The sequence below is a fragment of the Equus asinus genome, chromosome 2, assembly GCF_041296235.1.
Source record: "Equus asinus isolate D_3611 breed Donkey chromosome 2, EquAss-T2T_v2, whole genome shotgun sequence".
Lineage (NCBI taxonomy): Eukaryota > Metazoa > Chordata > Mammalia > Perissodactyla > Equidae > Equus > Equus asinus.
This window is the reverse complement of record NC_091791.1, coordinates 10,368,008-10,431,093: the sequence shown is the minus strand read 5'-3', so window position 1 is coordinate 10,431,093 and position 63,086 is coordinate 10,368,008. Positions and strand designations below refer to the sequence as shown.

The following is a 63,086-nucleotide window of genomic DNA, read 5'->3' as shown; positions in this document are numbered from 1 at the left end:
AAACCCAGTGGGAGTCCCGACCCTGCAGCAGGTCCAGAGGGGCAAGGCCCGGAGTTACATATATCACATCACATATCTGATCCACCATTGTGGGCTGTGTTTGGACTGTGTGGAATCGATGGCAATGTGGCTCCCATGTTAAAATCTGTGAAAATTACCTGAATGAAACGTAAGTTGTTTTTTCCTTGGAAATGCCTCCGTGGCGTTATCACTGTATTCGTTCCTTTATTCATTCACTCATTCAAGAATTTGGTCTAGAGAAGAGTTAGCCCTCATGCTGAACCATGATATACTAATGGAGGGCCCAAAGGAGAGGGCAGGTGAGTCTGGAAGAGTTCAAAGGATGCACTCCAGGAAAAGGGGACAGTGGGAGCAAAGGCATGGAGCTGCTGAATGGTTTGACGTGTCCAAAGACTGAGTGTGCTATGGCTCAGCCCAGAGAGGGGACCTGAGGGGAGAAGTGACTGAAAATGAGGGGAGATTCAAGAGCCAATCATGAAGGATTTTGCAAAGCCATGCTAAGGAGATTAAACTTTATCCAGAAGGCAGGGAGCCATTGAAGGGGTTTCAGTGGGGAGTGTAAGAGTCAGATTTTGTTTTAGATGCCTCTGGGGGTTGGGTGGAGGTGAACCGGTGAAGGCCAAAATGGACTCTTTCGTAAAACTACCATATCAGCAACAAAGGTGAGATCTTGAGAACTCATGTGAGGGCAGGAATTGCCAGACAGATTCTCTCTGTTGGCTTCATCATGATGGTCCAGACACAGGAAATTTTGAGGCTTGGAGCATTGAAGATCCTTCCTGATTGGTCTGTGATGAAGCCTCCACATTCACCAGGTGCTACAACCACAAGAAGGAAATGATGAGGGCCCCAGGGCAGCCCCAGTCCTTAGGGCCTTCCCCATTCCTGAGACCCTTATCTTTATTGATGCTCCTAACTGCCTGGTCCTCCTGAAGAAGATGCACATCATGACCTGAGTCTGATGGCCCACAACCAGGTGGGCTTTTTGTTGTACTCTTTTCAGAGTGCTTAAGTGACTGATACTCATTTTTGAAGTTCAATTTGTTTTGAACCAATAGAAACAGAAGAAATTTAAGGCCTCCTTAACTGAACCATTCTTTATGATCAATTGCACTTCCAGCTTGGTGAGCAGAAAGTCAATATAGACATCTCATTGTGTGTCTCTGAAGATCTTGTTCTAGTCAGGTCAGAGAAACAGCCAATAGCTGGTTCTCCTGTCCCAAGAGAGATGGGGTTCCATCTTATTTAAAATACCTGCCAGGAAGGTTTTGAGAGACTGAATATATAAATGATAATAGCCAGACCACATATAAGAATAGAATTTTATCAATAATTGACAGCTTTCCTAATTTTCGCCCATGTTTGAAGCATAGAACCAACCACAGAATGCCTAATCTTTTCCCCTAACCAATCACATAGGATGCCCCACTTCTAGTTAACCTGTCCACAGCTTCTTCAGACCAACAGCCTCCAATCAGGGCACACCTGAAGCCTCCCTTTTTTCCACTGTTAAAGCCACCCCATCCTCTGCCTGCGTTTCAGTCCCTGCAGAAATGCCAGAGCTGACGGCCGACTCCCCACAGTAGCACCCTCTGCACATATAGCCTTTGACTTTCTCATTTGCTTGGTCTTTATTTCCACTGTTTCCACACTCACTCTCAGTGATTCCTCAGATTTTGTAACTGTGAAATGAGGACAAAATAGCACCTACCTCAGGGCATGTTTAAAGCCTTAAATGTGCTTATGTTTGTAAAGTGGTCAGCCCATACCCTGCGTGTTGTGATCACTTGATAAATCAATCGATCAACAAGCCACTTGCATCAAGAGGAACCCTTTCTTCCCTCCGACCTCCATCCTCCATGCTGTAGTTATGTTCTGTTCTTTCAATGTTCCCATTTTTGTTACTGAAGATGGTGATTCAGTATCAGACTCAGCTCTCCAGACTCCCTTCGGCTTTAAGGACACAAGAAGGCTGGAAGCGAAGGGATGGAAAAAGATATTCCATGCAAACGGGGACCAAACGAGAGCCAGGATAGTGTACTTACATCAGACAAAGCAGAATTTAAGTCAAAAACTATCAGGAGACAAAGAAGGTCATTATATAATGATAAGGGTGTCAATTCATCACGAGGATATAACAATTATAGACATATATGTACTGACAAATAGAAATGGCAAGCAATAGGATATATTGGAGTATATGAGGAAGCCATTTGGTGTAAACCTAATTTGGCCTGACTTTGTTTTTCCAAAAGGGCCTGACATGGCCATTGAGCATACATTGTATATCTGCTTTAAACATTTGCTATGGTAAGAACAAATGGCCTTAAGATAAAGGTGTAACTTCCCCCCACATTGGCCTTTCCTTAAAGATAAACATCTATCCTTAGGCTAGGAACTGATTGCTGCACTCACCTTTGACCACCCAGCTCACCTGTGACCAACCAGTTTGAGACAACAGACCTGCCACCCTGCTGTGTCCACCGAGACAGCAGACCTACCTGCTGTGTCCATGAATCGCTGTGCCAACAGAGCAGTCTTGTGACTGTTGTAAAAGGGACATTTCAATCATATATGAAACATCCTCTTTGGGGGTTTATAACCACTCTGTACACCCCACTTCTTTGGTGCTCTTTCTTCCTTTGGGAAGAAAGGCCCCGGGCCATGGTCCTCACATTTTAGCTCAGAATAAACTCACTCAAATTTTCATTTATAGATTGGTTATGGATTGTTTTCATCAACAGTACTCAACATTGCAGTACCTAAATATATTAGGCAGATAGTAAAAGATCTGAAGGGAGAAACAGACAGCAATGCAAAAATAGTAGTGGACTTCAATACTCTACTTTCAACAATGAATAGATCATCTAGTCAGAAAATCAACGAGGAAATATTGGACTTAAATTGCACTTCAGACTAAATGGACCTAACAGACATATACAGAACATGCTATCCAACAGCAACAGAATACACATTTTTTCTCAAATACGCATGGAGCATTCTCTATGATAAATCATATGTTATGCCACAAAACAAATGTTAAAAATTTTAAGAAGGGTGGATCATATCAAGTATCTTTTCTGACCATAATGGTACGAAACTAGAAATCAATAACAGGAGCAAAGCTGGAAAATTCACAAATTCATAGAAATTAAATATCATCTTCCTGAGCAACCAATGGGTCAAAAGATATCAAAATGGAAATAAAAAACAATCTTGACACAACAAAAATAGAAACACAACATATGAAAACTTACGGAATTTGATAAAGCCATTCTAAGAGCATCGTTTATTGCAATAAAGGCATACATCAAGAAAAAAGAAAGATCCTAAATAAAAAATCTAATTTTAAACCTTAAGGAACTAAAAAAGAAGAACAAACTACTCTCAAAGTTAGTGGAAGAAAAGAAATAATAAAGAGTAGAGCAGAAATAAATGAATTAGGAAAACAATTAAAAAAGCTAACAAAACTAAGAGTTGATTCTTAGAAAAGATAAACAAAATTGACAAACCTTTAGCTAGACTAACTAAGCAAAAAGAGAGAGGATCCAAGTAAATGACCTTGTAAATGAAAGAGGAGACATTATAACTGATACCTCAGAAACACAAAGGATCATAAGAAAGTACTATAAGAACTATATGCCAACAAAGGACAACCTAGAAGAAATGGACAAATTGCTAGAAAATTACAACCTTCCAAGACTGAATAAGAAGCAATTGAGAATCTGAAAAGACCAATAACAAGTAAAGAGATTGATCAGTAATCAAAAATCTCCAATAAAGGAAAGCCAAGGGCCAGATGGTTTCACTGGTGAATTCTACCAAACATTAAAGAAGAATTAATGCCAACCCTTCTCAAAGTCTTCCCAAAAATTGAAGAGGAGGAAATACTCCCAAACTCTTTTTACAAGGCCAGCATTGCCCTGATACCAAAGCCATGTAAGGACACTACAAGAAAAGAAAACACAGGCCAATATCCCTGACAACATAGTGGCAAAAATTCCCAACAAAATATTAGCAAATCAAAGTCAACAGCACATTTAAAAGATCATACACCATGATCAAGTAAGATATATCCATTGGATGCAAGGATGGTTCAACATACACAAATCAATTAATGTGATACATCAGACTAACAGAATAAAAGATAAAAATCACATGACCATCTCAATAGATGCAGAAAAAGCATTTGACAAAGTTCAACATCCTTTCCTGTTAAAAACCCTCAACAACTTAGGTATGAAAGGAATCAAGGCCATATATGAAAAGCCCACAATAACATCATATTCAATGGTAAAAAGCTTAAAGCCTTTCTTCTAAATCAGGAACAAGACAAGGATGTCCACTCTCACCACTCCTATTCATCATAGTGCTGGAAGTTCTAGCCAGAGCAATCAGGCAAGAAAAAGAAATAAATAGCACCAAATTGGAAAGGAAGAAGTAAAATTGTCCCTGTTTGCTGATGACATGATCTTATATATAGAAAATCCTAAAGAGTCCACCAAAAAACTGTGAGAACTAATAAATTGAATTCTGTAAAGTTGCAGGATACAAAATCAATATACAAAAATCAACTGCATTCTATACACTAAGAACAAATTGTCTGAAAAAGACATAAAGAAAATAATTCCATTTACAATAGCATCAAAAATAATAAAATACTTATGGATAAGTTTATTCAAGGATGTGAAGGATCTGTAAACTGAAAACTAGAAGACGTTAATGAAAGAAATTGAAGAACACACAAGTGGAAAGATATCCCGTGTTCGTGGACTGGAAGGATTAATATTGATAAAATGTCCATACTACCCAAAGGCATCTACGGCTTCAATGTAATCCCTATTGTAACCGAAAGTTCAGTCCCTGAACCAGATGCCAATCCAAATAACGAAAATAGAGTCTTGACTGGAAGAGGAAAGTTTTTGCTATGCCAGGCACAGGGTGCAAAGCAAGGGTTCATGCCTCAAAATTGCTAGCTCCCTGATAAGGAACGGGTAGGGATTTTTATTTGGGGTTTTGGGTAGGGGATGGGGCGCATATAGCTGGCATTTTCCCACCAGCCTACGCTTGGCCTTGAGACACTGCTTGTGGCGAGGCAGTGGGGGGAGGGGATGGTGAGATAGGAGGGTGGCATGTGGGCGTCCTTTGCTGCCGTCTTGTCTTCCTGATTGAGGTGGGTTGGAGCACTGGGAGTCGAAGAGCTGAGGTCTGGGAAGGCTCCACTCTTTGATATTCTTGAGACAGCAGCTTTCCTGGGGACTTCGAGGACACATGATTAGCTAAACTTTAGTGTGCCTCCAACTCCAGGCCACCCGGGCTTTTAACAATTTGTTACTACTATTTAGTTGTAGAGCTCAAGGAGTGAAAGATTAAGGAAACAGATATTTACCTATTAGTGGAACTAGACAAGCAGGAAAGGGGGTGGTGGGTTTTAGTTTTAACCCCATATATGCTGGGTTCAAAGTAGGGGAACTGATATCAGGGCTGGTCTTAAGAGCCTGTAACACTATCAAGATTCCAATGGCATTTTTCACAGAAATAGAGATAATCCTAAAATTTGTACGGAACAACAAAAGACCCCTATAGCCAAAGCAATCTTGAGAAAGAAGAACAAAGCTAGAGAAATCACACTTCCTGGTTTCAAACTACAGTCGTGTGTCACTTAATGATGGGGATACATTCTGAGAAGTGCGTTATTAGATGATTTCATTGTTGTGTGAACATCACAGAGTGTACTTACACCAACCTAGACGGTATAGCCCACTACAAACCTAGGGTACATGGTGCTAACCTTATGGGACCACCATTGTATATGTGGTCTGTCATTCACCAAAACATCATTACGCAGTGCGTGACTATACATTACAAAGCTATAGTAATTAAAACAATGTGGTACTGGCATAAAAACCAACATGTAGACCATAGAAACAGAATAGAAAGCCCAGAAATGAACCCACACGTATATGGTCAACAAATCCTTGACAAGGGAGCCAAGAACACACAACAGGGAAGTGATGCTGTGCAAACTGGATATCCACATGCAAAAGACTGAAAGTAGATCTCTGTTGAAGACCACTCACAAAAATTAACTCAAAATGGAAGAAGACTTAAATGTAAGCATGAAACCATAAAACTCCTAGAAAAACACCTATTAAAAAGAGCCTTGACATTGATCTTGGCAAAGATTTTTTGTATATGACACCTAAAGCACAGGCAAAAAAAGCACAAATAAACAAGTGGGACTAGATCAAACTAAAAAGCTTCTGCAGCAGAGGAAACAATCAACACACTATAAGTCAATCTGTGGAATGGGAGAAAATATTTGCAAACCATATATCTAATAAGAGTTAATAACCAAAATATACAAGGAAGTCATACAACTCGATAGCAAAAAAGCAAATAATCTCATTTAAAAATGGTCAAAGGACCTGAATAGATATTTTTCCAAAAAGACATAAATGGCCAACACGTGCTTGAAAAGTTACTTAACATCATTAATCATCAGGGAGGTCCAAATCTAAACAACAATGACACATCACCTTACTCCTGTAAGGATGTGTTATTGTCAAAAACACAAGAGACAAGCATTGGTGAGGATGTGGAGAAAAGGGAATCCTTGTGCACTGTTGGCAAGCATGCAAAGTGGTGCAGCCACTATGGGAAACGGTGCGGAAGTTCCTCTAAAACTTAAAAAAGAACTACCACATGATCCCGCCATTCAACTTCTGGGTGTATGTTCTGAGGAAACAAAATCAGTATCTCAAAGAGATATCTGCACTCTTGTGTTCATTGCAGCATTATTCACAAGAGCCAAGATATGAAAACAACCTAAGTGTCTGTGAGTAGATAAACTGATAAAAAAAGGCGAGCTATGTGCATGTATATATATATAACGGAATATTATCCAGCCATTAAAAAGAAGGAAATCCTACCGTTTGTAGTAACATGGATGAACCTGGAGGGCATTACCCTAAGTGAAATAAGCCAGAAAGAGAAAGACAAATACTCATATGTGGAATCTATAAAAAAGTTGAACTCAGAAACAGAGACTAGAATGGTGGTTGCCTGGGGTGAGGGTTGGGGAAAATGGGAAGATGTTGGTCAAAGGGCACAAAATTCCAGTTTAAAGATGAATAAGTTCTGAGAATCTAATGTACAGCGTGGTGACCACAGTACATCAGACTATCCTGTAGACTTGAAATTTGCTAAGAGAGTACATCTGAAGCATTTGCACCAAAACAAAACAAAGGTAACTATGTGAAGTGATGAATGTGTTAATTCACTGGATTATGGTAATCATTTCACAATGTATATGGATATCAAATCATCACATTGTACACTTAGATATATATATATAATTTTATTTGTCAAACTTACCTCAATAAAGCTGAGCAGGAAGGAAATTGGAATCTGAAGTTCTTAATGTAGTACCTTGAGTATGGTAAGTGACTAATAAATGTTAACCATTTATTATCCAGTTAATGGTTACCCTGTTTCTATCCTCAGTTTATGAATGAGGAAGCCATAGTGGAAAAGGGGAAAGGACTTAACCAAAAGCCACGTGGCAAGTCAAAGCCGAATGGAGCCTACAACTCTTGTTAACTTTCATCTCGCTGGCTCCTTTTGCCCACGGTTTCATGTGACTCTTTCTAATTGAAGACCACATGCGAGCTAACCAGAAGCCAGGACTTAGCAGATAATGTGGTGGGGCTTGATCTCAGTGTTCTCTGGGAACATCAAGGATCTGGACCGTGAACACTCCCTCCCATGCTTACCGTCTGCTATCAAACCCTAGCGAGAGGAAAAGGCTGACGGGAAAAGGTGGAGTGGGAGCAGTCTGTGAAAAGTTAGAAAATCCAGAAAGGTTGGTACCAGAATTGGTTTTCCTACACGAAAATGTCAATGAGTTTTAGGTGACTTTGAAGCACCACGACAAACATTCTGAAACAAAGGACGGAAAAGAAATATTCATGTCGTGTCTGGTTTGCAGGAACCAGAGGCCCCTTCGTTTCAGTGCATGCAAGCAGATCCTGTGCGTGAAGGTGAGTTCAGAAAGGTTCCCAGACCTCTTTGTCCTACTTCCCTCCTGACCATGTTCAGGGAGGACTCGGGTCTTCCTTGGGGCTTGCAAAATTTCCTGGAACCAAAGTTGGGTCCAGCCAGAACCCAGACAATGAGCCAAGTCCTCTTCTGTCCCCAGACGGAAGAGGCAGCCTGTCCTGACTCTCTGAAGTGTGTCCAAATGCTCTGTCTGGGCCCCAGTGTGTGCTCCTCTCTTCCTGGAACACTCAAGGGACTGTGGAGGATGCACCTTTCTCTGTTCCTCTGTGTCCTCTAATTCACCACACTTATTGACCTTTGCCCGTATGGCGCCTCCTGCTCAGACATTTCACTCTGGCCTCTCCAAACTCCCTAGGCAGGAAGACCTGGCTTGAGCACCACCTCGCTGTGAAGCCTTTGGTGATCCCTCCAACCAAGGAGTAACCCCTCTGGTATCTCATGGTGTCTGCAGCTGTCACCCACCCACTGTCTGATGGTGGCATCATGGAGCCTGGGCTTTCTATGCCACTATTTGACTATTTATGTGAGTTCCCTTCAGTTCTCGAATGAAAAGCCTCTTAGGGATGAAGAACGTGCGTTGTGTGTTTCAGTTGTCACAAGAGGTAAATGACTCGTCGAACCCCAGACTGTAATCAGATTCCATAAGTGGTGACCTTCTTGTTTATAATAGATACATTATAGGTAAATGTGTATATGTGGTTGTATGCACATATATTTTTACATAGAATACATATAGTAAAAATTCTGTATACTAGTACTATATACGCTATACATTTATGTAAATACACCAGAAAATGCCAAAGGCATTATAATACGATCAATAAACAGAAAGAATATTTATTCTCAGACACATAGGCCACATGAATCAACGACATCAAGGTACAATCCCGAAAGGAGTTTTCATATTAGGCAGTCTCCATCCCAAGATCTGGGCTTGCAGAGATGATGGGATAGAATCTGTAGATGTTTCTGCGAGGGTCACTGCGCCACCCCAACTCTCCCTCACCTGATGATGGTCCAGTGGAACTTTGGCTCAACCTTATCTCAATGGTCACACAAAAAGCCACATGCCCAACACGCCACGTAGTCTGGCATGGAAGGGGGGAGTGCATCAGCAGTTCCCCTGGCCCCGACTGCCCTCTGGTTCCCCATAGTAATACACATCGAAAGAAGAGGCTGGGTGGTCGGGTTTCCTGGTGTACTTGACAGTCAAGATGTTGGAGGAAGATCGAAAGGTGAGACCTAGGCCTTCACAAATCTTCCCATAGCTAGCAGATCCTGGAGGCCCATCTTGGATTTCCACATACTCTTTATGACAGGTGAGGCTGTCGGGGCAGAGGGAAAGGCAGGCATCAGCGTTTGGAATCGCCCTCCCTCCAGCAGGCAGCCTCTCTCCACCAGGGGCAGGACACAGTTGCACCATTTGCTCATGAGAAGTGCCAGTCCTGGTGTGACAAGGGAGGGAAAGTCATCCATTCTTCTGAAGAGACGACAGTCATCCCAGGACTCTCTTGCCTCCCTGGGAAGTCTTCCCCTCTACCTGGGCTGCAGGGCACCGTGACTTGCAGATGTCCTGGGAAGCCCTCCTTGTGACTCCGGGATGCCCACACAGCAAATTTGGATGAGAGCCACTTGTCTTTCAGGCCCCTTGAGTGTAACGGGTCACTGACAATTGTGTCACACTGAATGGCCCCAGACATGAGTGTGTGGATGCCACTCCTGCTTTGCCCTACACCACCCTGGCAGATGGGCCCAGCAACCCAAGTGTGGCCTCCATGACCAGCAGAGGTGAGGGGGGCATCCGTCTCTACCTCCTGTGAGAGAACCTGCTCAGGGGATTGTCACACTTCTGCTGAGGTCTCCCAACCCTTCCTTCTACCCTTCAAGACCTGATTCCCAATCCTCATCCTCACTCTGCCACAGCATGTCTCACACACAGGAGAGGGGCCAGAGTGTCTTTGATTTACAAGAAGACAAGGAGGGGACCTCCCACCAGGACACTCACAGCACCCTTTATACTAGTTTGCTCTTGGCTTGAGTACTCTGGGTGCCAAGGACAGTCACATCCAATGTCAATCTTTGAAAAGGACAGAGACAACAAGTGGAAGATTTCAAAATGACCCATCCCTTTGAGCCTTAGAGAAATGCTGAGGCAGAAAGTGCCTGAACCCTTTGTCCCTGGGGCATGGTTTGTGGAGATGGCCCAAGCCTCATTTTGAGGCAGCCATCTCTAAATTGTCCTTCAGCCCGCAGAGCACCTATGTGACCTAGTGGGAGTCCCAACCCTGTAGCAGGTCTGGAGGGGCAGGGGCCATTAGTCACAAGATTACATCATCTGTCTCAGCCACCATTGTGGGCTGTGTTTGGCTTGGTCTGGAGTGAAGGAAATGTGACTCCCATGTTAAAATGTGTGAAGGACGTTCAGGGATATTAATGCAGTTACTCATTGCTACATTGCAAATGCCTACTGACACCTTATCACTTCATTCACCCTTTCATTCGTTCATTCACTCATTAATTAAAGAAATATTCCTTGAACCCTGACAACAGACTCATATTCTAGAGGACACAAACAATCATATAGGCAAGAGTACTATGACTCTAAATTCCATCCAGAGTTTGGCATGGGGTAACGGATGGGGCACAAATGAGAGAACAATCTGTCCAGCTGTGGAGAGTCAGGACAGGGGTATTAAGGAAACGTTTGTCCTCGAGCGAAACCAGGGAATAAAAATGAGGACCCTAAGCAGTGGGCAGGTGTGTCTGGAGGAGGTGGAAAGATGCATTGGAGGCAGAGGGGACAGTGTGACAAGGCAAGGAGCTGTTGAATCGTCTGGTGTGTCCACAACTCAGTGTGTGATGGCTCAGCACAGAGAGGCCAGAGGGGAGAAGTGGTTAGAAGGGAGGGCAGATCCAGCAGTCATTGTGGAGGAATTGGAAAACCATGCAGGAGAGTGAACTTTATCCAGAAGACAGGGAGCCTCTGAAGGGTGTTCAGCGAGCAGTGAAATGGAGCGAGAACGTGCTGTAGATGTGTGTGCTGGATGGTGAAGGGTGCACCGGAAGAGGCCAAGATGGACTCCTTCCTATAAAACAACAGCATCAGCACCGAAAACACATCCTGAGCACTCACTTGAGGCCCGGTATTGCCATAACAACGTGGAGACCTGGGGTCATCTGGATGGTCCAGACACAGACAGTTTTTGGTCCGATGTAGTTGGAGATCCTGCCCGACAGGTCTGTGAGGAGGCCACCACAGCCACTATACCCTACAACAGAAGACAGGGTTCCAGGTTGCCCAGAAAGAGCTCCAGGCCCACAAGGGACTGTGTCATCCCTGGGCCCCACACCGCTGTTGATGGTCCCGACTTCTGGGTCCCCACACACAACCCAACATCAATGATCCAAGTCTGCTGAGCCCACAATCAGGTGGCTTTTGTCTTTTACTCTTTTCAGAACTCTTTAGGGACCTATACTCATTACTACACACTGCTTTAAATGAGTGTAAAAAGAAATTTAACACTTCTTCACCAAAACATTGCTTATCCTCAACAGCATTGCCAGATGCAGAGCAGAGTCACGCAAACACCTCCTTTCTGCCTCTCTGAAGACCTGGTCCTGCTGCAGCCTGAGAAGTGGCAAATGGGCAGCTCTCCTGCCCCAGAGAGGCCTGGTCCTCAGAGATGAGAATCCCCCTCCTATCAAGACCTGCAGGAGGGGCTCCACACCCTGCTCAGGGACGGCTCAGCCTCCAAATGTGTAAGTGAGGATGAAAACAGCGCCTTCCTCAGGGCTGTTTAGGACACAATATGTTCACGTCTGTAAAGTGCTTAGCCAGTGCCTGGACCTGGAAATTGCTAGGTACAAAAATCAACCAACAAGCCCCCCACATGATGAGAAACCTTTCTTCCCTCTGGGTCACATCCCTCGTGCTGCAGTGCGTCCCCCTCCCTGCAAAGCTCTCATTGCTGACACGGCAGACATGGAGGCCTCAGCTCTCCGGACTCAAGCCCTTTGGAGGAAGCTCCATCCTCCTGTGACCCAGGCCCTGTGGAGAGGTGGCTCGTCTCCCTGCCCCGTGAGGCTGTGCAGATGGGAGGGAGGAGGCCCCCTGGGCTGTGGAGGAGTTGCAGCAGGTGGGGAGGAGCCACAGGGAAGAGCCTGGAGGGGTCAGGGGAGAGGGGGTGTAGGGATTGTTAAGATGAAACAGACTATCACGTCCAGTAATTGCAGTCCTTTCGGTCAAGAACGGGTCCTGGTACATGCATTTCCCAGACAGCCGTCGGACTCCAACCCCCAAGCCCATTTCTGTGTGAAGAGGGAAAGGTGGATGTAATACCATCTTCATTTACCTTTGTACCGTGCAGGTGAAACCAGGGCAGCTGAAAAGAGATCAAAACAGAAAAATGAAATGAAAAGCTGGAAGGTACTGATGGTCAGGGCTGGAGAGTGGAAAATGCACACACTGTGGAGAGGAGCTGCCGCCAAGGGCTGGTGCTGAGCACCAAGAGGAGACAGCATCGCTGTCCTCATTGCTGGGGACAGTCCTGGGCTCACAGAGGGAAGAGCAGCAGGAAGGTCTGGCCCTCAGCGTTCAATGACTAGCTAAGTCAGCTGCTTTCTGCTTCTTCTCCAGTTCCACTCAGTTAAAGTACAATGTCCCCACTCTGGAGCCAAGTCTAAGAGGTCAGTCTTAGGAGGGTGACCAACGTGCCCCATTAGCCTAGGAATTTCCCGGTTTTAGCACTAAAAGTCCCTTCTCCCAAGAAACCTGTCAGTCCGGACCAAACCAAGACAGCTGGTCACCCTAACAGGACACGAACATTTCTTGTAGATTCTGTAATGAGACCAATGACCAATCTGATGTTAGAGAAAACGGACTGAAGAGAATTTCATCTGAGGAGAAATGAAGCGTCTGAATTATGGAAGTTTCTCTGTGTCAGGGACCCGAGTTAGGTGCCTGGATCCAAGAGACCTGACTGCAGTCACACGGCCTCCCATGGGTCACCTGCACGGGGGCTCGTCCTCATGATGCGGCGCAGTGGGCACAGCACAGCTGAGGGATGTGAAGGCCCCGGGTCACAGTCCTGGGGACACGAGAGCTGGGTGGCTTTGAACGAGTGATCTCCTCTCCCTAAGCCTCAGGCTACTCACCTGTACAATGGGAATCTCAGCAGTGACGCCCTCATAGGGTCCAGGAGGACCATCCACAGCCCACGGCTCAGGGCCCCGCACAGGAGAGCTCTCCAAGGTTACCGTCACTGTCAACATCCCCAAACTAGACGACAGTGCTTTCCTCGGGAAATTAGAAATCAACTAATGCTCTAGAGCCTGTCTGACAAGAAGGCTCAACCAGGACCCTGTGAGTCCGTCTCCAGCTGCCCCATCGCCCTGAGGCTGCGTTGGTCTTTGGGGCACCATGAGGGGTCTCCCCACACCTGGGTGTCCATCAGCCCTGCCTGGGAAGATATAAATCATGGATGCCAGACAGCAGGCCTCCAGTGCCGAACCCTGACACCTCCCTGTCACTTCGAGGGCCACCTCTGGCCTGGACCACATCTGCAGTGAACTCCGCTGACCTGACCTCAGGGCCAGGCTGGAGGCCAGAGAACGTGTTGCCCCTGGAGGGAGTTCAGAACACGTCACCTCAAAGCATGCCACTTTGTACAGTAGGCCACAAATAATGGCATATTGCTGATTTTGAGCTGAAGCTACTTGAGAAACAGGCGATGCAGGAAGGACTCTGATTTACCCCTTTCTACCTAAAAACAGTCTATAACGTTTCCCCAGAGAACAGTGCCCTCCCTGTACCAGGAGACAGTAAGGCGCTCATCACCAGAGGCTGGCATGGCGCTGACACGGGTCTGTGCACACACACTGATGGCACTGACCCTTCTCTGCCCAGTTCCCCCGTACAGCTCCTAGTCGTGGCCCATAGTTCACTGCCCCCAGCCCAAAACTGGGTCTTGTCTTTTCTTCACAAACAGGTAATTTCTTTGTCTACAAGGGATAAAGTTTTCTGCTCTGGTCACTTCCTTGGGTCTTCATTTATTTGTGACGGCCCCCAGGTACATGTAAAAAAGTTTAATAATGTGTATGTTTTCCCCTGTTGATAATGTCAGGGTAGTTCTCAGGCCCAGCAGAGAACCTAAGAGAGTAGAGGAAGGGATTTCCCTCCCCTGCACCTCAATCATACTAACACCACCACTCAGGCTATGAGATCAACAATCAGCTCAGTGGAACTTCAGCTTTAATCATGAGCTCCCCATACATCTGCACAGGTTTTAAAACCTTCAAAGGACTTTCCTGTTCTGCCAGTCTTCACAACAGCCCTGTTGGGTGCTATTATTCTAACTCAGACAATCAGGCAGTTTGGGTGACTCAGCCAAGGTCACACAGCACTTAACCAGTTTCTGGCTGCAAGCCAGGGGCACCTGCCTCTTTTGCAACAAGCTGCCTTTTTGTCCACTGACTTCACCAGGATCAAAAAAGCAACATCTGCATTCTTAATCCCTCTGGTTTCCCATGATCTGTAGCTTGAAAGTCCTACTGATAGGACGGATTTGGACAGAAGCCTTAGCTGTTTTCTGGGTGGGGACTGGAGACAGGCCCTCCAGCTGACTGGTAGTCTTTAGGCAGAAGAGAACAGACGGAGGAGGTGACTGGTGCCTTGTTGGAATCCTAACAGGAGAGGAGAGGGGAGGAAAGCACCCAGTGACGGGGTAGACCCTGACGTGAAGTGCAGAGAGGGCAAAGGTGAGCAGGAAGGAGAAATGCCCCAGGCTAGGAGCCACTGGGCGTGGGCAAGAGAGTAGAAGTGAGGAGGGTATGGAATGAGGAGGTGGAGAAGAAAGGGGGAGAGGAAGAGGAGGGACAGAATGAGACAGAAAGAGAGAGGGGTGGAGAAAGGTAGAGCTTTCTCTGGAGCAATGCAGGCCTTTTCACCCCCAGCCTCCGGAATCAGAGTTGGTCTCCCTTGTGCATTTAGCGCAGTCCCAGCACCTGGCTCTCCATAGGGCTAGTGACACCCCCTCTTCAGGGCATCGGAAGCCCCTGCTGGGAGCTGCTCTTTCCTGTTGTTGCTGTTGCAGCCACGTCTCATCCTCTGGGCAGAGGCAGAGCACCCCACCCTCTGTGGGGCTGCTCCAGGGACCCCTTTTCTCCCACAGATGCCACCTCAACTCTTGTCAAATAGAGTCCCCCTTCCCAGACTGCCCACAGTCACACCACTGACAATGCCTCCAAAGCAAGCCCTGCCAGATTCACCTCCGCCACATCTGGGCTGAGCCCAGGGCTGGCCCACATGGGATCCTGGTGGTTTGCTTAAGGCTGGAGGGAGACAAGGAGGCAGGGACGCCCACAGAACACATGTCAAGACAGGGACTCAGGAGCCCAGAATACGTTTAAAAATCGAGACAGCCTCAGCCCAGGGACATGGCCATTCCCATTTGTCCCTCTTTCCAAAGCCTAAGGGTGATGTGTGGCATCTTGTTGGAGGAGAGATTGTCACCCATGGGCTTCTTTGTTGGCAGCACCCAAACTGCAAAAATCTCTAAGTTGAACAGGAAAGCAGAGAGAGCCCCAGGAGAAAGGGGCTCCTGGGTCGTGCGATACCTGTACTGAACAGCAAGGCCCAGGTGAAGGTGCTGGACAGCCTCATCTGAGCAGCCCTGGAACCAGCCTCAGAAGTGAGGTTGACTCTGGAGGCCTGGGGCTATATAGAGGCAGTTCCTGAAATCTGATCTCCTTGCCTCCCTCTGCAGCCAAGGCCAGCACAGCTGCAGGAGCTGAGGGAGCTGAGGGAGCTGCAGGAGCCGAGAGAGCTGAGGGAGCTGAGGGAGCTGCAGGAGCTGAGGGAGCTGCAGGAGCTCAAGGAGCTACAGGATCCACTAGGTTCTATAGAAGGAAATGTGTCTGCCTCTAATTACCACTTATCCTTCTCAGCCTCTTTCTGTGTCCTATCTCACCTAGAGAGAGAAATAATAGCCAGCTTCTCCTTTTCATCTCCTCTTCCAGTGGTCCTGGATGACAAGTGGCAAGCTGACCATGGGCAGATAGGACCTGCTGTTTGGGGAGCCCTCCTGTCTGGGTTAACTTACAGCACTTTCACTTCTGTTAATTTGCACAAGCCCCATAATGCCTTGGACAGGTGAGTGACTGAGACTCAGAGAAATCAAGAGACTTGCCCAAAGTCACAAGGTGGCCGTGGCAGAACCAGTCTGACCTCCTAACTGCCCAGTCTCTCTAAGAGCCCTCTCTGCGTCACTCAGGGCAAAGGCACATGAACAGGCCGTCAGTCTGCTCCAGGCGTGGGTTGGCATTGGTGGAACAGCTGCAGGGCAGATCAGCCTGTGCGTGGGGATGTCCACATGGATGACATGTGTACGCATATCTACATTTACGCTATATCTATCATACCAAGACCATATGGCTTCATCCCAGGGCAGAGTCACAGTTACAAGAACCCAGTGGAAGCCCCTAAGGAAGATAGTCTGGCAGTTTCTCAATGGGTTACACAGCAATTACCATATGTCCCAGCAATTCCACTAGGTATATTCCCAAGGAAATGGAAATATTCACACAGATACCTGTTCACTAACGTTCACAGGAGCATTACTTACAATAGCCAAAAAGTGTGCATCCACTGATGAATGGGTAAATAAAATAAAATAAAATGTAATCTATCCATATAATGGAAGTCATTTGGCCATGAAAAGGAATGGTGGCCAAGTTGTGGACCAAGAAGGCTTAACAACTTATACACCAAGCAGGAGAACACGAGTGTCCATTTTCCTGAAATACGAAAAACTCTGGATTTTGCCAAATCTTTCAACACACTTTGCCAATCAGATATGCTAGATATAATACATAACATTCATTTCTCCAGCATCCAGTGGGGTTGGCCTCTTTTCACATGTTCCTAGTCCAAGTGCATCTCTTTTGGGAAATGCCTGTTCATATCTTTTGGCTAATTTTCTGTTCCTATTCTGTTGCATTGCTTATCTTTTCTTACAGATTGTGAAACTGCCTGTCCTTTCCACCCCGTGTCTTTCTTTACAGAGAACCATAATGGGTTTGCAATGCGAAAAGGCATCCTACCTGAGTTAGAACACAGGGACGCTGCCGTGAACCATTGGGTCCCGCAGAGCCCTCCTAGCTGATGGTGGAGGAGAAAGTAAAATGGGGGAGACCACAGTGCTAACTCTACGTTAAGGGTAATGCTCCCTGGTTGTTACTCATATAACATGCAATATTCCTCACGGTTGTCCTTCGAATTAGAATGTCCCTCTGGTAAACTGTCCCCACATACCCTTTACAAGTACCCTGCTCTCAAGATACGACCTGCGCCTGGCCTGCAGAGAGCCCAGAGGAGGTCCCAGCTGGATGCAAATGCCCAGGTGGAGCAAACGCAGGGACCACAGAGAGAAGGCAGGACTTCATCTTATGTCTCGGCCCAAGGATCCTGCCATCAGCTCCAAGGGGTCAGGCCCTCTGTCCTGCCTCAGCATGTCCAAGCACGGCTGTGCTGCCTGGGGAGAAAAGAAGGCACAGTCCCTTTTCTGGGGGACACTGAGGAATCAAGTCTTAGGGACCTAATGTCACAATGTCCTCTGGAAGAAAAATGTAGGTTGACAGTGGCTTTTGAGGATTTGTGTCCTTCAGAACTTTGTCCCCAAAGGTGATACTAGTTTCTGAGTGACCATAAAGACACCTGTTTTTCTCCCCTTCATGAGTATCGGGGACTGCTGCACTGTAGATCTTTCTTTTCCTTCTACTGATATTGAGCAGTTTTCTCTGCCTTGTTCACAGACCCCTGACCAACTGCATCCACCTCAGCAGAACTTTCCAACTACCCTCTTTATGTTCTGTCCCGTGGTCAACTGTCATCTCCTTCCCAGTCGCTAGGCTCTTACTTCATAAACATGAGTTCAAGGGTCCTTTGGGCACTTTGTAAGTTGCCTCGTCAGCATGGATTCCCTTTTGTTGACAGAGAACCATAGTGTTATCCAGATTTCTATTCCCACCCTGTGTGTCCCACGGAGCTTGGGAGAAGCTGACCCCAGACCCAGCTCTCAGACATGGCCTTAGTCATGGAGGAGGGGACATGAATGTCACAAGGAGGCTCGCCCTCCTTGTCAGTGACTGGCGCAGGAATGATGCTGTGACCCAAATGGGCCAGTGAGAGAAAGAACAGCTCTGACCACAGAGGGAGATGCGAGATGGCTGCTCTCCATGTGCTGCCAATGGAGAGTGAGGCAACTCACAGGGATGCAGAGCAAGAGATGGCGGGGACACCAATCCAGAGCCACTGGGTGACACCAGCCTTGAACCTTCCACACCTCCAACTAAAGGGGTCAACGCCGGCCTCGTGGTTTAAGGCAATCAGAGATGGGGTTTCTGTCACATAAAGCTGAAAACATCCTCACCCCTACAGGTCCCGTGAAACCCAGAAAAGAAGATGCCTGCCCCTCAGGGCGTCTTAGAAGCACGAGAACAGTCCATCTTCTGTTAGAGACCCAGCTGAGCAGACCTGCTCCCGCTCTTCCCTTTCGGAGACCCCGACAGCTCGGGCAGGTTGTCACAGAGAAACCTTCCCAGGGCCCCGGGCAAGTGTCATCTGCAGCTTCTCAGAGGACCTGGTTATACACGCATATCTCCTACTTTCGTTTAGTGCGTTCTCAAAGTCTCCAAAAGCTGGTCAAAGCTGTCTGAAAATAAACCCGAAAAATATTAGGAAAATCAGAAGGAAATATGCAAAATATATACTTGAAAAACACCCATGCTGAAGGTTTACATGAAACGACTCTTACTGATCCAAACTCTATTAACTGCACTTTCAAAAACCAAATCACAGAACCGGTGACACCATAGAAGCCGTGACCGCACATTGCTACCTTCAGCTGCGATCTCATATTCACACTGCGACAGGGAACCGCGATACCATTCTGAGTAATTTTCTCTCATCTTTGGTACAAACCCAGATTTATCAAATGAAAAGTCCCAGAAAGTACAAAGGACTTTATTTTCAGTGAAAATATCCAAATTCCTGTATGGATTAATTGACACTGGTTGTACCTCTCTGTTCTTTTGTGTTCTGGGGTAATAGCTACCAGGGAGATTCCGCACAAAAGATTTAAGATCCATAAAAATATCCCAATGCATCATTGAATTTCACTCCATTCCCATTAGCTCCACTACTCACCATTGGGTAAGTGCTATTCCTGGCAAGTAGTGTCACTTTTAGCATCGAGGCAGCCATTACCTTGAAATCCTTTCAATCTCAGCTTTTTGCGTGTGTGTGTGTGTGTGTGTGTGAGGAAAATCGGCCCTGAGCTAACATCTGTTGCCAATCTTCCTCCTTTTGCTTGAGGGAGATTGTCCTTGAGCCAACATCTGTGCCAATCTTCGTGCATAGCTCTACGCCCAGGATCTGAACCTGCAAACCCCAGGCTGCTGCAGCAGAGCCCACCAACTTAACCACTATACCACCGGGCCGGCCCCTCAATGTCAGCTTTTGACAATTCATCTCGTCCCTCCTGTCAGGGGTTGTTTCAGCCATTTTTGAAAGCGAGGGTATGAGATATTCTTTCACGCTGAGAGGAGAGGTTTTTCCATTTAAATTTGAAACACAGTCAAAGAAGGGGACCACTGTTTTTAAAGATTTGTAAGGCATTCTTGGTTTCAAAACCACGGTGGTATTCAAGGGCGGCTAATGCAAGGGGGGGAAATATGTTAGCTAATTATGTTTTCATCTCAATGAGTACCAGCTTCATAACCATCAAAAGACAAACATTAAACCCTAGAAAGGATTCCTCCAATAGCTAAAGGAAGGAAGGAAACATACACCTGTTTCCACACTGCCCCCACACCCAGCTGACTGCGCACACACAAGTGTCGGGCTAAAGAATTCTCATTACGATTCTCAAAGTTTGCACAACTCTAGACTGTGTTCCAACTGAACAACTTATAAAAAAGTTTCTTAAATCAGCCTTCCTTAAAACACTTATTTTGGGTCTATGTGAAACATTTCAAAATTCCCTCCAGGATTAGAGTATACTGTAATACTTGTGTGCTCACTGTGCCGTTTGTCAGGTCTTCACATTATGGTGGATTTGCTTCAGAGCTTTTTAAAAATAGAAGTAAAATACCACGGATTCAAGTAAAGCTTCCTGCCTACCGCTCCCCACAGCTGTCCTATACCAGGAATTCCATTTTTATGATGCCTATGCAACTTTCCAAACTTTACTGGATACTGATGTGTCCATGTACTTTCTAGAGTATTGTGTCCCTAGTTTTAAAGTTTATGGAATGGTTTCACCTGCAAACTATTGGGTTTTCTTTTTTGCTCAATATTATTTGTTTTGATATTTGTCCATGTTGCCAGAAATAGCTCCATGTTATTTAATGACTGCAAAGTATTTCACTGCAGGAAAAGTCTAAAACTTATTTATGCCTTTTCCTGTTGATGGAAACTGATATTGTCACTGATTATTTGCGAATGGTGTAAGGTAAGATGCGAATTTGATTGAGCTCTATGTGGATAGCCAGTTGTCCCTCTGCCACTGCTCTACTGTCTCTCCTTGTGCCAGTAATACGACAGGCTGATGACCACAGCTTTATAACATCCTTAACGGGCAGTAGGTGCACATTCTCTTAAAATGGCTAAAGCCTCCAATACAAGGTTAATTAAAAGAGATGCTGACCCCATTCTGTCTTGCTCTTCACTTTGATGGCATTGCTTCTGAAATCTCAATCATAGATTAGCCACTTACTGGAGAGTTTTCATAGTTGTACTTTATGACATTAAGCACGTTCCATTCAATGACTAGGTTCTGAGAGTTTTTTGGAATCGTTAATAGCTATTGAATTTCAGTGAATTGTTTTTGAATCCGTTGAGGTATTAATGTGGATTTTAGAGTTTATTCTGTTAATATGAGAAATTACATTAATAATTTTTCTGATTTTGAATTATCTTTGCATCCTTGGGATAAATCCTTAGTTTTTAAGAATATGTTTTACACTACTAAATTCAATTTCCTAAAATTCTAATCTGTCATTTTATTTTATCTGATCTTTGCAAATGTGTTCATAAATTAGATTGCCTGCAATTTTCACTCCCGCACTGTCCGTGCCCATTACTCATATCAGATTACAGTCATATCAGATCATTCTAAACTTGGAAAATGAATCGAGTAGGCTTTTCACTTCCTCTAAGATATTTTGAATAAGATAAGGATTATTGAAGACTTAAGGATATTTCCTTGTAAAACTGTCTGAATCTACAGTCTCGTGGAGTAGAAAATTTTTGATTATGAAAGAATGGAAACAATAAATATTTATTGAATCAAGGGATTAATGAATGGATGAATGGATTAAAGAATTATTTTTAAAGAAATCTCTGTCATTACTCTTGCTTTCTTTAGACTACTTTTTTTTTTTTATAATGTAATACCCATTTGATTACAAATAATCACTTTTTTTTTTTTTTTTTAAGATTTTATTTTTTCCTTTTTCTCCCCAAAGCCCCCCGGTACATAGTTGTGTATTCTTCATTGTGGGTTCCTCTAGTTGTGGCATGTGGGACGCTGCCTCAGCGTGGTCTGACGAGCATTGCCATGTCCGCGCCCAGGATTCGAACCGACGAAACACTGGGCCGCCTGCAGCGGAGCGCGCGAACTTAACCACTCGGCCACGGGGCCAGCCCCTTTCTTTAGACTACTTTTAAGAGTATTTTTGTGTTCCCAGCAAATTTGAGAAAAAGTACAGGGATTTCCCCTGTGTCCCATATTTCCACACACTCATAGCCTTTCCCCATTATCCTTATCACTCACCAGAGCGGTGTATCTGTTACAACTCACGAGCCTACATTGACACAGCATAATCACTCGAAGTCCATAGTTTACCTTAGGGTTCACTCTTGGTGTTGGCGGTTCTATGGGTTTGCACAAATGTATAATGACATGTGTCCATCATTATAAAATCATACATAGTATTTTCACTGCCCTAGAAATCCTCCGTGCTGCACCTGTTCATCCCTACCCCCAACACCTGGCAGCCTCTGAACTTTTTACTGTCACACAGTTTCGCCTTTTCTAGAGAGTGATTTGGTTGGATCAGACAATATGTAGCCCTTTCAGATTGCCTTCTTCACTTAGCAATAGGCATTTAAGTTTCTTCCACATCTTTTAATAATTTTCTACCTCGTTTCCCTTTAGCGTCAAATAATATTCATTGTCTGCATGTACCGCAGTTTATTTAACCATTTTCCTGCTGAGGGACATCTCGGTAGCTTCCAAGTTTTAGCAATTATCAAGATTCCAGTTCTTCCTGACTTGATCTATAGGTTTAATGCAATCCCAATCGAAATCCTAGCAAGTTATTCTGTGAATATGAACAAGTTGATTCTAACCTGCTATAAATCTTCTAATACATATCTTTCGGTGATCGGACGCAAGCTTTTCCATTGGGTATATAGTCAGGAGTAGAATTATCATGTCTGCCTATTTCAGTTTTATGGGGACTGCAAACACTTCCAGTTCATGCTCCTGACAGGTGCACACAATGATTCGTATCTTGATGGATTAATATAACACATTTACATTTTTTAGGATTCCCTACATATTATGACTTATTTCTACATTCTTAGATCCTGTTTCTTGTTAATTTTTCTTCTCTTTAATTTCTTTTCCACTTTTTTCACGTCTTCAGTTTACTTGATACTTTTCCGTTTTACCTTACTGAGCTCTGACGATTTAGGAGAATTTCTACATTTTTTTAGTGGTTACCTAAGGTTTTCTAAGATAAAAACATAATTATAGTTTTTTTTTTACAAACTCTGCAGTCATTTCATGTTTCTAACATCCTTCCAAATACATAGAATTTAGTATGTATTAGCTATGCATTCAATAAGCCTCATCTTGTTACCACAATCAGAATTTAACAATTTATCATTAAACACATGTAAAGTTATTATTTTTGCCAACAACGCTTAACTAAAGTTAAAATACTTACTTAGCTTTTGTGCTCACTATTGTTTCTGATATTCTCTCTGTCTTTCCCTCCTACCTTTGCTACTCCCAGAACTGTTTTTCAATAATCCTGTTGGTGAGGGTCTGTGGGTCAGGAGCTCACTTTATCGTTGATGGTCTCTCTCTGGTGGGATTGGACATTCTAACGTTCTGGTTATTTTCTCTTGCACTTTGAAGGTGTTGCTCATTGTCTTCTGCCTCCTGTTGCTGCTGATGAGAAGTTCACTGTCTGTTTAGCTTCCGTTCCTTTGTATGTCACCTGTATCTTTACTCTGCTGGATTTTAAGATGTAGTGCAGTGCATCTAGTTGGGGACTTATTTTTATTTATTCTAATCTATCCTACTCTGGGCATCTTCAATATGAAGATTCATGACTTCCATCTATTCTGGAAAATTCCTGACCAACAGCCATCAAATATTTTTTGGTGAGTCATTCCGTCCCCCTCATCTTTGACTGTTTCTACTGAATAAATTTTGATGTCTCTTACTCCATCCTCTACATGTCCTTCTTTAAAAAAGATCTCTTTATCTCTCAGTGCTTCATTTTAGATTAATTCCAAAGTATCCTCCAAATCGTCACTTTGGTCTTGGGGCGTGTACAACCTAGAGTGCCATCTACTCCAGCTTTTATTTCAATGAATGCATTTATATTTCTAGCATTTCCAATTGATTATATGACATATCCACCTGTTGTACCGCTGATATTTAGCTATTTAATTATTTTCTTTTAAAAGAGAACTGAAAGCTCTTCCCCTCTTCTTAGCCATCCTCTCCTTCTCTTTATTTCCCGATGTGCGGGAGCCGGAGCCCGATGCAGGGCAGGAAGTGCTGCCACAGAGAGGCATCAGGGCCCTGTCCATCAGGGCCAAGGGCGCAGGGTGCTGTGGAAGGAGGGGGCACAGTGGAGGCAGCACCTGCTGGCTTTCGACATGGGACACAGGGTGTGAGAGACTCTGACAGTAAATGAAGGTGTTGACATTTTTGGGAGATGATTACATGGCCAAATTAACACATTTATTAAGCAAATAAGTAAATATATTGAGATCAATGAAAACCAAAGGTATTTAAGTACATGGAATGCGGAAAGCATAGAAAGAACTGAGATGTAGTGGATTACAATGGAAGTTATGTTATCATAGTGATATAGACACATTAACATACATATGTGCTCATACAAACATAGGTATATAAATAGTTATAGATATACGCACGGATATGTGTGTGAATTTACCAGCGCTATATTTTGGTTTCTAAATACCAAATCCCTCTTAAAGGAACCAAGACTCCTTGGAGAAATGGCTGATTCCAAGGGTTGAGGCATGTGAAGTACAAAATGCACCTGGAACATCTACTTGTACCAAAAAATAAGGAAGTGCACAAAGAATGTTTGAAACATGTAAGAAAGAGCCACCTAGAAGAAGCCTCAGCTCATCAAAAATGGTATAAATTCAACATCAAATAAAGAATGATAATAACAGACTAGAACCCATGGAATAAAATTGCAACCCACAACTTCATAGTGATATTAATAAATACTAATACATCAGTAATATAGCAGAAAGGGGAAATGCATCTTTACAGTAGAAGGCCAATTAATCCATGTGGAAAGAATGATGGAAATAGAAAATCACCATTTGGTGACTATCTCCCTCATCTGAGATATTCAGACTGGCGTTGCCTGAACTCAAACAGCAGTAGCCAGTAGAAGCCAGCGCTAGAGAGGGAGGTTGAAATAGAAAAAGGATATTGGCAAAATCTCTGATATCTTCCTACAAATTGCTCATTAGCTACAAAGGCAGAGATGGGCCTTTGCCATGGAGACGCCTGACGGCCGCCAGCATGAGCAGGTGAGGAAGGGTAGGGCCACCATGGGAGGGACGGGTCAACGTCACGTGCCCCCTGACGTGACGCACTAATGGAGCAGAGCCTCATTCCCATGAGTTTCCTGCCAGGAAACGTCAGACGGACCCAGATGGAGGGCCGTCCTGCTCACTGCAGGGCCCGCATGCTTCAAAACTATCAAGGGCGTGACAGGCAGGCAGAGACCAGGGAATCTTTCAGATTCACAAACGCTAAAGAGACGCGATAACTAAGTGCAACGTGTGTCTCTGAGTGGCATCTGGACCAAAATGAAGGAGACATGCGGGGGACAGATGGCAGTGTCCTAATGGGGTCTGAGGCCTGGACCGGGGGTCCTCTCAGAGTGGGTTTCTTGAATTAGTGGTGATGCAGGAAGGTGTCTTTGTTTGGGGAAATCCATGCTGGCTGCCTCAGGGGTGACGGGGCAGCTTGTCTACAGCTTACCCTCAAGTGGTTCAGAGAAAAGACTAATGGAACGGGAATAATAGAGACGGAGAGAGGGTGATGGAGCAAAGGCAGCGAGATGCTGATTGTGGGGATCTGACTTAGGGCAATACGAGAGTTCTCTGTGCAATTCTCACAACTTTTCTGTGAGTCTGAAATGATTGCAAATCAAGTTATTTAAAAAAAACAACTGAAGATGCACCTTCAACAAACCTTTGGTCATCTTCAAGATTCTTACTGAAGTCTTTGCAGGATTGCTCTCTAAAATTAATCTGGAGTGATGGGGTACATCCACAGAGACCGAAGCAGATTGTGGTTGCCAGGGCCTGGTGGGGAGGGAGGAGTGGAGATGAGCGCTTCATGGGAACAGGCTTTGATCAGCGGTGATGGAAATGGTTCGGAAGTAGATAGAGGTGGTCTTTGCACAAGATCATGATTATACTAAATTCCACTGAATTATACACTTTAAAGTGGTTCATACAGTATTTTGTTATATGAATTTTACCTCAATAAAAACATTTGCAAAACAAATTAATCTGAAGTGAATTTCTGTTCCCATCGTTGATTTTATTGGCCGTGATGCTGATCATTTCATTCATTCCACGTGTTTTAACGTTGATTTACAGATCTGTTTGGAGCGGGATGTTTTTAGGAGTCTCTGTGTCTCTGCCTCCACTCCCCTGACCCTGCCCATCCTCCAGCCCCACGTTCCCCTCTCCAGTCTCTATGGTTTCACAGTTGCCTCCACATGGCTCTCTCCTGGGCTCAGAGCCCAGAACCAATGGAACCACTGCAGAGATACTGGAGAAGGGCAGATCTAGTCAGAGATCCAGGAGCTGCTGGGCTGTGTGTGTCCTCTGCCTCCCACGGTGGTGGCGCCAGGTTGGGCAGAAGGATTTCATCCACCTCCCTCAGCCAGTTGGAGGCAGGTGGTTCAACGCACATCACTCCCTGACTGCGTAGTCGGCTCGGGGCCCTTCCAGGGCTCAGCTGGGGACGCAGGAGCTCGCAGCTCCCCCAGTGACCCTGAGCTTCACCCCGCTGGCCATTTGTGTTTCGTCAATGTTACTGGACCTTGGAAGCATCGTCCTTCTGTTTGAAGCCATAATGAGCTTTCCCTTTCTTTCTGTGGTATCCACAGTGCTGTGTGAGAATGCAGGGAGGTTTTGCTAGGAGGAGCTCGATGCAGTCTCTTCACCCAAAGTCAGAGTGTTTCTCAAAGTGGCTGGGAAGGCACTTGTGTCAGAGGCACAGGTGGAGAGGAGAGGATTGTCAACCACTGTGAACCGCTGCCCCACACCAGGCCAAGCAAAGGAGCTCCGAGTGATTGTAAAGTTTGAAAACTACTTAGTTTCTAATATGACTAAGCAATTTTATGTCTTGAACCTGGTTTTATCATTGATCCTGAATAAATTCAGAGCATGCTACCCCAAAATATGACAATCTGGCATAATGATTTTTTTTTTTTTTTTGCTGAGGAAGGCTACCCCTGAGGTAACATCTGTTGCCAATCTTTCGTTTTTCTTTTTGGTTGAGGAAGATTGGCCCTGAGCTAACATCTGTGCCAATCTTCCTCTGTTTTGTATGTGGATCGCCAGCACAGCACGGCTGATGAGTGGTGTAGGTCCGCACCCAGGTTCCAAAACCATGAACCCAGGTTCGCAAAGCAGAGCTCACGGCACTTAACCACTAGGCCACCGGGCCAGCCCCATTATGACTATTTTGAGTTACAGGCACTCGTAAAACAGCAAATAAAGAAAAACACTCTGACCTTCCTTCTTTCTCTTAAAAGCAGGAGATGAACTTGCCATTGAGAGACGTTCTCCCTGTGCCAGAAGGAAAGAACATTCTTATCAAGGACGAGAAGCTGAGATGGAGAGAAGTTTATACAAACAGATCCTGTTAAAATAGTTCCCATCTTCCTTCAGCCTCCCGCAAGGTCTAATGACTTTCTCAAAACTGCGTCTTTTGTTTCAACCTCATATGAAAGCAAGCAGACTTCCCTGTTTCTTTGGTCGTCATGCCTCATGAAGGTTCCCGTGTCACATAAATCTCGTGTAATATAGATTTGCATGCTTTTCTCCTGCTGCGCTATCTTCTGTCAATTCAATTCACGGGCCCAGCCCAATGAAACCCTAAGAGGGTAGGATAAAGTTTTGCCTCCCTGACAACCCAAACCTTAATTCTGCTTTAGCGATTTATCTCCAGGAGTGATGTCAATTTCTTTCCTGTGCTACAGGGAGAGCTCGGCGCACGTTGCAGACCCAGTTACAAACTGAGCGTGGGTCTGAAAGACAAGCCCTGGGACTCATCTGGCTGTCCGTCCTTCCCACGAAGCTCAGCCCGGGGCCGGGGTTGGTGCCCGTGGCTTCGCTGATGCAGCCCGGGTGCAGTTCCCAGCCCGTCCTCCTGAAAAGGGCGGACGATGCCAAACACCTTTCCTCTTTGAACTTGACCCACCCTCCACAAAGAAGTCAACCCAGGAGCTGGCCTTCCTTCCAGGAACCTCTTCCTGAGGTGGGCTTGCCATTGGTCCTGTGACTCCCAGCCCATGGGTGCCCATCCCCCTCCAGAGACTTTCCCTTTTCCATTTCTCTTGGAGGTCAGAGGTGACATTATTGCTCCCACCTTGGAGGGTGAATAAGGAGAGGTCTTCACCAGTTCCTCAAATCCAGTCTACTCTGGATACACACACACACATACAGACGAAGGCCCAGGTTATTGTAACTCAGGGTCTCAGTCCAGTCCTGAGTAAAACCTTAAGTCTTCTCACCCATCTGAGTCTCTGCCCCTAGAGAGCAAAATCAGGAAAATGAGCAGACACCACCCTGACCAAGGGCAGTCTCCCAAAGTCCCGTGTACATGGCTCAAGACAGGCAGGAGCCACCTGGCTGCTGCAGCTTTGGCCGGGGCTCCAGCCTCAGTCTCCATCCAGTCTGCTGCATTTGCTGGTTGTCATGGGAACCTGGACCCCTGCTCTCCTGCAGCCTTGGTCATCCAGGGTAACCAAACCTCCCAGTTTGTGTGGGACTGAGGGCATTCCCAGGACATGAGACTTGCAGAACAAAAACCAAGATGGTCCCAGGAAAATAGGGATGAGTTGGTCCCTCACCAGAGTCCAAGGCAAGTATAAATGAGCATCCAGTGGTCCAAGGAGAGGGGACAGAGGTCTTATTGGCTAGATGGCCAACCTCATGCAACAGTGTCAACAGGTCCCCTGCCAACCTAGTGAGAGGCTTTCACAAAGAGTTTATAGGTCCTGACTTCCAGGAGCTTCCTAACTCCTCCTACCAATTCCACTCCTCTGCTGACACCACATAGGAGGCCACGTGGGAGGGACGCGACATGTCAAGAGATCACCGTGGCTCTCTGTCTGAGAGGTTCCTGTGCCCCCCTGGTGAGCTCCTGGCATTGCACAGTCTCAGTGCCCCCCGCCCACCACCATAAGCAAGAAGAGTCCAAACTTGGCACGACCACAGGCACCTCAGGCCAACCTCACCCTGCTACATCTCCACCGTCAACAGAGGACAAGTGCTAGGAGGCGAAAGTTCTCCGCTTTGCCTCCTACAGCCACATACGCAGAAGGCTCTAACAGTCCAAGGGTGGAGGGGTCAGGTGGATGGAGAGAGTCTAACTCCGTCAGAACACAGGAAAGCCTCAGTGGGGTGTCTGCCCTCTCAGCCCCCTTACCGTGAAGACCTCTCAGTGGCTGTGAACGGAGGATGGCGTGAAACCGCCTCACCCTCTCTGTCCTCGGCTGACTCCACACTCACCTCAGACCTCAGTGGAAGGACGTGACTCAGCTCAGTGGCCGTGCTGGGCCTTGACCTCTCCCTTTGCCTCTGAGCAGCAGCCCCAGGCTGAGTCCTCGGCTGCCAGAGGCCATGGAGGCCCCCCCAGGCCTCCCCCCCTCACTCTGGAGCTTCGACCTCTGGGAGATCCTGCCACACAAACGTCTGTCTGATTAGCTGGAATCCTCCCTGATGTCTTCAAACCTGCCTGGTAATGAGCCCCCACCTTGGGCAGAACCCCATGCCAGACATGCCAGTGGTCGTGAGCCAGGAACAGGATTCGCCGTAGGATTTCAAGTGGCTGCTGGGCAGCTGCCTTCCGCATGCCTTGTGGACCAGCGTGAAAGCAGAGTGAGCCACCCCTCTGTTGTCTGAGATCAGAAGAGCATTCTGTTTCCTTAAAGACAGGAGAGGGGCCAACACAGGCTTTTACAGGAGTTCTTCTTTATTAGAGTGAAAAATGATGGAACAGCTTCCTATAATAGAGACTTCCAGCTCCCAAAGGAAACAGGGTGACAAGTTCCCCAAGAGCAAAATGTTGCTAAGTTGAGCCATGACGCCAGTGTGCATTTCCCCAAACAAAGACACCTTCCCGCATCACCACTAATGCAAGAAATCCACTCTGAGAGGACCCCCGGTCCAGGTCTCAGACCCCATTAGGACACTGCCATCTGTCCCCCGCATGTCTCCTTCATTTTGGTCCAGATGCCACTCAGAGACACACGTTGCACTTAGTTATCGCGTCTCTTTAGCGTTTGTGAATCTGAAAGATTCCCTGGTCTCTGCCTGCCTGTCACGCCCTTGATAGTTTTGAAGCATGCGGGCCCTGCAGTGAGCAGGACGGCCCTCCATCTGGGTCCGTCTGACGTTTCCTGGCAGGAAACTCATGGGAATGAGGCTCTGCTCCATTAGTGTGTCACGTCAGGGGGCACGTGACGTTGACCCGTCCCTCCCATGGTGGCCCTACCCTTCCTCACCTGTTCATGCTGGCGGCCGTCAGGCGTCTCCATGGCAAAGGCCCATCTCTGCCTTTGCAGTTGATTAGCATTTTGTAGGAAGATATCAGAGATTTTGCCAATATCGTTTTTCTATTTCAACCTCCCTCACTAGCACTGGCTTCTACTGGCTACTGCTGTTTGAGTTCAGGCAACTCCAGCCTGAATATCTCAGATGAGGGAGATAGTCACCAAATGGTGATTTTCTATTTCCATCATTCTTTCCATTGATTAGTTGGCCTTCTACCGTAAGGAAGTGTTTCCCCTTTCTGCTGTCTTATTGATTCATTACTATTATATTAATATCGCTATGAAGTTGTGGGTTGCAATTTTATTCCATGGGCTCTAGTCCATTATTATCATTCTTTATTTGATGTTCAATTTATACCATTTTTGACCAGTTGAGGCTTCTTATAGGTGTCTCCTGTGTCTTTTTAACACGTTGCCCTCATTCCTTGTGCGCTTGCTTATTTTCTGGTGCAAGCATTTTCTACTTCCTCATCCTCGGAATCAGCCATTTCTCCAAGGATTCTTGGTTCCTTTAAGTGGGACATGGTATTTAAAAACCAAAGTATGGTGCTGGGTACGCTCGTTACTATGGGGCATCATTGCTCCTCTGAGTGGGCAGAGCTGGGAATATACATGTGTGTGTGTCTTCACACACATGCACACATTTATCCACAGCAATTTCCGTCCCTATGTAAGTGTGGCCACATACGCGTGTTCTACATGGATCGCCACCATAACGTAGCGGCCACTGTAATCGAATATATCTCAGTTCTCTCCCTTCTTTCCCCATTCCATGTATTTAAATACCTTTGGTTTTCATTACTTATTCATTTAGTAAATGTGTTAATTTGCCCGTGTAACCATCTCCCTGAAATGTCAACACCTTCAGCTGCTGTCAGAGTCCCCCACACCCCATGTCGCATGTTCTCGAGGGCCAGCAGGTGCCCGTCCATTCCCTCCAGAAGGCCTGCGAGGTCCCCCATGCTCTGCTTTGCACCCTCACTCACTGGACGTCTCCGAAGACGACAGTCACGCGGTGGTTGTTTTGGACTTCAATGTCCCACACACATTTGGCGTTGTTCAGATAGTTCCCAGGACAGGATGGGCTGGAAAAGTGCCCTGAAGGTCGGGACAAGAAGGCTCTGCAGGAATCAAGGGCTGTCAGAACAAAATGGAAATGCTGATGCCCCTAGAGCACACTGCACAGTCACCAGGGGAAATTTTTAAACAACATCCAAGATGGATCCTGACAGGAGGGGGCCTGGACCCAGACTGGCCACCGAGGGCCAGCAGGCCCCCTGCCAGGGAGGCTGCACTTAGGAAGCCTCTCCTCATTCTCGTCATCCCCAACCCAGTGTCCCTGCCTCTGAGGGGAAGGGAAAGGGGATTTGTCAGGAGCTCAGAACTCTCTGGGTGTAAGGGTGATGTTGTAAACAGGAGCTGTTGACAAAGAGAAAAGACAATGACCAGTTTCCTGGCATTCTTTACGCAGTTGCTGAGTGCTGGCTTCCCCTGGGCCAGAATGTGCCAACCCTGGGCTCACAGAGGGACGCTGGATACAGGCCTTGCCCTCATGGAGCTCACAGCCTGCAGGAGACGATGGAAAAGAGCGAACCCCAACGTAGTGGGATGGGGCTGTGACCACGCAAAACCCAGGCAATGGCGGGAGCCCAGAGCTTTGGCTCCTGACCCAGATGAAGCAGGGAAAAGCCGACAGGTAATCAGAGAGGCAGGTAAAAAGGTGGAAAGGGGTGTACCAGGCAGAGGGAACAGCATGTGCAAACAGACTCAGGTAGGAGAGTCCCTGGCACGTTTGGGGGACATCAGTGTGGATGGAGCAGGGAGGCAAGGAAACCAATCACACAAAGGTTGTGAACCATGGAGAGCCCTAGAAATAGTGCTGAGCTGTGGGATCTGTGTCCAGAACCTCCTGAGAAGTCACTCAAAGGTGCCGAGGCTGGGACAGACACTGCATTTCCTAGACGACCCTGGCTACAGTGGAGAATGGGGGGAGGGGAGCCTGAAGTTGCTCTGCTGTAGGAAGCCAGAGAGGAGAGGAGGTGAGGGTATGATGGAGAGGAAGGTCTCAAGGAGCCAGGGGTGTGCTGGGAGCATTCAGAGCAGGTTCACCAGGAGCTCAGGAGCCGGCGATCAGGAGCTTCTACTGGTTGCACACCGAGCTCAGCCAGGAAGCAGGCCCCATCCCACCCACACTGCCCAGGGTCTAGTGCCCGAGGGGAGAGGCAGGGCCTACCTGGGTGGCTGGCTCTCCATGGGACTGACCAGAGACCGGAATCTCATGCTGGGCAGGCTACTGAAGGACAGAGAGGAGCCTAGAGAGAGGCCCAGCTCTCCTTGAGGTGGGACATCAGCTGCAGGGGCTGCCACGTGCTGGGGAAGGTGAAAGGGACAAACACACCCTGCACCGTCCTGGTCAGGGGCAAAGAGGGGCAGCCAGGCGAGGCCATGGAGATCATGGCACTTACCAGGGGTCGTTGCATATTGTCCTAAAAAGGAATAGAGGAAAAGCATCAGTCCCTAAAGTGGGCCTGAAGAGAGGGGATGAGAGGGGCACAGCCACGCCACACAGAGTCTGACTCAGTGAGTGCATGTGGGGTCCACTGAGTCCTTGCTGTGGAGCCTGTGTTGCTAGCAGGAGGCCTAAGTGGGTTTCCGCAGCTCTTCCCCCAGCCACATTGTTACTTGGGGCTCATCAGCGTCACAGCCAGGATCATTACACCATCATTTATTCATCATTTCCTACTTTTTGGAATTGTTCTAAGAGTTTACATACATTACCCATTTAAATTCTCTGCTCCCCGTGGGAGGCAAGTACGATCATGATCATCTTCTCTTAGTAAACGAGGAGGCTGAAACTCAGAGAGGTTAACTCACTGCTAAAGGTCACAGAGCAAATGAGAGACAAGAACACACTCATGACTCCAGCTATATGTCCAGCATAATGGCCTCAGGGCCCAGACGCCCACCAGAGATAAAGTGGCCTATGAATGGTCTCCTGGAGTGAACAGACCAAGGGGACAAGATCCTGCCTGCCCCCAAATCCTGAACTGAGCGACAGACACCATCAGCCGCCCGTCTTTAGCTCTCACTTAGTAGCAGGTCAGAGGTGAATGGACCTTCCAAGGATGACATCACGTGGAACCTGAGCAAATGACTCCAGCATCTTCGTGGTGGGCGCAATTATGGGAGAACCAGCCTCGGTTCCGGCACTGCCAGAGAGTAGATTCCGTTCCTGAGCACACCACGTCGTCCAGGGTGATGGGGCCAGAGCCAGAGCCAAAATAGGCGTTTCCCAGGGCTGATACTGCATCACCGCACCCCAGCTGTCTGCAGACCACCTGGGCATCCTGAATGTCCCAGGAATCATCACAAACTGTCCCCCAGTTGCCACCATGGTAAATTTCCACACGCCAGGCACATGCACCAGAGGAGGAGTTGAAGTTGACTAATCTCAAGCTGGCGTCTGAAAGACACATGCCATAAATATGATGGCCATAGCCCACAACACATCTCCAAGACCAAGTGACCCACGGGCCTTTCCTCATCTCCAAAGTCACCAAATGGCACTGGTTATGGTACAGACAGCTCCATGAGGGAGCTGGAAGGAGCTGCAGACATCACATAGCTCAGACCCCTCCACCATCCAGATGGGGAGGTGTGGGCTCAGCAAGGAGAGTTAGTAGGTCCCCCAGGGAGTTGGTGGCAAGCCCAAGGCCAGGTGTTTCCCCTATTCTCCACACCTGGCTGCCCTGGCTTACCACAGTCACGGTCAGAGATAGGGAGAACGGGCAGCACATTGCTGAAACCCTTCTTGGGTTTCCTGTGGGAACCACAATGCACGCAGAGGAGGGAGCTGTGAAAATACACTGAGCCTCAAAGCTCACGTCTAGTTTGCACTCACCTCTTGCAAAGGGGTTATACCAAGCAGAATAGCCAGTGTTTCGGACACTGATATCACTTGGGAATCGAACAATCATTCGATTGTAAGAAGACGTGAATATTCGCCTGGTGCCATTACAAATTTTCCACAGCAAATTATTGCTATTGAGTGATCCATACATAATTGCAACAGCTGTTTATCTCCAGCCTATATGAGAAAACGGATTCACGTCAACCTCGAAGGTCCTATTGTTCCTATATTTTATAGATAGTTTGGACTTTATCAGTGATGCTATTGAATCTAAGATTTTCTTCTTGCTCTTCCTCAATCAAATCAAAGGACTCCCCAGTATTGCCTGATGCTTCGTGGTAGGGATCAGAGCAACCTGAAATCTAGTCCAGGGCACATGAGCGAAAACCATCCCAGCCCAGGACACAGTCCGAACCACAGGGTGTGTGGAGGAGGACGCATCCTTCCCCAGAGGACCGAGTGTCACTGACTGCAGATGGTTGAAGCCCAGGTTTATGCGATAGCCAGAGTTCACGTCTATCTCCCAGACACACTCCGCGTTGTTGGGGTAATATCCAGGATAGGACGGGCTGGAAAATGTCCCACTGGCATGGAATAAGAAGCCACCACAATTTGAAGAGGGTCCTAGAGAGGAGAGAGGGAGGGACATTGTCATTGTGGTGGGTCTTCAGGGGCATTGTGACGTCGTCTGGGTAAGAGTCCTCAGGTTTCATCCTCTGCACTTAGAACGTGACTCCATTTTTCCTTAAACAAGCCGCCTCTCAGGCCTGGCCATAGGCCACCCCACATTAGGGGCCTTGACCTGAGTCTCTGCCTCCCCCATTGGGCCTGGAACAGTGATTCTCTGGTGAGAGGTGACCCAAGCTTTAGAGGGAGCATGTATCACCTTGTGGCAAAAATGCCAAGAAAGCAACAAAGTGATTGTTGGCACTGTTCAATCCGTCACAGGGAGGGAGGTGGGGCTCAATCCTGGCTGAGGGGAGAGCTGGCCCAGGGACAGCACCCTGGAACGTTACATGTTCCCTCGTGTCTCCTGGGAGCAGGAGATTCGGCCACTTGACAAGAAGCCTCGTAAAGCGGGGTCGGGAGCAGGGCTTCTGCCACAGAAGGCCTGGGCTTGTGTCTTGGCCCTGCTCTTATCAGCTCCATGATCTTAAGCAAGTAACTTAACTGCTCCGCCTCAGTTTCCTCATCTGAAAAATGGGGGTGATAATGGCACCTGGCTCATCAGATTCTTACAGGTACCCAATGAGACAAGATCTGTAAACCCTTAGAACAGAGCCCGGCTCATAATAGCTAGCCCCAAACAATATTAGCTATCATTATTTACCGGAGAGGGATAAATAACATTAAGCATTCAAAATTTTTGTCGGTTGGTTTATTTTAATAGACCATTTAAAAATACTTATGTACTCAGAGGAGATATAAATTAAAACTGTTTTTTTCCTTATTTATAACTCTTTCTGTTTGTTTTTCTGAAGTGTACAATTCAATGGTGTTCATATAGTCAGAGCTCTGCAACCATCACCACAGTCCCTTTTAGAAAATCTTCATCACTCTGAAGAGAGACCTGCGCCCTTAGCAGTCACTCCCCATTTTCCCTCAGTATCTGAGCCCCAGGCAACCACCAATCTGCTTTCTGTCTCCACAGATTTGCCCATTCTGACATCTCACACGGATAGAAGCACAGTTTGTGGTCTTCTGTGACCGGCTTCTTTCACTTAACAGAACGTTTTCAAAGTTCACCCATGTTGTAGCATCCATCAGGACTGAACTTCTTTTCATTGACAAATACTAGTCCACTGTACGGGTAACCACGTTTGGTTTATCCATTCGCCATGATGAACATGTGGGTTGTTTCCACTTTGGGGCTGTTAGGAGTAATGCTGCCATCTATGAACATTGTATGTAAGTTTCTGTGTGGACTTATGCTGTCCTTTCTGAGAATATGCCTAGGAGTGCAACTGCTGGGTCCATGGCCACTCTATGTTTACCTTTCTGAGGAAGCGCCGAACTGTTTCCCACGGCAGGCGCACCGTCGTCCGTTCCCAGCAGCAGCGTGTGAGGCGATGCTTGCCCCACAGCCTGGCCAACTGCAATATCTGACTTTTTGATTCTGGCCAACCTACCGGCTGGGAAGTGGCATCCCTTTGTGGCTGTGATTTGCATTTCCCCATGGCTAATGATGTTAGGCATATTTTCATGAGCTTTCTGACTCTTTGTGCATCTTCTATGGAGAAATATCTTGTCAGATCCTTCACTCATTTTTTAATAGGGTTATTTGACTTTTATTATTAGTGAAAGGTCTTTATATATTCTAGATTCGTCTCTTATCAGATGTATGATTTGCAAATATTTTCTCTTATTCTTTGGAAAAACAGTGTTTCTTAAAGAGAATTTGGCCTTTAAAATATTCCTACCCAGAAGTTCTATTTCTACGCTGGGAAATAATCCAGGATAAGGCCAAAGTTTTAGAGACAAGGATACGCATTACAGATTTCTAAAAATATAATAAAGACAATTATAAAATAAAATAAAAATATTACTCTATGCAAATTATCTAAGTATATAAAATTTAATGAGAAAGAATAAATTCTTTTGTCCTACAATTATTAATTGCTTAATAAATCATGGTATATACATACAAAGGAAAAAATGTGCAGCCAATTAACTTTATGGTGTAAAATAATTTCACTGCCATCAAAATGCTATCTTTAACGCAATGAGAAAAGTATTTATTATATACTCAAATGAAAAAGGATATTACAAAATAGGTTGTAAAGCTTGCTGTAATTTGTGCGTGTGTGTGGTATGTGTGTGTGGAACATACATAAAAACACCGACAGTAATTATATATGCATCCATTCATTCGTTTCTTCGTTGATTCTTTCTACAAACACTTATGGAACGACAGACAGGACACCGGATTAAGGTTGCAATCATGAAAAAGGCAGACATGGTCCCTGCCCTCAGGACGTGCATAGTTTGGCAGGAAAGACAAGCATGTAGTGCAAACATACTTCTCATGTTGTAATTCCCCAGCTTAACACTTTTCAACAGCTCCCGCTGCTCTTAAGATAAAGTCAGCATGTTAACCTGTGTGCAAAGCTCCGGATGATCTGGCCCTCGCCCAGCTCTCTGACAGTCCCTCCTGCCACCACCTCTCGAACTCATTCGAAAAGCCACGCTCCTTCCCGCCTGGGCCTTCAAAGCGTTCCTTCTGGCTTGAGGCGTTTCAGCAGAGGACCCTGCTTCTCTTGTAGGCCTCAGCACAAGGGTCCCTTCATAAGGAACTTCCCCTAATCTCTCCATGAAGAAAAGTCTCTACGAATATGGGCTCTTTCAACACTGTCACAACTGTCGTTAGATGGTTAATTTGGTATTTAGTATTTAATACTATGAGCTACCTGAGGGAGATCAGATTCTCTTTTTCATCATTCTGTAATTTTACAATAGTTCTTAATGGCAACGTGACCATACACAAAACAAAGACCTTAAAATACTTAGCGTAATGAGTTAGTATTGAATAAGAAGATTCTATGCACCAGGCACTATGCTAAATTTAGACCGGTAAATCTATTTGTGTCTTAAAGGAAAATGTGAGAAAGCATGTGAAGATTTATTTATAAAAATATTTCTTAGCACAGGGTCATTTAGAACAACACAGAAATAGAAACAACTTGAATATCCAACAATTGGGGATTAAAAAATTTGTGGGCATGGCTGTGCAATGGAATACAATGCAGGCACTTAAACTGATGGGAAGAGAAGATTCAAAGACATGAAAAGGGCACTATATCATTTCTTAAGAGCAACGGACAGCTATGGAACCATATCCATGTCATGGGGTAAAAATTACTTGAAAAATCAGGATTATTAGTGAAATTCTCCATTTATCCCAAAACTTTAGAGATAGTACAAGAAAAATAAGCCTTTAATTCTATTCTCTGAAGAAGCACTTCTCTCACTTCCTTAAAAGGAGGGGAGGTAGATTTCCTTCGTTAAACCAGAAGTCATCGGCCTGCCAGGACAGACACAAAGGCTGCACGTGCACAGCCTGGATGTGGGCTGGGTGTGCCCACACTGGGTGCAGGGTGTGGAGGGGCAGCCGGGGCTGGCTGTGCGAGCAAAATGAGGTGGGCTGTGCCTTTGTAAGCCTCTGCTGCATGGACAGCCAAGCATGGACTAAGACTTCCATGCCCGACGGTCCAGGTGGAAAAAAGTGATACTTAACCTCAGCGCTTGTAGGCGATGCGTGCCACCAATCTAGGAAGAAAATGAAGCCATTTTAACGTTTAGCATTTAGCATTTTAGTAGATCCTAAGTAGATCCTTTAGTAGCATTAAGTAGATCCTTTTAGTAGATCCCTTTTCAATTCCATGGTCATTGGTTGGACAGAGAAAGGTAGATCCCTGTCCTTACTATAGGAAGGCCCTTGACCCTCTCGATGTGCACTGGGAATGGCCAAGGGGGCGAGGGTCCACAGCCCTTCCCAGTGAACTGAGCATTGAATATTTTCAGTACGCCATAAATAACACTAGGGGGTGGCTCTCTCCGAGGGAAGGAATTCTTTAGCAGACAAATATTTGTAGGTGGGTACTCGGCCCTGTTTCTAAAATGGTCACATTCTCCATGGGATGGCTAGGACAGTCGTCTTCATGTGAAATCAGCAGAGGCCACAGGGGCTGTCCAGCCTGAGCTCAGTGAGAGCAATGGTTCTGGGGACTCGGCTGGTCACCAGACCCAAGTCCAGGCAGTTGAGGAGAAATCATTCCCCAGGAGGAGGCTGCCCCTCTCCTCCTCGCTCTGGAAACCTGACAGAGCAGAATTCCAGGGAGGACTCTGACTGAGTCAGGCGGCTGCGACTCACCTGGGATAGTGGAAGAGATTAGAGCATCTGTAAGACAGAGAGGAAACGAGTCAGCCTCTGAGCCCAGGACATGTGGGAACAAGCCCCCTGGGATGCTAAGAAGGAGAAATGCCTGTCCCTCCACCACTGAGAAGGGCTTCCTGGGTGTTGGCCAGCAGACCTGAAGAGGAGACATACATCTCAGGGGACAGTCTCCACAAAGAGATGTTGGGGAATTTGAGCTTATACCTTCATGTCCATTAAGCCCTCTCTGCTCCGGTGCCACCTACGGAAGATGCTGCAGCCCACCCAGAACGTTCAGGGACAGCAAGGGCTATCGGTGAAGTGATCAGAGAAGCTGCCACCTTCCAGCGAAGCTCAGGGTGAGAGGAGATCCTGAAAGAGGTGCCAAGTGGAGAAAATCACACATTAGAATAAAGGCCCAGTATCTTGGAGGACCAGCTGAGCAGGGATGCTGGAATCCTGCCCATGACCACAGTTGTGCGAGAGCCAGCAGTTAATTAATTACCCCATATATAGTCCAAATGAATACACCCACCAAGGGGTGAAGGTGGACCATTATCCAATTGCAAAGCTGTGCCCTGAAAAGCAAGCAGGGAAAGGAGCAGAGACGTAATATCCAACCCAGGTCTAAGGATGCCCAGATGAGGGGAAACACTGCTTGAGGCCCGATGAAGGCGAGCAGTAATGGAACCCCCATGCCACACTGAGCACCCCCTGGGGTAGAGCCGCATGGGGACCAGTGGCAGACCAAGGTCGTGACAGCGTTTGGAGCTTGTGGTCCCCTGCGTGGTCCTTCCTGGGTTCTCCCAACGGCCAGGAGATCAACGAAGCTGGGCCAGATGCCTGTGGTACAGGCATTCTCCACGCCTCTTCCCAGAACGGCAGCCCGTCGCCTGACAGCCAGGAGCCAGGTCCCGGCAGTACTCCCGAGGACTCCCGGGCTTCCCCTGAGATCCCAGAGGTGTCCCTTTACCGAGCATCGGGACAGGGAGCCTGCTCAAGACAGGTGGCTGGTCCCTCAAGATCAGACCGAGGCCATGGGCTTGAGAGCCTCCTCCCTCTGTCCCGCCCCACCCACAGTGCCAACGATAAGCAAGGGCACACGCTGAACCTCCTCTCATCACTCTCCCACCCAAAATGGACCCTGAAGCAGAGAGGGAGCACCAGGGAGTGCAGACAGGAAGGCTGACCCAATGGCGATGCCACATCTCAGGTTGTTATGGGCCAGGGGGCTGGAAGTGCAACAGAGGGAAGGTAGAGTTACAAGTCATGTCAAGAAGGACTCAAAAAAGGCTTTGGTTGGCCTCATGACAACAGTCCCATGTGTGGAGCCCTCCACTTGCTGCCCTTGTGTGCCACACCAGTCACCTGCTCAGCGACCCCCCTTGGGACCAAGGCCCTACTGCACATCAGCCTGCTCATGCCACCTCTCTAAGCCTGGCATGTCCTCTTTGCCATGGGAAGACCGTTGCTGCTGCCCTCCTCTGCGTCATGGACTCGCTGGTGCTCCCGAGGGCATGCCTAGAATCTGTAGCTTGCACAGAAAAGTCAGGGGCTGCAGAGGGTGGACATGGAGCCCATCAGGTATCCTGCTACACGGAACCCATGATGACTCAGCCCCTTCCTATCCCTTGGGTACCATCCCTGACACTTTAGGATGCCAGGGGGACCCTGCTGGAACTGAGGGTGCTGCAAGGAGCGAGGGTTGGAGGGAATGTGGCCTGCTCCAACAGCCCACCAACAGAAGGCCAGCGGTGATCAACGTTCTCCTCCCACAAAAGCCCGCTCAGCCTGGGTGGTACCGGGGCAAAGGCCCCGGCACATGCGGCTGTTTCCCTGAGTTGCTTGTGACGCTACCAAAGTGTTGGAGGAAAGCTCGGATTGCCTGATGGGAAGACGAACGTCTTGGGAGTCCCATGATGAGTTAAGGAGCAGGTGCCGGGCGTCTTGGTGACAGAGGGGAAAAGCCACGTGACCTGTAGGTTCTGCCAAGAGCAGTGGTTCATCTAGAGTGAGGGGAAAAGGGACAGGTGGCCAGGGAGAACAGGGACATCCTGACGAAGCCACTGGGTACTTACTCGGCAGGGCTGTGGTTGGGGGCTGAACAGCTGTGAGAAAGAGAAGGAAAGTCAGACCCAAAGAGCACAGGGGCCCCCCCGGACTCCAAGCTTGAGCAGACTCAGCGGGGATAGGCTGAGCTGCAGCTGCTCACGTGCCCCCCGCGTGGACGCCGCCAGCCACCTGCCACGCAGCTCTCGGGGCCTCCGGGAGCTCCACCCTCTGTCCCACCCCCAAGGCCTGCCTGGCTGTGCCCAAGGGCTTCCTTCCCAGAAGAGGAGAGCCCCTAGCCGTGCCCGGGACAGGCCACCCCGGCCGCGGCATGGACACCCCACGCGAGCAGCAAGGGGGAGTCCCAGCAGCTCTGGAGGAAGACCCCTTTGCCGCAGCCCAGGGACAATGATTTGGAGACTGATTGAGGCGTCCCCTAGTCTCTGCTCAGGATAGAGCTCCAGCTCCAGGGCCCTCGCTGGCTCGTGAGCATTCTGTGCTGCAGGCACTTGCCATGCCCTACACCCCACCCCACTTCTCTGCTGCTCCTAGTGCCCTCCCCAAGTCACAGTCTAGCCGCGAATCCTGTCCTCTGAGTTGGCTTCTGGCAAGACCCAAAGCGATGCTCCCATCAAGGAATGAGGGCGCTCCACTGTCCAACCGCCCCTGCCAAAGCCGTGTGCCCCCAGAAGGAAGCCCCAGAGAAAACCAGGTGTGGACCCAGCAGTCAGTCCTGCCGAGAAGGTGGGGGCACGCTTGGTCTGCCCACGCACGGCGCAGCAGACGCTCTCTGGGACCCACTGTGCAGTCATTGTTCCCAAGCAGTCCTGGTGCCTCACGGTTGGCCAAAGAGGGGAGGTCGAGCTGTAGGGGCCAGCTGCCCCCAGGAAACCTCAGAGCTGCACAGGATCTCTGGGAGGGGCTGGGGTGGGGAGGGGCCCTGGAGTGGGACGTGCGTCCGTTCTCAGCAAACGTCCCGCCAGAAGGGGGTCCGGGGATCTCGGAGGCCCACCTGAGCAGACGACACCGGCATCCTCGTCGTGACCACAGTTGTGGCTGTTCCAGCCGTTGTGGGTGCAGCTCCACAGGTAGGACTCGTGGCCTGAGCAGCGCACGTCGTCCAGGACAATTGGCCCCGAGCCCTGACCGAAGTGGGCACTTCCTGGGGCTGACGTGGCCCAGCCACAGCCCAGCTGCCGGCACACCACGTTGGCATCGTTGGTGTCCCAGTCGTCGTCGCACACGGTGCCCCACGAGCCTCGGTACAGGACCTCCACCCGGCCCTGACACCGGTCACCTCCGTTCACCAGCCTCAGGGCCAAACCCGATTCGGTCCCTAGGGGGAGCACGAGAACACCTCCTCCGTGTCCGGCTTGAGGACCCGGGCCGAAGGCACATTCCACACTCAGGGGAGATCCTCACAGCTTCATTCCCGGGGCCAGCTGCCACCTTGGCAGGTGCCCAGAGGGGAATCTTCTTCACAGGGAAAGGAGCAGAGACACACTGTGCAGCTGGGGTCTCAGGAGGCCCAAATAGGGAGAAGTACCCTGTGAGGGCCACTGGAGGTGGGCAGGAAAGGAACCCCCAAGCCACATCGGGCACCCCTTGGGGTGGAGCTCCGTGGGGATCGGTAGCAGGCCAAGCCCATCACCCTGTTTGGAGCTTGTTGACTCATGTGCGCTCCTGCCTGGGTTCTGCCAAGTCCCAGCAAACGAGGGGACCCGTCGAGAAGCCAGAGGCTTGCTTGGTCTGCCCACGGGGAGGTGGACGCTCTCTGGGACCCACTGTGTGGTCATTGCTCCCAAGCATTCATGGTGCCCCATGGCTCACCAAAGAGGAGAAGGGAGCTGAGCCCACCGTTCCCCTGGAGGCTGCGCAGTAGGGGCCAGCTGCTCCCAGGATCACGGGCGGCACAGGATCTCTGGGAGATGCTGGGGTAGGGAGGGGCTCTGGAGTGGGAAGTGCATTTGTTCTCAGCAAAGGTCCCACCAGAAGGGGGTTTGGGGATCTCAGAGGCCCACCCGAACAGATGACACCGGCATCCTCGTGGTGACCACAGTTGTGGCTGTTCCAGTCGTTGTGGGCACGGCTCCACAGGTTGGACTTGTATCCTGAGCAGCGCACGTCGTCCAGAAAAATATACCCTGAGCCCTCACCGAAGTGGGCACTTCCCGGGGCCGACATGGCCCGGCCACAGTCCAGCTGCCTGCACACCACGTTGGCATCGTTGGTGTCCCAGTCGTCATCACACACAGTGCCCCACCAGCTTCGGTACAGGACCTCCACCCGGCCCTGACACGGGTCACCTCCGTTCACCAGCCTCAGGTCCAAACCCGATTCGGTCCCTAGAGGAAGACACAGCATTCCTCTTGTAAGTTCCTAGTGAGAGACAAGGTCTCAGACCTCTAAAGAATTCCTAATTTTTCCCGTTACACAAAGATCCTTGAGAGAATCAGTAACTAGGTTGGATCCATAACATTCCTTGAATTAGGGTGCTTCACCGTTAAAGGTACAGTGACTGCTCTGCCAAAACCCAATCCACCAGAGCTGAAGGAAAAGAATACCTCTCAGGTGGATCCTGGAGAGGACCTGAAAACTATTCACAGGTTCCCTCACTGAGCACCCATGGGCAGAGCTCCAACTTGCTTGAATCTGGGACGCATGAATGCTCATGCTGAAGAGTAGCCTGATGCCCCAGGATGTCATAGCAGGAGCGCTGACACTCGTCTGGGGCTCTGAGGTTAGCTTAGAGAGCATTTCACCACTGGTCCTCTTGGCCCAAAGCCGGGTCTTTGGGGCCAGTTTGGCCAGGGTCAGCACAGAGGTGTTCTGATGGGAGCACTGGCACTGTGGACAAGAGACGGATCCCACTGGACACTGAACCAAAGCACACTGATTCTTGGAGACCCCATGTTCAGGCTGACCACTCCCCACAGGAGGATGGACCAAGAAGGAGGCTCCCACTCAAGCCAGGCTCCCTGGTTCACATGGGATGTCCCTTTGCACAACATGCTCACAACACTCACTCTCACCCCATCCCCTAAAAGTTTCCCTTGAATGAGAGTCACACCCTTGGTACACTCCGCATCATGAGCTTCAGAGAAGGACCCATATGAAACTATCCATTACCGACTGCAGCCGGAGTCTCAGTGCTTGTTATAGTAGTCCCTGCATATACAGATTGTAGAAGGGGAGACAAACAGAAGCTACAAAGTGAGGACTCCTCTGAGGGACTCAAGGACCGAAAATAAAGTAGAATCTGCCAAGGAGATGTTATTTAGGCCTTGAATTTTATTTTGGTGTGTGACTTTGGAAAAGTCAAGAAACCCGTTTAGACTCGAGGTCTTCCACTCTAAAAGACTGTTTTTGGGGGCAATATCTCTGCGACAACATATGGACCCTGATTCTGACCTTCCCACAGGGACCTATGCAGGGCTCCAGGGGTGGATACAAAAGACTCTTCCCATCCCGATGCTTCTGATTGATTTCTCTTGTCTAATCATTGGCTAGTACATATGGTATTGACATGTGTACCATCAGGATTCCCAACTGATGCATGCTGACTCCTGGGCAGGGACCTTGGTGTGGAGGCTGTCCTTCCTCTTGTCCCAGGGCCAAAGTTTCCCCAGGAGATGGGCAGTGACTTTCCTTCCCCAAGCCCAGCTGCCAGAACTTCAGGCTATATTGACTGTACCTCCCAACGCTGCCACTACAGGCCCCCAGGGGGATGCACGAGACCTCTGATGCCAACAGGCTGAAGGAACACGGGTCCTCTATGTTGAGAAGGAACCAAAGTGGCCTAATATGGGCTCAGGAAAGGGCACAGGCAAGGATGCTGGCCCAGCTGGTTTGCACCTGCCTTTCCAGGCCCTGCAGCCAGAGACCCAGCACCACAGCCCCGCCAGGGGTCAGCGTGCATCATTCAGACCACAGGCTGGGCACTGAGCATGGGTAACAGGACCTCCCTGGAGACAGGACTCCAACCTCCAGCCTGGACGTCCTTGGAGATGCCTCTGCTGCTTGATTCCTTCCCAACCTCAGGGACATTGTCCGTGGAAAGGATACCCATTCAGGCCTGAGGCCTTGTTCAGAGGGCCCCCCTTTGGGACCGGAGTACTCCCACCTCTTACACCTTTGGCACTCCTTCTGGATCAGAGATCACCTATGGGTGCAGTGGCATAATGAACCCAACAGGGATTCCATGAAACAAATGCCTTCCACAGCAGCTGTCGGTGGTGCCTCCGTGGAAATCAAGGAAACTACAAAGCAGAGAAAAGAAGAGGTCATTCGATGCTGCCCCTCATTTGGGGAGGGCTGGCCCTCTGCTTCCTCAGCTCTAAAGCAAGAGGTGGATGCAGAGTTTCAGAAGCCCCGCCCGCTCCTAAAAGGCTATGTTTCTTTCTTGTGAAACTCATCTCTTGGTCACTTTGCCAGCGCTCGTTCAATGCTGAGATGCCACCAGGGACATTCTTTGCTCCTGTCATCATCCTCCTGCCTCCTCTGCTTCCACAGTCGCCATCCAAAAACTCACCCCGTTGACTAACATCCCCGCCTGATTCACAAGATTGGACTTCAAATACTAACCGCCTACTTCTGTGGCTCAAACACACCCTCAAATGACAAATGTCTACTGTCGCTGAGATATCCCTGAAAGGTGGTACCAACTAGGAAGGATGACAGTTTCCAAAAACGCATCCTCAAATGCTGAAATAAACCCGCTCCAAAGTGACAGCTTGGAGGGCCACATTCTCTTGGGGAGCCCATACTCCTGTGGTGGTTGGATTACCAGGGTCACATTCTACGCATGGTGGCGTGTACACAACCCAGGCCACATGGCAAATGCCAGACGTTGCTCTGAAGATGGACAATTTAACTAGAAACTGCCCCTTGGCGGACACACACCGGGCAGTATCCTCGGAGGTTTCTTTGTGGCTTTAAGGACCCCTTGGTGCCCGAGCACCGACAGCACTCTGTGAACCAGGGAGGAATGCGGCACTGGGATTTGCTTGGTTGAGCCAGGGAGAATTTCTCTCTTCCGCTGAGGATGTAAATACCTATTGCTTGTCATGTAATCCTCAGTATTGAGAACACACTGGTTACTCCTCATTCCGATTCTGGTATAGATTTAAGAGTGAAGGACCAGAAGTCCCCCATCCTTCTCCCCTCCTTTAAAAGGAGGAGAAAGGGCCCCTTAGGAAGGCATTGGGTCATCTCAGGACGGGGACGGCCATGATGCTGCTCATCGGAAGGTGTCCAGTGGGTGATTGTGTCAGCAAGTTCTGAAGGGGACTGAGTTTGAAACCCGCCTTCACTACCTCCAGCTTCGGAATTTAGGCTAGTCACTTGCGCTCTCTGGGCCTCCATTGCTTTATCTGTGAAAAAAGGACAGTGAAACCAGATCTCTGACCTCAAAGAAGACATGACTTTGAGTACTTCAAAGCATTATGCGCATGCCCCATGTTCTGGACAGCAGGAGCCCCTGTCCTCAGAGTGGCACAGGTGACAGCATGAGACGATGCCTGCACTAACTGAGGACATGACTCCAGCATCTTCCCTGTGGCCACATTCATGGTTGTACCACTCGCTGTGGGGGCAGCTTGACAGGTAAGGCTCCCATCCCGAGCGGTACACTGCACCCAGGAGAATATTCCCTGAGCCCTGACCAAAGTGGGCCCCGCTCAGGGCTGACACTGAATGGCCACAGCCGAGCTGCTGACAGACGACATCTGTGTCCTGGGCGTCCCAGCTGTCATCACACACGGTGCCCCAGTAGCCTTGGTCCAGGACCTCCACCCGGCCCTGACAGCGGTCGCCTCCATCACCAGCCTCAAGGGAAAGCAGCATCAACACAGTGGATAGCCCTCGTCTTCACGGTTTCCAACCCTGGTTTTTACCACCCGGCACTGCCTGTTCTCAATCTTCCTCTGACTCCTGCCCCGTCTCCTTCACTGATTTTTCTCCTCTCTCAGGACCATATGTATGGCTGCTCTCCCAAGCACTGTCTCAGCCCTCTTCTTACTCTATCTTTTCCCACTAAAGGACCTCGTACTCTGAGAGCTCTCCAGGAAGAGGACCCCAAATCCACCTCTCCAGGGCTGATCAGCCCTGACAACCCCAGTCTTAACCTCTACACCAACATTGTCAACGGCCTCCTGGATACCCCACCCCCCACCCCATGCTCAACACAGACCCTCTCCTCCTACTCGGTGCCCATACCCATGCTGAGACACCTCGGAAAGCATTTTTAGGAAGACACAGATGTCAACTGGTAACTAAACTCTGGGACTGGGAGGTTGTGGGACCCAAGGCCATCCCCAAGGGCTCAGGAAGGGCTGCTGCAGAGAATCCTGCTGGGTTTTGGATATAGGACAGGAAGGACCTCCTCTGACGGGGTCCACCTGGGCCCTCAGCCCCTTCCTTGCAAAGGTCCACGCTGACCAGAACACAAGCCCAGGGCCTCCATGCCAGCCTCTGCACAGCCGCACGTCTTTCCTAAAATCTCTGCCCCCCAGGCTGCCCCACTGACCTAAAGTTGAGTGCTCATCAGAATCAGCTAGGACGTTTGAATGCAGGTCCTTGGAATTCTCCTCATCCCCCTCCAGAGACTGATTGCTAGCGCTTGAGGTGGGGCTCAGCAATCTGCATTTTTATATAACCGAGAATAAGGATGGTCTATAGACCACACACTGAGCACCTGAGCTGCATGGCCCAGGACTGAATGCAGCTTTCATGTTTGTGATGTAACTACGGAAGCATGACTTTGCCAAGACTTTCCAAAGGAAGTGACAGAAGATATGTGCATATATTTTAAGAGCTACTTGCTCTTGCTTATTTTTTCTTAATGCCTATATTTGCCTTAATTTCAAGTGAACTTAGGTTTTCAGCATTTTGCCAAATGGTTCTTGGCTACATCGTAGGTCATACTGGTTGATATAAAGACTTTTCCACAAGTGCATTGCTAGCCTTAACACGCCTTTCACAATGGCCTCGATCTCCTTTCCACCTTATTTGTCCAGAACCAGTCCTCCCAGGACGCTTCTAAGCAGGAAAACCCACAGCGTGGACTCGCTCTGTGCTGTTTCAGGGGATCATGTTCCCTGCCTTCAGGGACTTAGGCCCTAATGGAAAGACAGACTCTAATCAGCTGATCACTCAGTTACAATCAGAGCTGTGATAAGTGCTGTAGCCATTTACCAGCCATCAGAGAGAGCAGTCCCGAGAACGTCACAGGTGAACTGAGGTCCAGAGCCAGTGTGGGAGTGAGCCAGACAGAGCAGGAAGGAAGAGTGTTTCTCTGGGATTCACTGTCACTGCTGTCAGGAGCTTGAGGGGACAGATACAGACTTAGATTGACGGTAGCCACCCTCCCCCAGCAGTCAGATGCTGCCCTCCTCCATGGTTTAGCCATCCTCAGATCATATCCAGCCAGGGTAGTGCCCTGATGGGTGGTTATATGTGGGTCCCATTTCCCAAATTGTGCCCTTGACACAATTTCTGAAACTCTAGAGAAAAAAAGACTTCTGAGGAAGGAAGTTTTGGAAGTGTTGCCTGCCATTGGCAGCGGAAGCCCTTTTGTCTTCTGGGGGAAATGCGTGACGAGCAGGTGTGGGGACAGCTGCAGTTGGTCCCAGTTCCTGTTTGCCTTCTACGTCCTCGTTGGAATCTGGATGAAGATGGAGGCAAATCCAGAGGTCCATCCGTGAGTAAATATCTGGGGCTCATCCTTGGTCATGTCTTGAACTGACCTACTAAGCAATGAGCAATCTGGCACAGTCTCCACCTGTGGCACCCTCTCCCTTTGTACCACCCACGTAGCTGGCCATTTGCTTGGGGACATTGAGACTCCACAGAGAGGGCTCTGATTAGGCTCCCATCCACCAAATCCTTAAACCCCACTCTCTGGGAGAGACTCTATGGCAGAGAAGAGACAGTACCCGAGAGGCTGAAATCACCTGGCTGCTTATGACAGATGAAAGGTGAAAACCTTCTTAAAGACGAAAACCACAATGATGAAAAGGTTCTTACCCTGGAATGGTGCTGCAAAATCCATGGAAAAACAGTATGGAATCTTAGTCGAGGCTGCCTGGTGACTTCCCTTTGAGAACCCAATTCGGCGAGCTTATGGAAAGTAGATTAGCGTGGACCACCTTCCTTGCAAGGACTACAAGGAGTGGCTGGTAGCAGGCAGCGGCTGTGACAAAAGGCAGCACAGGATGATAGGTAACAGCATGGACAGTAGAGTTGGGGTCTGGGTGTCCTTGGGCTACCTTTATAGCGTCTGTGCCTCAGTGTCCTCACATGTAAGTGAGGATGGGGTTGGGGGAAGGATTAAATGAGACCGTGCATATAAATAGCAAGACATGGGATTCTCTTCACCAGCCACGAAGATGCAATAACTCTTCAGTAGACATTTGCTTAAGTTCCAGAGCATTTTCCAGAGCGCTGTTGGAGCCACGACACAATCTCCTTAGGCTTCTCTTCCAGAGTCACGGGAGTGGCACATCTGGTAGATATTGGTTAGGTTGATGATACTCTGCTTTTTCTTAATGCAAAGCTCTTCAGTCTTACCCCAATAGAGCTCTAATGTGCACCATGTCCAAATGTGCACAATAGGAGCTTTGGGAGATTTGGGGCAATGGCTGAGTCCAGATGGAAAGGTACCAGCTCTCTCGGAAAGGGACTAGGTCTTTGTGGAACGTCTTGAGAGATGTCTTTGTGGCTTTTCCTAGTTAGTCCCTCTGGCAGCTTGACTTTCTTGGACACTTATCCCCAGTGGCAGGGAAGAGTCTGTTTCCGCGTCTAGAAAACAAATAAGCGGAAGCTTCTTTCTCCACGTGATTTACCCCCATTCCTCAACTGGCAGCCAGCATCATCTACAACTATGTGGCCGATTATTGGAAGAGTGCAAGTGGGTGTCAGTAAAACTGTGCAAAAGAGTTTATTCAGAATGCATGGACATAGCACAACTGGAGACAACTTCAATGTTCTGTTTAGTGTAATGGATGAGTATTGTCAAGACCTGGGAGCTCAGAGCTTCTGATTCTGATGCAGATTCTGACACTGCCCTGAGACTAAGCAAGATGCCTAGAGCCTGTCCAGGGGGGTTGCATGGTGTCATGTGTATGGTGTTCAAGTAGCAGAGTTTTGAATGTAGGAGTCTCTCAGGCCTGTCTGTCAGCTTGTCCTTGAATGTGGGAGCAGGGATGGTGTGTCAGAAATGAGGAGGGGGTGTTCTGGTGCAGATGTTTCCAGTTTTGTGACCTCTGTTGAAAGAATATTCCGGCTGTCTGTTTCTGTTATGAATTTCTTCTTCATGTTCAGGGTGTGTAGCCACTGACCTCAGTGGCCCTCTTGTGGCCATCAACAGCGTGGAGCAGGGCAGCTGGAAGAGTCCATTGTGGACCCCACGTTCAGGGTGTAGAGACAGGGGGTGGCGTTCTCTGACAGCCTGTACCCCACTGGCCTGTGGTTCCGTGAGAGAAATTCAGGTCTCTGACCGCTGACTGCTGATCCTGGCTGGCCTTGCATTTCAATAGTTGCTGAGAAGTTTGTCAGATGCCTTAGCCCTCCCTGTGTGAGGAAGCAAGAAAAAAAGGATTATGAAAGCAACCTTCCTAGAAATTCCGGTAAGAATTTAAACATAGCAGATCTCTTTGTATTAAGGAGATTGTGGTACATGAGCATCATAAAAGATGAAAGCGAACCATTGCACGCCCCTTAGCAAAATGCGGTGGTCCAAGTTCTTGCTGACAAATATCATGGATGAAATCCTTTGCGTGGAGGTGGGTGAGAGCACTATGTTTTATTTCTGCACTTAGAATTATATTACTGACTCCTTGATTCTTGGATCTGAGGAAATTCATCTAAGCTATTGTCATCTGAAGCCTCGTAATGTGAGATTTCAGGTGTACAGTCAATTTCACCATTATCGTCAGCATCCAGGGTGCTGTTTTCTGTCTCTTTGCATTTATCTTCTGCTTCACCAATTATTGTGAAACATCTTCCTTCATCAATTTTCTTCTCTCTGCCATTGTGAATAGAAAATGAAAAATTCTGGATTCCTAACTGCATTCATGAAAGCGAAAAGCACACTGTAATGACAATTTCTCCAGCCTTTAAAAAAATACCTTCTTGAAAGATAATACAATATTTTGGGCCCTGAAGAATGATGGTTTATTTCACCATTTCATCTTCCTTCTATGCAATGCCACCACTCTTCCATATTCTGATCATGTGTCTTTTTTATAATAGTAATTGATGGATTAATAAAGGACGAGCTATTTCCTTGAATGATGAAGTAGAAGCACGTTTCAAGATACAGGAAAATTAGATCACTGAGAACCCATAATGCATCTTGGATTTGCACAAGGATCCAATGAATCCAAATAGTGACTGTAAGATAGAATGAGGTTCGTTCCAGTTTTTAAATGAATAAATATACTCTTTGAACTTGGGAGACCTTTCAAAATATGTAAAAGCCATGAAATATCAATCATCACAAATATTATCAGACCTGTTTAACCAAAGATACTCAAAAAACTAAAATTGAGTCCAATGGACCTGACGGTACACTGAGAGTTAACCTGAAGTGACAGGGACGTGGAGAGCTTTAGTGTGGCCTCACTGATGATAAAGATCCAGAGTTCTCCATTTTTGGGGTTTCTTGAAGATAGAGTGAAAATTTCTCAGGGTATGGATCAGAAGGAACAGGAGATCTGACATCCAAATATGTACTTATTTAGGGGGCACGGAGTGGCTGTTGACTGTAGTCAAATTTCAGACTCGAGGGTGATTCAACAGCCCCCCGAAATCCCTGACCCCTGCTTAAGCTGCCTCTCTTGTCCAGCCTTTCTTTCTGAGCATAGATTGCGTCCTGTGACTATAAACTGTAGTGTTAGAGGGGCTGGAATAGACACATGTACTCTATTACATATAAAATTATTGAGCATCTCGTATCCAACCCACTTGTTTTAATCTCCTATTGCAAAACCCCAAACCCTTAGCAAGAACACTGGAGGCACGCAAACCTAAGATCAAATCACAGTGCCACCTGGCATGATTGTGAGTTGAAGCTTTAGTCAGTATCAGCAGGAGATCATTTACCAACAGCAGACCCTCCTATCTAAGATGAATTTGGTTTCTTTCTAGGTTCGTGGAACCCGCAGACTACCACTTATGGTAGGACCTTTCTCCTTCCTTGTCTTCCCGGGGTTTTGCTCATTGGCTGGGTCTGCCAGGTCTGCTGCTGCTGCTGTTGGCTAGTTGAGGGTGAGTTTAATCTTGGTCATGGAGCAAGTGCCTGCCCTTGAGAAAGCAGGGATGGAGAGGGAAGGGTCAAGGGGTGCCAAGATTCTAGGCACATCCCAGCTGAGCACTCAACCAGTCCCATCTTTCATTCTCCTTCCTTCTTGTCTCCCCTCACACCCATCCATCCATCCCTCCATCCATCCATCCAATCATCCATCCACCCATTCATTCATCCATCCACCCATTCATCCATCCATCCATCCATTCATCCATTGCATGACATTGTCTTCAGTCTCGTGTCAGGAGTTATATGAGAGTCAGTGCCTCTCCTCACTGGAGTGACAGTCTTGAAGATAGCTGATATCCTCCCAGGGCTTGTTATTTACCCTGCACAAAAGTATTTTCATACATCAAATGAGTTAATGTATTAAAAAAGCACTTAAAATACTGCCTGGCACATAAGGCTCAACTAATGCACATAATTAATGCTGTTATCGTGAAATCTTCCCAACAGCACTTTGCTGTGAGAAGTGTTATGACCCCATTTTGCACATGGGGAAACTGGGACACAGTCAGGTAAGTTGTCAGTAGTTCCACGTCTAAGGTCACAGGGTGGGTAAGTGTGTGGGCAGAGATTCGAATCCGAAACAGGTGCCTTTGCCTTTGTGTGTGCTTCTTACTAAATGTATCCGTCTCTCCTTCTTCTCCACTGTGAGAGTGTGACATTTGCTCCGAATTTGACATGTCAGGGTCCTTTATGGGCTCACTTAGCACAGCTGACCCTGCCAGAGCGTTCTTGGCTCCATGAGTTGAGGCCGCTCCCTGCCCTTTCAGAGCACGCCCTGAGAGCGTGCCCGGAAGAGACTCGAGGGGCAGCTTTCTGGGGATTGACGCCCAGCAAGTGCCAGGCTGAGGCAGGGAAACTGAGAGCTCTTCCGCATTCTCAGGAGTTACCAGAAGGGGGCAGCAAGGAGGGCTGACGAAGTCCAAATGCACCTTGGGAGACAGTCCAATTTGCCTTCCCTCCCTCCTTACCTGACCCCTCCTCTTACAAGAGACACAGCAACCACCTGTCCCCTTATCTTCCATCCCATTCCAACCTCTCTGGTCACTCCCTGACCACAAGTCCCTCAGACCCTCAAACTAACTGGTGAAAAGCCAGAGTGAGGATTTGGCTCCTTCTGTCAGGATGTTGGGCTGGATCCCTGAGGACCTGCTGCCTGTTTTCCTTGGATAATCAGTGATTTAGCAGGACCATGTCAAGCAGGAACAGTGTACCTCCTGACTCCCTAGGTGTGGTCATCTTCATGGTGAGACTTAGGCTGTCTAAGATCCTCACAGGTGGCTTAAGAGGTAGGTCGAGGCCCAGTCTTGGACGAATGCTGTCTTAGACTTGATTCTGATGCGAGTGGACAGTACATTGAGGTGTTTTGAGCCAGAAAGTGACTTGAAGATATCTGCACTTTCTAAAGATAAAATTTTGGACAGTCTGAGGGAGAGAGGTAAATCATCTCAGCATGGGCATGGGCACCCAGTAGGCCCTCCACAAATGCTAGTTGAATCAGTGAAGGTGAATGAACTAGAGAAAGGAGGGGCAGGGGTAGGGAGATCAGTGGGAGGCCCCGGAGTAGGCCAAGTTCAAGAGAAGGAAGGTCTAGCCTGACAAAGTGGTGGTGGGAATAAAAGGAAAGACGACCTTGGCAATAGGTTGGATCTAAGAGGTGAGGAGAAGGAATAATCAAAGATGACAAGCTAATTTCCAGCACAGTTGAAGGGGAGCACGGTGATGTCGTTGACTGAAATGGAGGAGAGAGTCTGTGTTGAGCATGGGGTGGTGGGCTGGGGTATCCAGGAGCCGTTGACAATGTTGGTGTAAAGGTTAAGACTGGGGTTGTCAGGGCTGATCAGCCCTGGAGAGGTGGATTTGGGGTCCTCTTCCTGGAGAGCTCTCAGCGTACATGAGGTCCTTTAGAGGGAAAAGATAGAGTAAGAAGAGGGCTGAGACAGTGCTTGGGAGAGCAGCCATACATATGGTCCCGAGAGAGGAGAAAAATCAGTGAAGGAGACGGGGCAGGAGTCAGAGGAAGATTGAGAACAGGCAGTGCCGGGTGGTAAAAACCAGGGTTGGAAACCGTGAAGACGAGGGCTATCCACTGTGTTGATGCTGCTTTCCCTTGAGGCTGGTGATGGAGGCGACCGCTGTCAGGGCCGGGTGGAGGTCCTGGACCAAGGCTACTGGGGCACCGTGTGTGATGACAGCTGGGACGCCCAGGACACAGATGTCGTCTGTCAGCAGCTCGGCTGTGGCCATTCAGTGTCAGCCCTGAGCGGGGCCCACTTTGGTCAGGGCTCAGGGAATATTCTCCTGGGTGCAGTGTACCGCTCGGGATGGGAGCCTTACCTGTCAAGCTGCCCCCACAGCGAGTGGTACAACCATGAATGTGGCCACAGGGAAGATGCTGGAGTCATGTCCTCAGTTAGTGCAGGCATCGTCTCATGCTGTCACCTGTGCCACTCTGAGGACAGGGGCTCCTGCTGTCCAGAACATGGGGCATGCGCATAATGCTTTGAAGTACTCAAAGTCATGTCTTCTTTGAGGTCAGAGATCTGGTTTCACTGTCCTTTTTTCACAGATAAAGCAATGGAGGCCCAGAGAGCGCAAGTGACTAGCCTAAATTCCGAAGCTGGAGGTAGTGAAGGCGGGTTTCAAACTCAGTCCCCTTCAGAACTTGCTGACACAATCACCCACTGGACACCTTCCGATGAGCAGCATCATGGCCGTCCCCGTCCTGAGATGACCCAATGCCTTCCTAAGGGGCCCTTTCTCCTCCTTTTAAAGGAGGGGAGAAGGATGGGGGACTTCTGGTCCTTCACTCTTAAATCTATACCAGAATCGGAATGAGGAGTAACCAGTGTGTTCTCAATACTGAGGATTACATGACAAGCAATAGGTATTTACATCCTCAGCGGAAGAGAGAAATTCTCCCTGGCTCAACCAAGCAAATCCCAGTGCCGCATTCCTCCCTGGTTCACAGAGTGCTGTCAGTGCTCGGGCACCAAGGGGTCCTTAAAGCCACAAAGAAACCTCCGAGGATACTGCCCGGTGTGTGTCCGCCAAGGGGCAGTTTCTAGTTAAATTGTCCATCTTCAGAGCAACGTCTGGCATTTGCCATGTGGCCTGGGTTGTGTACACGCCACCATGCGTAGAATGTGACCCTGGTAATCCAACCACCACAGGAGTATGGGCTCCCCAAGAGAATGTGGCCCTCCAAGCTGTCACTTTGGAGCGGGTTTATTTCAGCATTTGAGGATGCGTTTTTGGAAACTGTCATCCTTCCTAGTTGGTACCACCTTTCAGGGATATCTCAGCGACAGTAGACATTTGTCATTTGAGGGTGTGTTTGAGCCACAGAAGTAGGCGGTTAGTATTTGAAGTCCAATCTTGTGAATCAGGCGGGGATGTTAGTCAACGGGGTGAGTTTTTGGATGGCGACTGTGGAAGCAGAGGAGGCAGGAGGATGATGACAGGAGCAAAGAATGTCCCTGGTGGCATCTCAGCATTGAACGAGCGCTGGCAAAGTGACCAAGAGATGAGTTTCACAAGAAAGAAACATAGCCTTTTAGGAGCGGGCGGGGCTTCTGAAACTCTGCATCCACCTCTTGCTTTAGAGCTGAGGAAGCAGAGGGCCAGCCCTCCCCAAATGAGGGGCAGCATCGAATGACCTCTTCTTTTCTCTGCTTTGTAGTTTCCTTGATTTCCACGGAGGCACCACCGACAGCTGCTGTGGAAGGCATTTGTTTCATGGAATCCCTGTTGGGTTCATTATGCCACTGCACCCATAGGTGATCTCTGATCCAGAAGGAGTGCCAAAGGTGTAAGAGGTGGGAGTACTCCGGTCCCAAAGGGGGGCCCTCTGAACAAGGCCTCAGGCCTGAATGGGTATCCTTTCCACGGACAATGTCCCTGAGGTTGGGAAGGAATCAAGCAGCAGAGGCATCTCCAAGGACGTCCAGGCTGGAGGTTGGAGTCCTGTCTCCAGGGAGGTCCTGTTACCCATGCTCAGTGCCCAGCCTGTGGTCTGAATGATGCACGCTGACCCCTGGCGGGGCTGTGGTGCTGGGTCTCTGGCTGCAGGGCCTGGAAAGGCAGGTGCAAACCAGCTGGGCCAGCATCCTTGCCTGTGCCCTTTCCTGAGCCCATATTAGGCCACTTTGGTTCCTTCTCAACATAGAGGACCCGTGTTCCTTCAGCCTGTTGGCATCAGAGGTCTCGTGCATCCCCCTGGGGGCCTGTAGTGGCAGCGTTGGGAGGTACAGTCAATATAGCCTGAAGTTCTGGCAGCTGGGCTTGGGGAAGGAAAGTCACTGCCCATCTCCTGGGGAAACTTTGGCCCTGGGACAAGAGGAAGGACAGCCTCCACACCAAGGTCCCTGCCCAGGAGTCAGCATGCGTCAGTTGGGAATCCTGATGGTACACATGTCAATACCATATGTACTAGCCAATGATTAGACAAGAGAAATCAATCAGAAGCATCGGGATGGGAAGAGTCTTTTGTATCCACCCCTGGAGCCCTGCATAGGTCCCTGTGGGAAGGTCAGAATCAGGGTCCATATGTTGTCGCAGAGATATTGCCCCCAAAAACAGTCTTTTAGAGTGGAAGACCTCGAGTCTAAACGGGTTTCTTGACTTTTCCAAAGTCACACACCAAAATAAAATTCAAGGCCTAAATAACATCTCCTTGGCAGATTCTACTTTATTTTCGGTCCTTGAGTCCCTCAGAGGAGTCCTCACTTTGTAGCTTCTGTTTGTTTCCCCTTCTACAATCTGTATATGCAGGGACTACTATAACAAGCACTGAGACTCCGGCTGCAGTCGGTAATGGATAGTTTCATATGGGTCCTTCTCTGAAGCTCATGATGCGGAGTGTACCAAGGGTGTGACTCTCATTCAAGGGAAACTTTTAGGGGATGGGGTGAGAGTGAGTGTTGTGAGCATGTTGTGCAAAGGGAGATCCCATGTGAACCAGCGAGCCTGGCTTGAGTGGGAGCCTCCTTCTTGGTCCATCCTCCTGTGGGGAGTGGTCAGCCTGAACATGGGGTCTCCAAGAATCAGTGTGCTTTGGTTCAGTGTCCAGTGGGATCCGTCTCTTGTCCACAGTGCCAGTGCTCCCATCAGAACACCTCTGTGCTGACCCTGGCCAAACTGGCCCCAAAGACCCGGCTGTGGGGCCAAGAGGACCAGTGGTGAAATGCTCTCTAAGCTAACCTCAGAGCCCCAGACGAGTGTCAGCGCTCCTGCTATGACATCCTGGGGCATCAGGCTACTCTTCAGCATGAGCATTCATGCGTCCCAGATTCAAGCAAGTTGGAGCTCTGCCCATGGGTGCTCAGTGAGGGAACCTGTGAATAGTTTTCAGGTCCTCTCCAGGATCCACCTGAGAGGTATTCTTTTCCTTCAGCTCTGGTGGATTGGGTTTTGGCAGAGCAGTCACTGTACCTTTAACGGTGAAGCACCCTAATTCAAGGAATGTTATGGATCCAACCTAGTTACTGATTCTCTCAAGGATCTTTGTGTAACGGGAAAAATTAGGAATTCTTTAGAGGTCTGAGACCTTGTCTCTCACTAGGAACTTACAAGAGGAATGCTGTGTCTTCCTCTAGGGACCGAATCGGGTTTGGACCTGAGGCTGGTGAACGGAGGTGACCCGTGTCAGGGCCGGGTGGAGGTCCTGTACCGAAGCTGGTGGGGCACTGTGTGTGATGACGACTGGGACACCAACGATGCCAACGTGGTGTGCAGGCAGCTGGACTGTGGCCGGGCCATGTCGGCCCCGGGAAGTGCCCACTTCGGTGAGGGCTCAGGGTATATTTTTCTGGACGACGTGCGCTGCTCAGGATACAAGTCCAACCTGTGGAGCCGTGCCCACAACGACTGGAACAGCCACAACTGTGGTCACCACGAGGATGCCGGTGTCATCTGTTCGGGTGGGCCTCTGAGATCCCCAAACCCCCTTCTGGTGGGACCTTTGCTGAGAACAAATGCACTTCCCACTCCAGAGCCCCTCCCTACCCCAGCATCTCCCAGAGATCCTGTGCCGCCCGTGATCCTGGGAGCAGCTGGCCCCTACTGCGCAGCCTCCAGGGGAACGGTGGGCTCAGCTCCCTTCTCCTCTTTGGTGAGCCATGGGGCACCATGAATGCTTGGGAGCAATGACCACACAGTGGGTCCCAGAGAGCGTCCACCTCCCCGTGGGCAGACCAAGCAAGCCTCTGGCTTCTCGACGGGTCCCCTCGTTTGCTGGGACTTGGCAGAACCCAGGCAGGAGCGCACATGAGTCAACAAGCTCCAAACAGGGTGATGGGCTTGGCCTGCTACCGATCCCCACGGAGCTCCACCCCAAGGGGTGCCCGATGTGGCTTGGGGGTTCCTTTCCTGCCCACCTCCAGTGGCCCTCACAGGGTACTTCTCCCTATTTGGGCCTCCTGAGACCCCAGCTGCACAGTGTGTCTCTGCTCCTTTCCCTGTGAAGAAGATTCCCCTCTGGGCACCTGCCAAGGTGGCAGCTGGCCCCGGGAATGAAGCTGTGAGGATCTCCCCTGAGTGTGGAATGTGCCTTCGGCCCGGGTCCTCAAGCCGGACACGGAGGAGGTGTTCTCGTGCTCCCCCTAGGGACCGAATCGGGTTTGGCCCTGAGGCTGGTGAACGGAGGTGACCGGTGTCAGGGCCGGGTGGAGGTCCTGTACCGAGGCTCGTGGGGCACCGTGTGCGACGACGACTGGGACACCAACGATGCCAACGTGGTGTGCCGGCAGCTGGGCTGTGGCTGGGCCACGTCAGCCCCAGGAAGTGCCCACTTCGGTCAGGGCTCGGGGCCAATTGTCCTGGACGACGTGCGCTGCTCAGGCCACGAGTCCTACCTGTGGAGCTGCACCCACAACGGCTGGAACAGCCACAACTGTGGTCACGACGAGGATGCCGGTGTCGTCTGCTCAGGTGGGCCTCCGAGATCCCCGGACCCCCTTCTGGCGGGACGTTTGCTGAGAATGGACGCACTTCCCACTCCAGGGCCCCTCCCCACCCCAGCCCCTCCCAGAGATCCTGTGCAGCTCTGAGGTTTCCTGGGGGCAGCTGGCCCCTACAGCTCGACCTCCCCTCTTTGGCCAACCGTGAGGCACCAGGACTGCTTGGGAACAATGACTGCACAGTGGGTCCCAGAGAGCGTCTGCTGCGCCGTGCGTGGGCAGACCAAGCGTGCCCCCACCTTCTCGGCAGGACTGACTGCTGGGTCCACACCTGGTTTTCTCTGGGGCTTCCTTCTGGGGGCACACGGCTTTGGCAGGGGCGGTTGGACAGTGGAGCGCCCTCATTCCTTGATGGGAGCATCGCTTTGGGTCTTGCCAGAAGCCAACTCAGAGGACAGGATTCGCGGCTAGACTGTGACTTGGGGAGGGCACTAGGAGCAGCAGAGAAGTGGGGTGGGGTGTAGGGCATGGCAAGTGCCTGCAGCACAGAATGCTCACGAGCCAGCGAGGGCCCTGGAGCTGGAGCTCTATCCTGAGCAGAGACTAGGGGACGCCTCAATCAGTCTCCAAATCATTGTCCCTGGGCTGCGGCAAAGGGGTCTTCCTCCAGAGCTGCTGGGACTCCCCCTTGCTGCTCGCGTGGGGTGTCCATGCCGCGGCCGGGGTGGCCTGTCCCGGGCACGGCTAGGGGCTCTCCTCTTCTGGGAAGGAAGCCCTTGGGCACAGCCAGGCAGGCCTTGGGGGTGGGACAGAGGGTGGAGCTCCCGGAGGCCCCGAGAGCTGCGTGGCAGGTGGCTGGCGGCGTCCACGCGGGGGGCACGTGAGCAGCTGCAGCTCAGCCTATCCCCGCTGAGTCTGCTCAAGCTTGGAGTCCGGGGGGGCCCCTGTGCTCTTTGGGTCTGACTTTCCTTCTCTTTCTCACAGCTGTTCAGCCCCCAACCACAGCCCTGCCGAGTAAGTACCCAGTGGCTTCGTCAGGATGTCCCTGTTCTCCCTGGCCACCTGTCCCTTTTCCCCTCACTCTAGATGAACCACTGCTCTTGGCAGAACCTACAGGTCACGTGGCTTTTCCCCTCTGTCACCAAGACGCCCGGCACCTGCTCCTTAACTCATCATGGGACTCCCAAGACGTTCGTCTTCCCATCAGGCAATCCGAGCTTTCCTCCAACACTTTGGTAGCGTCACAAGCAACTCAGGGAAACAGCCGCATGTGCCGGGGCCTTTGCCCCGGTACCACCCAGGCTGAGGGGGCTTTTGTGGGAGGAGAACGTTGATCACCGCTGGCCTTCTGTTGGTGGGCTGTTGGAGCAGGCCACATTCCCTCCAACCCTCGCTCCTTGCAGCACCCTCAGTTCCAGCAGGGTCCCACTGGCATCCTAAAGTGTCAGGGATGGTACCCAAGGGATAGGAAGGGGCTGAGTCATCATGGGTTCCGTGTAGCAGGATACCTGATGGGCTCCATGTCCACCCTCTGCAGCCCCTGACTTTTCTGTGCAAGCTGCAGATTCTGGGCATGCCCTCGGGAGCACCAGCGAGTCCATGACGCAGAGGAGGGCAGCAGCAACGGTCTTCCCATGGCAAAGAGGACATGCCAGGCTTAGAGAGGGGTGGGAGCAGGTTGATGTGCAGCAGGGTCTTGGTCCCAAGGGGGGGGTCACTGAGCAGGTGGCTGGTGTGGCACTCACAGGCAGCAAGTGGCGGGCTCCACACATGGGACTGTTGTCATGAGGCCAACCAAAGCCTTTTTTGAGTCCTTCTTGACATGACTTGTAACTCTACCTTCCCTCTGTTGCACTTCCAGCCCCCTGGCCCATAACAACCTGAGATGTGGCATCGCCACTGGGTCAGTCTTCCTGTCTGCACTCCCTAGGGCTCCCTCTCTGCTTCAGGATCCATTTTGGGTGGGAGAGTGATGGGAGGAGGTTCAGGGTGTGCCCTTGCTTATCGTTGACACTGTGGGTGGGGTGGGACAGAGGGAGCAGGATCTGAAGCCCATGGCCTCGGTCTGATCTTGAGGGGCCAGCCACCTGTCTCGAGCAGGCTCCCTGTCCCAATGCTCGGCAAAGGGCCCCCTCTGGGATCTCAGGGGAAGCCCGGGAGTCCTCGCGAGTCCTGCCTGGACCTGGCTCCTGGCTGTCAGGCGACGGGCTGCCGTTCTGGGAAGAGGCGTGGAGAATGCCTGTACCACAGGCATCTGGCCCAGCTTCGTTGATCTCCTAGCAGTTGGGAGAACCCAGGCAGGACCACACAGGGGCCCACAAGCTCCAAATGCTGTCACCACCTTGGCCTGCCACTGGTCTCCATGCAGCTCTACTCCAGGGGGTGCTCAGTGTGGCTTGGGGGTTCCATTACTGCTCGCCTCCATCAGGCTTCAAGCAGTGTTTCCCCCCATTTGGGCATCCTTAGACCTGGGTTGGATATTACGTCTCTGCTCCTTTCCCTGCTTGCTTGTCAGGGCACAGCTTTGCACTTGGATAATGGTCCACCTTCACCCCATGGTGGGTGCATTCATTTGGACTATATATGGGGTAATTAATTAACTGCTGGCTCTCGCACAACTGTGGTCATGGGCAGGATTCCAGCATCCCTGCTCAGGTGGTCCTCCAAGATACTGGGCCTCTATTCTAATGTGTGGTTTTCTCTACTTGGCACCTCTTTCAGGATCTCCTCTCACCCTGAGCTTCGCTGGAAGGTGGCAGCTTCCCTGATCACTTCACCGATAGCCCTTGCTGTCCCTGAACGTTCTGGGTGGGCTGTAGCATCTTCTGTAGGTGGCACGGGAGCAAATAGGGTTTAATGGACATGAAGGTATAAGCTCAAATTCCCCAACATCTCTTTGTGGAGACTGTCCTCTGAGATGTATGTCTCCTCTTCAGGTCTGCTGGCCAACACCCAGGAAGCCCTTCTCAGTGATGGAGGGACAGGCATTTCTCCTTCTTAGCATCCCAGGGGACTTGTTCCACATGTCCTGGGCTCGGAGGCTGACTTGTTTCCTCTCCGTCTTGCAGATGCTCTAATCTCTTCCACCATCCCAGGTGAGTCGCAGCCGCCTGACTCAGTCAGAGTCCTCCCTGGAATTCTGCTCTGTCAGGTTTCCAGAGCAAGGAGGAGAGGGGCAGCCTCCTCCTGGGCAATGATTTCTCCTCAACTGCCTGGACTTGGTTCTGGCGACCAGCTGAGTCCCCAGAACCATTGCTCTCACTGAGCTCAGGCTGGACAGCCCCTGTGGCCTCTGCTGATTTCACATGAAGACGACTGTCCTAGCCATCCCATGGAGAATGTGACCATTTTAGAAACAGGGCCGAGTACCCACCTACAAATATTTGTCTGCTAAAGAATTCCTTCCCTCGGAGAGAGCCACCCCCTAGTGTTATTTAAGGGGTACTGAAAATATTCAGTGCTCAGTTCACTGGGAAGGGCTGTGGACCCTCGCCCTCCTTGGCCATTCCCAGTGCAAATCGAGAGGGTCAAGGGCCTTCCTATAGTAAGGACAAGGATCTACCTTTCTCTGTCCAACCAATGACCATGGAATTGAAAAGGGATCTACTAAAAGGATCTACTTAATGCTACTAAAGGATCTACTTAGGATCTACTAAAATGCTAAATGCTAAACGTTAAAATGGCTTCATTTTCTTCCTAGATTGGTGGCACCCATTGCCTACAAGCGCTGAGGTTAAGTATCGCTTTTTCCCACCTGGACCGTCGGGCATGGACGTCTTAGTCCATGCTTGGCTGTCCATGCAGCAGAGGCTT

General features: G+C 49.1%; 3 protein-coding genes across 3 annotated transcripts in view; 1 reads left to right on the top strand and 2 right to left on the bottom strand.

The window, feature by feature from the left end:
- Window positions 1-8,902: 8,902 nt before the first annotated feature.
- On the bottom strand, window positions 8,903-15,757 carry LOC106824431 (carbohydrate-binding protein AQN-1-like). The gene is made up of 4 exons (XM_070481644.1): window positions 15,697-15,757; window positions 12,435-12,464; window positions 11,216-11,351; window positions 8,903-9,527 (listed from the first exon to the last, which is right to left on the bottom strand). Exons 1-4 carry the CDS (start codon window positions 15,740-15,742, stop codon window positions 9,194-9,196), a joined length of 546 nt encoding a protein of 181 aa, XP_070337745.1. The 5' UTR covers window positions 15,743-15,757; the 3' UTR covers window positions 8,903-9,193.
- Window positions 15,758-31,213: 15,456 nt separating this feature from the next.
- Window positions 31,214-43,427, bottom strand: LOC106824428 (scavenger receptor cysteine-rich domain-containing protein DMBT1-like). The gene is given in 10 exon segments (XM_070504511.1): window positions 31,214-31,368; window positions 32,861-32,871; window positions 33,367-33,694; window positions 34,133-34,278; window positions 34,280-34,318; window positions 34,612-34,842; window positions 35,767-35,773; window positions 39,012-39,038; window positions 42,076-42,480; window positions 43,085-43,427. Coding segments are annotated over 10 exon segments (1,692 nt in total).
- Window positions 43,428-53,566: 10,139 nt separating this feature from the next.
- Window positions 53,567-63,086, top strand: part of LOC106824433 (scavenger receptor cysteine-rich domain-containing protein DMBT1-like) — a 14,987-nt gene continuing 5,467 nt past the window's right edge. The window contains exons 1-4 of the mRNA XM_070504510.1: window positions 53,567-53,620; window positions 54,490-54,652; window positions 57,972-58,295; window positions 58,981-59,304. Coding sequence (XP_070360611.1) covers window positions 53,567-53,620; window positions 54,490-54,652; window positions 57,972-58,295; window positions 58,981-59,304 — 865 coding nt within the window. The remainder of the gene's footprint in view (window positions 53,621-54,489; window positions 54,653-57,971; window positions 58,296-58,980; window positions 59,305-63,086) is intronic.

What these genes read in the sequence shown, in the direction of transcription:
- LOC106824431 (XM_070481644.1), bottom strand. Translation starts at nt 15,742, where the DNA reads ATGAGGCTGTCCAGCACCTTCACCTGGGCCTTGCTGTTCAGTACAG. An exon ending in TTCACCTGCACGGTACAAAG is followed by an intron (nt 11,352 to 12,434) that starts GTAAATGAAGAT and finishes CTTCTGTTGTAG; the next exon opens with GGTATAGTGGCTGTGGTGGC. An exon ending in ATGGCAATACCGGGCCTCAA is followed by an intron (nt 9,528 to 11,215) that starts GTGAGTGCTCAG and finishes TTGTCACACCAG; the next exon opens with GACTGGCACTTCTCATGAGC.